Source organism: Syzygium oleosum, unplaced genomic scaffold (assembly GCF_021117445.2).
Source record: "Syzygium oleosum isolate NSW1041296 unplaced genomic scaffold, Sole_v2.1 Sole_v2.03, whole genome shotgun sequence".
Lineage (NCBI taxonomy): Eukaryota > Viridiplantae > Streptophyta > Magnoliopsida > Myrtales > Myrtaceae > Syzygium > Syzygium oleosum.
In genome coordinates this window covers 10,254,372-10,326,460 of record NW_026607487.1, presented here as the reverse complement: position 1 = coordinate 10,326,460, position 72,089 = coordinate 10,254,372, and the positions used below count along the sequence as shown (strand labels likewise).

At 38.8% G+C, this 72,089-nt stretch overlaps 4 protein-coding genes and 1 pseudogene across 4 annotated transcripts; 3 read left to right on the top strand and 2 right to left on the bottom strand.

Annotated features, from left to right (window-relative positions):
* Positions 1–32,821: 32,821 nt before the first annotated feature.
* LOC115689884 (uncharacterized) lies at positions 32,822–33,226 on the top strand. Its single transcript, XM_030616068.1, has one exon. It carries the CDS (start codon positions 32,822–32,824, stop codon positions 33,224–33,226), a length of 405 nt encoding a protein of 134 aa, XP_030471928.1.
* A 3,504-nt stretch (positions 33,227–36,730) lies between these two features.
* Positions 36,731–40,356, bottom strand: LOC115689862 (probable receptor-like protein kinase At5g59700). Its single transcript, XM_030616035.2, has one exon. It carries the CDS (start codon positions 39,642–39,644, stop codon positions 37,158–37,160), a length of 2,487 nt encoding a protein of 828 aa, XP_030471895.1. The 5' UTR covers positions 39,645–40,356; the 3' UTR covers positions 36,731–37,157.
* A 12,583-nt stretch (positions 40,357–52,939) lies between these two features.
* Positions 52,940–58,838, top strand: LOC130137693 (uncharacterized). Its single transcript, XM_056309622.1, has 3 exons — positions 52,940–53,564; positions 54,950–55,533; positions 58,717–58,838. Exons 1-3 carry the CDS (start codon positions 53,062–53,064, stop codon positions 58,836–58,838), a joined length of 1,209 nt encoding a protein of 402 aa, XP_056165597.1. The 5' UTR covers positions 52,940–53,061.
* Positions 58,839–62,797: 3,959 nt separating this feature from the next.
* On the top strand, positions 62,798–67,308 carry LOC115689883 (uncharacterized protein At1g24485-like; annotated as a pseudogene).
* A 535-nt stretch (positions 67,309–67,843) lies between these two features.
* Positions 67,844–70,438, bottom strand: LOC115689882 (probable LRR receptor-like serine/threonine-protein kinase At1g05700). Its single transcript, XM_056309621.1, has 7 exons — positions 70,429–70,438; positions 69,731–70,310; positions 69,180–69,643; positions 68,957–69,089; positions 68,646–68,871; positions 68,500–68,571; positions 67,844–68,401 (listed from the first exon to the last, which is right to left on the bottom strand). Exons 1-5 carry the CDS (start codon positions 70,436–70,438, stop codon positions 68,799–68,801), a joined length of 1,260 nt encoding a protein of 419 aa, XP_056165596.1. The 3' UTR covers positions 67,844–68,401; positions 68,500–68,571; positions 68,646–68,798.
* Between the last annotated feature and the right edge of the window lie 1,651 nt (positions 70,439–72,089).

The window sequence follows — 72,089 nt, the reverse complement described above, 5'->3', positions numbered from 1 at the left end:
GATACATGCCGGAATTTAATCGATGATGCGAATCTATAAACTACAGCTAAGAAACACGCTGGAATTTAGTCGACGACGTGAATATGGAAGATAAAAGTACAATGCAAGAAAGTAAAGATACTGAAAGATGGTTGTCACATATGAAATTTCTATATTCGATAGTAACATATAAGATATAAAGTTAAGTAGATTGGAGTTTTGGATGGCTCATATGGAATCTCAAGTGGATCATTAATTTCGTGGGGTGTGGAAAGTGTGACGGATGATTCTTCCACGACAATAATCGATCGGAGTCCGATCCATTAAGCTTAAATTGATAGATGTTGACATGTATCCTAATGGTGTAGAGTGACGGTAATTGATTTACCGCCATATGAGTTGTAAAAAGGGATCGATATGCTCTGAATTAGATATTTGATGATTTTCAAGTTCTACATTTGTTGAATTGAGAATTTCGTAGCATCAAATATCATTTACTAATAATTTTAGTGAGTTCAAAATATTTTTCTAATTTATCAGTACTTTAAATGGACACCGACTTCCTTATCTATATACTGAATTACTAAATATCTCGGCAACTTATCATAAGGGTTACTACCATAAAAAATCTCAAACTGGTACACATGTGACAAATTTATTCCAAACTAATTTTTTGACCACCAAAAACCCTAAACCGGTACATTTGTGACAAATTTACCCTCCACTAAATTGGATTAATACCACGAAAAATCGCAAACCGGTACACTTGTGACAAACGGAGGGTAAAATCCCAAATTGGTATACCCGTCAACTGTCATGTGTCATCCAACTCAAAAATTTGATGGTAAAATTTAACAGAAACTAATGAAGTATAAAATTATCATAGGTATACCAGTTTAGGATTTTTGGTGATCAAAAAATTAGTTTGGAGTAAATTTATCACATGTGTATAGTTCGGAGTTTTTCATGATATTACCCCTCATCATTATATCTACTTTAAAACCATATAATTATACCACTTGTCACTTTTTTACTTGAACACCTCTTTATCTCATTAATGCTCTTTAAACTTGCAAGCCAAGAGTCCTCGTTCATTGTGCTATATCTCCCTCATTTTCAACCATAAATTTCACCTATAAAATTACATCATATGCCTAACCTCACTTTTTTGCTTCAGTGATTACAAATCAAATAATGATTCCTATTCATGCATTCGCTTGGGCAATCTTATGCTCTCTTCAACCATTATGTTTATTTAGCTACTCAAATTATGGCACTTGTAATATTTTAATTTGTACACATCTCTCTCATTCTCCAACAAGTGTTTTTAACCCCAATGTCATCATGGCTTTTAACCTTAGTTAACTTATATCTATTGTTTTTAACTCATGAGAAATACAAGTGAAGGTCTTTATCTCTTTTATCAATGCTTGAAATGATTACAACTCAAATAATATTTCCTCATTCATGTATTTTAATTGGTCAATGATGTTCTCTCTCTCTCTCTCTCTCTCTCTCTCTCTCTCTCTCTCTCTCTCTCTCTCTCTCTCCAATCAAATATCTTTATCTTTCCATCCAAAATCTTGCCATTTGTCTCTTAAACAATAACTCATATGCTCTTAAATGGTGACGTAGAACTTAGCCTATTAAAATTACATCATGCATGACACCATGGTGTTCTAACTCTAGTTACTTTATATCATACTTATAACCCTAGTTAATAAATATGAGTTGAAGCTATTCATTAAAGGGTTAATACCATGAAAAACCCAAAACTGGTATACCTGTGATAAATTTACCCCAAACTAAATTTTTGACTACTAAAAACTCCAAACTGGTACACCTATGACAATTTTACCCTCTGTTAGTTTCCGTTAAATTTTATTGTCAAATTTTTTAGTTGGGTGACACGTGACAGGAGATGGGTGTACCAGTTTGGGGTTTTATCCTTCATTTGTCACAGGTGTACTGATTTGTGATTTTTCAGGATAAATTTGTCACAAATATATCAATTTGGAGTTTTTTGTTATCAAAAAATTAGTTTTAGGTAAATTTGTCACGGGTGTACCAATTTAGGATTTTTCGTGGTATTAACCCTTCTTCAAAATAAGTAAAGGAGGAAGAAAAGTTCATTTTCCCTTCTCCTCCTTGGTAGAGCAACTTCATCTTCTTATTTTCAAGTGCAATTTCTCTTTTTCCTTCCAAAACAACTAGTAAAGCTCCCCCTTAAATTTCAATCAAGCTCCAAAGTTTATTTAACTTGAGTTGTTTGAACTTTTAATCTCATCTTTCAAGTATTTACAAGGTAAAAGTTCATAGACTTCAATTTCTTTTTATAAAGTTAGTTTTCTTAAAGATTGAGAGTCGTTAATGTTTGTTCTTGTTTATTTTTCTTTGAAGGTGATTAAGGTTTTGAGTTGTTCAAGTCTTTATTCAAAGCAATTGAAACTCTAGGGGCTAAATTAGATTGATCTACTTAGTACTCTTAACTTGGTTTAATATTTGTTAATTTAGTTTGAATTTGATGGTAAATGAAAACTCTATGGGCTAAGTTAGATTGATTTACTTAGTGCTCCTGACTTCGTTGATTGATACTTGTTAAGTGTGAGCAAGTGTCAGTAGTGGCGTGTTGAGACACCATGATTATTTGATTTGTTTTGATGAATTTTTGCATGCTTAAATGTGTTTGATTGATTTCTGTGAGGTGTGGTAACATGCTGTATGGGTGAGCAAGATGGACCGCCCAAATCGGGACCGAACTGGACTAACCGGTTTGGTCTGGTTCTCGAGAATATTGGTCCGGTTCCCGGTTCATAAAAGTGAAACCGGTTTCTGGGCGGTCCGGTTCCCAGTTCTAGGGTGGAAATTAGACTGGACCGGACCGATAAATATATATTTTTCTAATTTTTTCATATATATATATGAAAAATATTTAATATTGGTTCCATTGTGTTGACACCTAAATTTTAACTAGTCATTTAGGAACAATTGCATAGAAAATTAGAGATTAATTTTTTAATCCCTAAACAAAAAAAATATAATTAGATGGCATAGCATATAGTTTTTAGGAGCATTTATCATATAGCTTAATTACATTTTGCATATTAATTGGACCGGTGTTGGATGGATTTAAATGAATGGCTCCGGACTTATTGGCTCTGGACTTATTGAAATTGGACTAAGCCTGCGTGGATTGAAAATCTGGCCTAGCCTATTGGTGTTATATTAACAAGATTTGGTCACATGAAGGATAATATGCGATAATCTTAAGGCTTATAAGTACGTAACTATTTGAAGAAGTAAATATGAAGAAGATGACAAGATCAATTTTAGTGGGTATGGGCAATATTCGGCTAAGCAAGGACAAGAAAGAATATCCAAATATTTTCGGTGAAGGCAAGCGTTCAAAGGAGATATTGCACGTTCATGGCCAGATGGCTAGCATCTTTGCAAGATTTGGAATCTGGGAAATCTCACCCGAAAAAAAATCAAAGCTTCAAAAGGAAAGTTGACAGAGCAGGAATCGGTCAATAAAGGACAGGAATAAGATATAAGATATTCTGGATGCCCGTAAAAGGAAAGAAAACTTTGTTCTTTCCTCGAAGAAATTCAGCTATCCTGCTTATAAAAGCAGACCAACTATAGACAAAAGAGGGGGCTTTCTTTTGGGTTCTGATCACACACAAGAAACAGAGAGAGAAAACAAGAAAGTTCATAGGGAGAGAAGAGTCGTCGTCTTCCTTGGGCGTGTGTCTACACGATCACGACCGAGAGCTCCACGACCAGACTCTATTTCTTGCTGTTTTCGTGCCTCCTCGTGGCTGTTCCTCCGCTCATCGCTGCGTCACTTAAGTAAGTCGGCAGCAGTCCGTGAAGAAGTTGCTGCTGCTGTGCCCACCTCCGACAACGACGAGGAGCCGCTGCCCACGAGCTGCTTCGCCCTCACTTGATGCTGTCCTTGCCGTGAACCCAACCGAGATCTGAACTTCTACGTTTGGCTCGATCTTCTCTGATTTTGCAGGTTCAGCCAAGGTTGGCTTTTGTTGACGGAGTCAATATACTACGTCCAAGTGAAGTCCAACTCAGTGATACCCTTGCCGAACTGCTCATCACTGTTGCTATGAGCCCCTTTGCTGCTGGCCACTCTGCACCACCGCGCTTCCAACATCCGAAGTTGTCCCTGCCTCAGCCCTTCACGCCTCAGACGCTGCTCCAACAGTCAGCGAGCGCCCAGAGATACCAGCCAGTAAGCGCGAGCGGTTTCCAGTAATTCCAAACAATTTTCTGCAGATTCTCGGCGAGCCCATCCTCTCCGACGTTCAGCACAGCAGCCCAGCAGAATTAGTGCTCATCGCCAACTTGAACCAACGCTGCACCTGCCACCGAGAGCTGCTCATCCAGGACGTTCGCTGAATCCAACAAACGTCAAAGTTTCTCGGCCTTGACTTGCACTGGTCACAGCACGCTCCAGCCAGTTCCAGCACCCGAGTCCTAGTCAAGTCCAGTAGATTCCCTGCCGTTGAATTTCCAGTGCGCTCGCCAATTTAGTATCGGGTCTAGTGAATCTTTGCTGCCACCATCATGCCTCTGTGACGTCCACTTGGTCTTGCTTCCTTGCTTAGTGGGTCCAACGAAGTCAACAGAATTCGTTGGATCCAATTTGAGTTATCTGCAGGTTTCTTTGGTCTTGCCGGGAAGTCCGATAAATTTCCTTGTCGGTTATTGTGATTCCCTTTGATGACGAAGCCATGAAGTAGCAGCTCCGCGCTTAACTCCGCCGAGGTCTCCGTGAGCATCCTTCACCGTGAGCGTCCACATTGCAGGCCATTTTTGGCTGTGAACCACCATCGAGACGAGCCGCTCGTGATCCATCGTCTAGCACCGCGAGCCACCGTCCGCCAGTCCAAACTTGGAAAGCAAATATTGCGAATTAGGTAAGAATCTTCATTAATTCAATTTTCGTATATTTTGTTGCCTAATTTGTGAAATTGCATTATTGTTTGAATCTTCAAATATTATTCATATCAATGAAATCCTCAAGCAGATTTAAATTAGGAATTATTTCCTAATTTCATAACGTGCTATGGTCGTCAATCCGATCTCCTGCCCGAGATACGATTCGCGACTGCACGGAAAATCGTCAATCCGATCTCCCGCCCGAGATACGATTCGTGATTGCATTGAAAATTGGCCAATCCGATCCTCATGCCCGAGATGTGATTTGTCAATTTATTTTCTAAATTTGAATGGATATGGATGATATCTTGGGTGATTGGACGCTATCTTTGGTTTTGGTTTGAATCTTTGTTTTGATTTGATTCGAAAATCCCAAAAAGAATGATGCATGTTTAGGATAGGTTTAGGATAACTTTATTTGAATAAGTCGATAGGATAACTTTTTAATTTAAATTAGGAATTAGAGTAATTTATTTCCTAGTTTAATTTAGATATTATCCTGATCTCGATGGTTCATTCTAGGGTAATTCTTGATTTCGAATTTTTATAAAAATACCAAAAAAAAGTCACTTTAGGATAGATTAAATTATTATTTTTTTAGAATAGATTGCATGTTAATTTAGGCATTTTTTAATTCCGAATTTCATTGGAAAAATACCAAAAATAAATCATTCGTCCGTCATTAGAATTAAGTCATGTCGTCGCATGACATATAGTTCGCATGCTAGTTGCATTAATCGCATGTCATTTTTTGCACGTCATTGCATATAGGTTAGTTTGCATTTAAATAAAGCGCAAACCCTAATGAACATCTTGAGTGCCTTGCTTTGTTAATTAGAAATCATATTAGAATTGTCTGTGTGATTTTCTACTAACAATGTAGATGCTTGCGTGGCTTTAAGGTATGTTATCCTGCTATTTATTTACTGCTTTCTTGGGTGTTAAATTGGTGGTTTGCGCACTCGCATGAACATCCCACATGTTAGAGATTAGGTAATAAAATGGATCCAGACTGTCTGCATAAATATTTTTGAAAAGAAAAGGTACCGAAAGGGCGTTAGACTAGATCTAGCGTAATTAAGTCCCCGAGCTTAGAATCTCTGGTTCGTAGGAATAAAACATATCTCCCTATGTTTTGTTTAGGTTTCTAATCGACCTACCATAAATAGATTAGTTGTGACGCCTCAGAACATCACGCGCGACACATACCAATTAGTATTATTAATAAGTTGACCAGCAGAAAACAGAGCCTAGACATGAATATCACATAAATTTAGCCAAAATATTTTTTTCTTCTCATTAATAAACCCTTGTCAGATTTACAACCCAGACAAAGCATTAAACAAGTACAAAAAACAAAAACTGGGTAGGTCAGGGTTGCCTATCTCCAACTAGAACCTTCATCCAAAAGTCTGCCTAAAGTCCGAAGCTGTCACGGGTCGATCACTTCACCCTCCGCTGCGGAACCACCATCGTCTAGGTCAAAGCCCCTCAACGGGCCAATCAACTCGCCCTCCAAGTTGAAATACCAAGCAACAAAAAGATAAGAAACCCATTCCGGAAGCCCCACATCAACCCATATCGTAGAACTACACTTAGTATATACGGCGTCAAGCTCCGGCGCAAACACATCCTCATAAACAGCATCAAAATGAACAGGAACTCCAAAACGTAGGGGTTGTGGAACATCCATCCTACATATCTGAAAAAAATGATGGAATGAGCCGAAGCCCAGCAAATGAAATCTCTAGTTTTAAGTTAGGAAAATCAGCTTACCACTACCCCTGGCCTGAACACATACGCATACATAGCAAACGATATGCATAGAACTTGAATGCAAGTTATACCTTTTCCGTCTGGATGTGCCGCAAAATCTGAATAATGCAACATACCATGATATTTTCACTTACCGCAAGCATGATGTAAAACATTTATGCTCATTCGATTAGATTCATTACTTCATCTTCCCGAACACTCCCGGGGCATCCCGACCAACGGGGCATCCCAACTCCGAGGCATCCCGGCACACACCCGGGGCATCCCGACCAACGAGGCATCTCGACTCCCGAGGCATCCCGAAACACTCCCCAGGGCATCCCGACCAACGGGGCATCCCGACACACGGGGCATCATCACACACCACTAAATGGGCGACGGAATTAATATTATTCCCATGCAAGTCATGACAACCAAGTATTTGTATGCAAAAGTCCGCTTTGGCCCGTCCCATACCGAGCCATCACGGTTTTTGTACTTTAAAGCCATGAAATGCATCATCCAAGCAATTTAAACATGAAACAATACATTTCAAACTCAGTAGCAACTCAGCTCAGAAGCAATTTGGGTTCAGAAGCAAATTCGAGTCATCAGAAGCAAGTTCAGACTCAGAAACAGATTCAAACTCAGAAGCGGATTCAGACTCAGAGGTAAATTCAGACTCAGAACCTAATTCAGACTCAAAAGTAAATTCAGACTCAGAACCGAATTCAGACTCAAAAGCAAATTCAGACTCAGAACCGAATTTAGACTCAAAAGTAAATTCTGAACAATAAAGTCTGAATCAGTTTTATAAGTAAGTCTGAACAGTAAACCTGAACAGTAAATATGAACAGTAAAATCTGAATAATAAATCTGAACAGTAAAATCTGAATAGTAAATCTGAACAGTAAAATCTGAATAGTAAGTATGAACGGTAAAATCTGAGCAGCAAAGTCTAAGTAATTTTAAAAGTAGAGTCTGAACTGCAAAGTTTGGATGTTAAATTTGAAGGTAAAGTCTGAAAGTAAAGTCTGAAGGTAAAGTCTGAAGTTAAAGTCTGAAAGTAAAATCTGAATATTTTTCAAAAGTGGACAGAACCAGATTTTGATAGCAAAGTCTGAGCAGATTCAAAAGTACACAGAACCAGATTTTGATAACAAAATCTTAGCAGTTTCAAGGTACACAAAACCAAAATTTGAGGATTAAAAATCTGCCCAGTTTCAAAAATAAACAAAAACATCCCTTGGAGAATCAAATAAACATCATCAGCACTTTGAGTATCACAATAAACATAATCATCACTTTGAGTAAAACGATTTTCTACCCTTTTTAAACATACATAAACCAATAGTAAGAATTCAACAATCACCTCAAAATTTACACTTGCTCATTCCTATTTAATCGTTCCGCTTGCCGATATTATCGCCATACTTTAAGGAAACAAATCACATCCATTTGAACTTGCACAGAACCAGCAAAACAGATTCAACCATCATCACAACCTCACTATTGCACCTCAAAATAACCTTTCTCAAGCAACCAAGTTGCAAGTGCCAAGTAGATTTACTTAGCTTAAACCTAGAATTTTCACTTACCTTGAACAGAATCTGAACACCCCAAAGGTTAAAACTCTTCCGGAAATTTTGGATCGGTGATGGCGAGAGTAGAAAGTGAAGGAGAGAGTATGGGTTTGGGTGAAAATGATCTTCGGTAATTACCCAGGCGAAAGTGAAAACAGAGAGGTATACGAAGGGGTGGGTAAATTCATTGTATTCACAGGTGGCATCTTATCTCTTCATCAAGGCCAGGTGGAAGAAAGCAGCGGCTTAATCGTAGGAGTATTGGCCAAGGGAAATGATTACCCAAGGCTTAGGTGTCTAGCCCAAGGGGACAAATGGCATTCGGTCAACTCTTCTTCAACAGCCACGTGAGGGAAATAAGAGTCCAGAGGATATTTTTGAGCAGATTTCTTCCCTCTTTTTCTTACGGCAATAACCTTACTTAACTAAGATAAAACAATAATAATAATAATAATGCCCACTAATTACCAAGACGACGGTAATCTAATTAATACCGCACTACGATTAACGCACACGACAACGTCTAAATATGAAACACGTCGGACTCGGTACGTTTACGTTTCCGAATCCGCGCTTCGCGAAATACGATCCAATGAAAATTCCTACGCGTCCACACGAATACTAACTCGAAAATAATACTTAGCTTTAAATCTAAGTATCATTTTCAAACATAGAAATTTCTAACGTCACGAACATATAATTACGAAATTTCCGGATGTCACAACTCTTCCCCCCTAAAGAAATTTCGTCGTCGAAATTCAGAATTACCTGATCATTCAAAAAGATGTGGATATTTGTTTCGCATGTCCTCTTTGCTCTCCCATGTTGTTTCTTCCATGTCATGATATTGCCACAAGACCTTGACCAACGGAATGGTCTTATTTCTCAAAACTTGTTCTCTTCTATCCAAGATCCGTACTGGTTTCTCCACATAGGTTACTCTTTCGTCTACCTCGATCGTCTCAAAATCCAATACATGAGTAGGGTCCGATTCATATTTTCTCAACATAGACACATGGAAAACATCATGAATATTGGAAAGTCTGGGTGGCAATGCCAATCTATAGGCCAAGTCACCAATCTTTTCAAGAATTTCAAAAGGCCCTATAAACCTTGGACTTAGCTTGCCTTTCTTTCCAAATCGTGAAACACCTTTCATCGGCGACACCTTTAAGAATACATGGTCACCAACATTGAATTCCAATGGTCTTCTACGTTTATCTGCATAACTCTTTTGTCGACTTTGAGCAGTTTTAAGCCGATCCCGAATCACTTTTACAGTGTCTGAAGTGATTCGTACTAACTCCGGTCCCGTTAATTTCCTTTCGCCAACTTCACTCCAATAGATAGGAGTTCTGCAGGCTCTCCCATACAATGCTTCGAAAGGAGCCATGCCGATACTTTGCTGAAAACTATTATTATAAGCGAACTCCACCGAATGCAAATGTTCATTCCAACTGCCTTTAAAGTCAATTATACAAGCTCGCAGCATATCTTCCAATGTTTGGATAGTTCGTTCTGATTGACCATCAGTTTGGGGATGAAAAGCAGTACTATATTGGAGTTTAGTTCCCAATGCAGTTTGAAGACTTCGCCAAAAGTTCGCAGTGAACCTTGGATCTCGATCTGACGTGATAGTTACAGGTACTCCATGCAATCGAACTATTTGTTGGACATACGCTCAAGATATTTGTCCAATGTATAGTCTATTCGCACCGCAAGGAAATGAGCAGATTTCGTTAGACGATCCACTATCACCCAGATGGAATTGTGGCCCATCGATGTCCTTGGCAATCCTTGAACAAAGTCCATCGTCACATGCTCCCATTTCCACTCAGGTATTTCTAACGGTTTCAACATTCCACCCGGTTTACGATGTTCTGCTTTCACTTGCTGGCATATCAAACATCTCGAGACATGTTTAGCAATATCCATCTTCATTCCATTCCACCAAAAATGGTGACGGAGGTTTTGATACATTTTCGTGCTTCCTGGATGCACACTGTAATTGCTTCGATGTGCTTCTAACAAAATTTCATTCCTTAAATCAATGTCATTAGGCACACAAAGTCGTCCATGAAATTTTAGAACTCCATCTTCTGATACCTGAAAGTCTAGCCTTTTCCCTTCTAAAGTCTCCTCCCTGACTTTTGAAATCTCAAGATCTGTTTGTTGTAGGATCTTGATTCTTTGCACAATCTCAGGTTCAATTCTAAGAGTAGCTATTACATTTGAAAGACTACTCATATCAAATCTAAATTCAGAATCTCTAGCCGCTTCAAGCAAGGTCCATTCCTTAATCATCATTTGGGCAACCATTTGAGTTGACTTTCGGCTAAGAGCATCCGCGACTTTATTTGCCTTTCCGGGATGATATAAGATTTCGCAATCATAATCCTTTAACAACTCTATCCAACGTCTTTGTCTCATATTCAATTCTTTTTGAGAGAATAGGTATTTCAGACTCTTATGGTCTGTATAAATTTCGAACTTCTCCCCATATAGATAATGTCTCCATATCTTCAAAGCAAAAACAATTGCGACAAGTTCTAAGTCATGGGTCGGATAATTTAGCTCATATGATTTCAACTGTCTTGACGCATAGGCAACTACTCTTCCATGTTGCATCAAAACACAACCAAGCCCCTTGTAAGATGCATCACTGTAAATTACGAAACCTCCGGATCCTGCTGGTATTGTCAATATTGGAGCCGTAGTCAATCTTCTTTTGAGTTCTTGAAAACTTTGCTCACATTCTACTGACCATTCAAACTTCACTTCCTTCCGTGTCAATTTAGTCAATGGAGCCGCAAGGCGAGAAAATCCTTCGACAAATCTTCGATAATATCCAGCTAGACCCAAGAAACTTCGAATCTCTGTTATTGTTGTCGGTCTTGGCCAATTTATTACTGACTCAACCTTCGATGGGTCCACCGATATTCCTTCACCGGTTACTACATGACCCAGAAATACCACACGATCCAACCAGAATTCACACTTGCTAAATTTCGCATATAACTTGTGTTTGCGAAGTGTTTGAAGCACAAGTCTTAGATGTTGCTCATGCTCCTCTCGTTCCTTTGAGTATATAAGGATATCATCGATGAACACTATTACGAATTGATCCAAAAACGGCTTAAATACTCTATTCATTAAATCCATGAATGCGGACGGTGACATATTCATTCTCGTTGATATAGAGGACACCCGTAGTGATTGGGCTACGTGACATGGCAAAGAGGTACTAATGATTCCGTCCCCCAAGAGTTGGTGGTGACGATGCCCTGAGAGTGTTCAGGATGCCTCGTGAGTCTAGCTGAGTCTTGGTCAGTGATAAGTATGAACTCATATGTGTATATCAATAAATTTCATAACCAGTATGAACTCACCTTTGTGTGTGTTGGTGAACTTCATGACAAGTATGAACTTACCTATGTATATCAGCGAGCTTCATGACGAATAGGGAATAAATATTCCCTGTATGTAGTGGTGAGCCACTACGTGATAATTGTACATTATGAAATAATATGCCGTCTGGTTGCATTTGAGTGAATAATCTTATGCAATGTTGTTTTGTTAATGGTTTCCATCAACATATCATGATAGGAAAGATGGTGCATGTACTTCTACATTTGTCAAACATGGTTGTCTTATACTATTTTGAACTTATGTTGTTTGATAGTACCGGGTTAAGTAGTAAGCAAGTCTCCTACCTTAAACTTAGATATTTCATTTACTGAGTTTTGGCACACTCCTTATTTTTCAGTTTTGTAGGATGGATCACTCTCCACCAATGTTCTTACCTTTAGAATTATGTTCTTCATTTTGTTGTTTAACTTCATACGATAGGGATGTTCCTATCATTGCATTCATCATGATTGGTTGAATCTTCATGATGAGGTATGTACGTTGTTCCATTCCTTTGGCAATGCTCTCAACAGCTTATTCACCTTTTCGCCATCAGTGAACAATTTTCTTTGGTGTGCTAGGCCATCAATCTGGTGAACATTTGTGCTACTGTTTCATCTGATTTCATTTTGAAGAACTCATATTGTCCAAGAAGGATGTTAATCTTTGTCTCCTTCACTCTATCAATTCCTTCAAACGTCAGTTGGAGTTGATCCCAAATGTCCTTGGCTGTGACATAAGAAGAAATTTTTCTAAATTCAAATAAAGACAATGAACAAGTGTCTGGTTTCAGCATTATGAGCAACTCTTTGCTGTCGAGCTTCTTCAGTAGCAGCATCTGCACCATCGTCAGCTGGAGCTAGGATGGGAGCCGGAGCATATACGTCTACTCCATGTTCGATTACATCCCACATGTCGAGATCTGTTGCCTCAAGATAGGATTGCATCATTTGCTTCCATTAGCTATAGTTGCTTCCATCAAAGTAGGACGGCTTGTTAAGAGTGAGAGTATCATTATAAGAAAACAACCAAAGTTAGCCATAGTAGAAGATCTTTATACTCAGAAAAAACACACTTCAAACAACTACCAACAAGTCTCTTATACCAATTGTTGGGGTTAACAATACAACTTAGAGGGGTTGAATAAGTTGTTTCAAGATCTTTTACAACTTTTGCGAAAAACAATAGTAACTAAGTAAAGATCAAGTTAAGATGATGTTTCAGAGACAGTGAGCTGATTGTGTGCTTATGTGATTAAAACAGAAAGAAACAATAACACAAAGATATATAATGATTCGGCTTTATCCACAAGCCTATGTCCACTCTCACCACTAATAGCCACAAGCTGGGTTGGAGTACACTAGTAATTTGCTGAACAAGTTATAACCAGCACATACCAATCATTTCAGAAGATAGATCACACTATCAGGAATTAGGTACTGCTATTACTCAGTATATTTGATTTTTTAGCACGATTACAAGTAGTAAGGTTCATAGACAAATAATAGCTTATTGCTAAGAATACAGCTTGTAACAGATTTCTGGATTTATGTATTGCACTTCTCTAACATATTAGCATTAAAGATCTTCTCTTTTATAGGCATCCTCAAACGGACCATTGGAGATGTCTTGGAGAAACAAGAGAGCCGTTAGAAGTTCATCGGCGCTGCTATCCGAAGATGGTACTACCCATATAGTCTTTCTCGAACATTTGTAGGCTACCTGAAATAGCTTTTGCTGCTGTCCTGTCATTACGGCTTTGACATACTGTCAAACGGCCTATTCTCAAATCTTCCATCTCTCCTTCTATGTATGTCTAGTCCATAATGGCTATAATAGTGAACCAATAGTCACATTAAATGAGCCGTTGATTTAACAACATGAGCTTCCTGATCTCCTCAGCTTAAAGCAAACATTATCTTGTAGCTGATCTTTAGAGATTCGTTGGTGCTGTTTTTTAGACATAACAAATACATGATCTTATCACTTCGGTTCTGTAAACATTACCATGAACATCTGCAATCATTAATGTAAAATATTATATGAAGGATAGTTTTAGGATCATCAAAATTTCCTTATGATGTTTCTCCAATAATTACTTCGTGAGGAATTGTAGGGCTAAATACTGTGTGAGTTATTAGGTGTAATTAGTGATTAGGAAACACTGGGAGTGTTTGAGTGACTCGAGTGTGATTATAATCTCCGTTGTATCGCTTGATTTATAATGGAATTACTTGATGTTCTCATCGTGGACGTAAATCACCCTGACTGAACCACGTTAATCTGGTGTCCTATTTATTTTCTTAGTTTGTCTATTTTACTGTTTGATCGCTTATTTTCCACAATTAAGGTTTTTCCCCTTTTTTAGTTGTTTATTAGCTTTGATTATTGAGTGTTAAATTCTTGTATGTGCACCTACATGATCACTCATCATATGTTAATAGTTTAGCATTAAAATTGACCAAGACTGCTTGCAAAAATATTTTTGAAATAGAGAGAAAAAATACCGAAAGGCGTTGGATTTATCTAGCGTAATTAAGTCTCCGAATCCATGAAATCTCTATTGTGATCCTCCCGAAAGTTAGACCACCTAGGGGCTGGTTAATTGATTACTAAGTGTAAACTTAGCTAGGGTTCTCTCAAGTCCGTACCAATTCGTAACTTATGATTCAAGTTATTAACAGTAGATAGGCCGGTGTGAATAGGCTCACGATAGCGCAGGGAGCTTCGCGACGCAAGAAACAGCAGCAGACCGTCGGTGGAGGCTCAAGCGACAGCATGGACAACAAGCAAGAGACGCGTCACGGCTGTTCGTAGTGCAGGGTGACGACAAAGGGTGAGTAGCGTGGTTGTCGTTGTCTTAGCAAGGAAGCGGTGGTAGCAACCTCACGGAACAAAGCACTAAGGTTGTCTAGACAAAGGAGTTCAGCTAGAGAAGCAGGGGCCACGACTGGTGTTGGTTGAGGAAATAGCAGCCCCTAGTCATGATCTCGGCTCGTGGATTGCGGTGGGAAGCAAGAGCAGGAGCTACAAAGTAGGACTTGGCTGGCTGTTGGTGAAACTCGTGGAGGCAGGAGGCGGCGGGTATCTTGGTGCAGCCACTTCGTTGATGGGAAAGCTGCCGAGGTCCTAGCTGAGGGAGGGGAAGCCGCGACCTTTCTCCCTTACTCTTTCTCTCTATGTGTTTTTCTTTGTTTTCTGAAAATAGAATTGTCAGCCTGTTGATTATGAGGCATAATAGCCTATTTATAATGTTAACCTAGGTCTGATGTTGATTATATGGGCTTGGACTTCGACCTATTAATGTTAAAGGACTTTAATGGGCTAAATTAAGCTTAGCTTAGGCCAATTAAGGTCCCCCTTCCTTATGAAATTCGGCCAAGCCAATAGTGCAATGGGATTGTCAAAATTTGCTTCATATGGGATCCTTTAATGATAGGCTTGATCCCTTTAAGGGTTATTTTGATTAAGCTCAAAGCCTTTTATTTTAATAGGCCAAACTCAACTCAATTAAAGCTCAGAACTTTGTCATTCTTCTTGTGAATTTTGGCCATCTTGATGTGCAATGCCTTGGTTGAATTTTGCCTCTCTCTTCACGACTCAATCCATTCACTTAAGCTCAGAATCATCCACTGCTGGTTTGATTGAATGCAATTAAATGAAATATATTCCTAATAACTATGTGCAATTTAATTAATTTATTTTTCTCGAAATTCAAATTGACCCATAATTTTTTATGCCATAAATTACTGTTCCCAAGAACAATTTTTTTTCAGAATTAATTTTTTCTATTTCCATTCCCTAGATGAGTTTCCGAGTAGAAGAACACGTTTAGTAACAGTACAAAATTTCTATTCTCGAAATAGAAAAAAAACAAAAAAGCGTTTGGTATGACCCTAAGATTTTTAGGTGACTTGGAATTTTTTTTAGTTTTTAAATAATTTTTCAAGATTTTTCTATTTTTCCTCCCTTCTCCTTTGTCTGGCTAGAGGAGGAAGAAGATGACCAAAGAAGGAAGAAGAAGGGAGGAAAAAAAGAAAAGAAAAAAGAAAATGACCTTTTTTGAGAAATTATTTTCGGGAACAAAAAAGTAGATTTTTTTTTACCTTTTGTTTCTGTTCCAAATCTATTCTGTAGCCACTTTTCTATTCCGGGGAATAAAAAAAATTAAATGACGTACACAAACAGATTTATGTTCTTTTTCTGTTTTAGGAAACAAAAGAACAGAAAAACAAGAAAATAGAAACATTACCAAATGTGCCCTACATGATTAGCTAAAAATTAAGTGTCAACAATCTCTGGTTCACAGAAATAAAATATTCTCCCACATTTCACTTGGGTTTCTAATCGACTCATAATATATTAATAGCAACTCCTGAATGAATTAAATTACATGTTTAATTGATTAAATCAAAACCTCCATGTTGCGATTGGTATTATGACATCCAGAATTTTCGACTTTCGATAATAGTATTTAGGATGATTTTCCGTAACCGTTATCGCTTGGAGTCCGATGTATTAGAATTACATTGATAGATATTAACATGTACGTTGAGGTGTAGAGTAGGGATAATTGATTTACTACCATATTAGTTCTAATCCTCAAATTTCATATTTGATAATATTCAAGTTTTAAATTTATTGAGATTTTCCTAGCATCCAATATCTTTCCCTAATAATTTTAGGGAGTTCAAAATATTTTTCAAATTTATTGATGTTCGGAACGGACATTAATTTCCTTATTTATGTACTGGTTTATTAGATATTTTGGTAACTCATCAAAACATCTACTTTGGAACCAAATGATTATACCACTCATAACTTTTCTATTTGAACAACTCTTTAGCTCATTAATGCTCTTCAATCTTGCTAGCTAAGAGCCTTCATTCATTGTGCCACATCTCCCTTATTTTAACCATAAATTTCACTTATAAAATTACATCATGCATGACCTCACCCTTTTACTTCAATGATTACAAATCCAATAATGATTCTTATTCATGCATCTACTTAAGTGATCTTATTTTCTCTCCAATCATTATCTTCATTTAGCTACTCAAAGTATGCCACTTATACTCTTTTACTTTACACATCTCTCTCATTCTCTACCAAGTGCTTTTAACCCTAATGTAATGATGGCTTTTAACCTTAGTTAACCAATATGTATTACTCATGAGAAACCCAAATCAATGTCTTCTCTATCTCTGTCATTAATGCTTGAATGATTAAAACTCAAATATGCGTCCTCATTCATGCATTTGACTTGGACAATTATGTTCTCTCTCTTTCCAATCAAATATCTTCATCTTTGTATCCAAAATCATGACATTTGTCACTCAAATAATAACTTACATGCTTTTAAATTGAGACATTGAACTTAGCTCTGTTGGAGAAACATCTCCAAATGAATTTTGATAATACCAAAACTATCCTTAATATAATATTTACATTATTTTAATACAGATATATTCAAAAGACTAAGTGATACTAACGATGTAATTCATTGAAGAAAAAATCACAAGACTGTCCTTGAAAGTTTATATAAACAACACCATCGATCACAAAGATCAGCTAAATGATGATATCTCTATGAAGCTGTAAGAGATCAAGTAAATGGTAATGTTTAGGTAATGGTTCATTCAATATGTCCGTTGTCTCACTATTATAGCCGTTGTTGATTGGACATGCGCATCAAAAGATCCAGAAGATAGGAGAATAGGTCGTCTGACAATATGTCAAAGCCGCAGATACAAAACAGCAGCAGAAGCTATTTCAGAAAAGTTTGTAGAAGTTCCTGAAAAGGTTGTATGGGCAGCTAGCTCCTAGGACAGAAGCACCAACGGAATCTAACGGCTATCTTGCTTCTTCAAGACATCATCAACAACCATATTGAAGACGCCTATAAAAGAGAAGGTTTCTGAAGCCAACAATGAGTGTGCGCTTACAAAATTCTAGAAATCTGCTACTCGCTGTGTATTGAGCAAAAAGCTCCTGTTTATTCATAACACTTGTTGTATTATAACTGTGTTAAAAGATCAAGTGTATCAAGTAATAGCTACATCCAATTTCTGATAGGGTGATCCATCATCCGATAGGATTGGTGTATGCTGAGTGTAACTTGTTCAGCAATTTACTAGTGCAATCCAGCCTAACTTATGGCTGTTAGTGGTGAGAGTGGACGTAGGCTTGGAATCAAAGCCGAACCACTGCAGCTGTTTATTCTCTTGCTTATCATCTCTAGCACACAAGCAAGTCATTATTTCTCATACATCTGGTTGAACCCGATATTTTGTTGTTACTTGCTGTTTTTTCGCAAAAAGTTAAAAACCATTGAAGCAACCTATTCACCCCCCTTTAGGTTGCAAAGTTAGTCCCAACAAGCTTAGTAATGATATCATGCATTACCTCATTCATTTTATCATTCATGAAAACTTTAGCCAATTAATGTCTTTGATGAGTCACTCATTTTACTTGACTAAGATGCCTTCTCTTGAAATATCTCCTCCTAGCCACTCTCATTGGGCCACTTGAAACTTTGGTATTGGAACAGTTATCTTTATCTTTATACATAAGGCTTTCAACCCAAAGTCATTATTACCTTTAAGTCTTGGTCTTCTAAGTTCATTCCCCTTAACCACATCATTGGAAGAAACCATATGATTGTTCCACTTGTGATTTTCTAATTTGACCACCTCTCATTTAATCTCAACCTAGTGTTTTCAACCTAATATTATCATTGCTTTTGACCTTGGCTAAAAGATCTTATCCTTTTGTAACTCATGAAAGTCATTCAAATACATTCCTCTTGATAAGAAGCCACTTCAAGTATTCAAGTTCTAAATAGAGAGTTTCGAAGCATTCGAAGCATTCTTGCAAGGAGAGAGAGAGAGAGAGAGAGAGAGAGAGAGAGAGAGAGAGAGAGAGAGAGAGAGAGAGAGAGTTCCACGTCACTTTCTCTTCTCTCTCATTTCCCACTCTTCCGAATCAAAGGCGAAAGTCCCATATTTGTGTCTCTAAAGCTTCTAAATCGATATTCAAGTATTTACAAGGTGAATTTTTGGGCTTCCTCTTCATCTTGTCAAATTAGTTCCATTATTTAAAAAGCTTGGGAGTTATTAATTTATGTTCTTGATTATTTTGCGTTGAACATATCTAAAGCTTTGATTTGCTCAAGTCATTTCTCATGGTAAATGAAAACTCTGGGGGTTAAGTTGGGTTGATCTACTTAGTTCCTTGACTTGGTTGATTGATGTTTGTTAATTTAGCTTAAATTTGACTATAATTGAAAACTCTAAGGACTCGGTTAGAATGACTTACTTAGTACTCTTGACTTGGTTGTTTGATGGTTGTTAATTTTAGTTTGATCTTTGATGTTAAGAGTGAGAAAAGCTTCGATGATTTCATGTTGATTTGTCATGTTCATTTGGACTTGAAGATGATATTCTAGCAATCATTGTTAAGTGATTGGCTGACTAAATTAAATCGTTGTCAATTTAATTGACTTTAATCGATATATCAATTTTCGTTTTAAGTTGTCGATTTCGAACTTGTCTTTTTCTAATTATTATACCATGTTGTGTTCGTTGAATTGAATCGATGTTATAATATTTGATGGTGCAAAAAGTGGAAATTGTGAAATTAAATTAAAAAAGTGATATTTTCGTGATTTGAGTAAGTTACCGATTTACTATCTAAGTGTTGTCGATGTTATGTTGTCTACTATTTGAGTTGTCGATGTTCCCATGGCCGATTCTCTAATAATGTTATTATTTGCTTGCATGAGAAATGAAAAGAGGTAAGCATCTCATTATCATTATTCGTGTATGTGATCATTGAAAGGGCAACGTAATTATATTTTAAAAGTAAATTGCAGGAAAAGATGTTGTGTATCGGATGTCAATTCTTGAAATGAACGTTGTGGGGAGATCATAATGTTATTATGTGCATTGTTGCTATGTGAGTAAATATAGATAGTATTATGAAAAGTTATGTCCGTCGCCCATATAGTGTGTGACGATGCCCCGAAGTTGGGATGCCCCATAGAGTTGGAATGTCCCAGGAGTGTTCAAGATATCTCGGAGTTGAGATGCCCCGTAGAGTCGGGATGCTTTGGAGTGGAGATGCCCCGCGTTATAGGATGCCCCGAAGTTGGGATACCTCGAGAGTCGAGATAAAATGATTAATACGATGTATGACTATGTTCATACATGTCTATTAATGAACTAATTTGTGATAATCATGCATCACAATGTATTATGCCATCCGCTTGCAAATGAATGAATAGATAATCCATGTATATAGTTGTGAGTCACTAGGTGATACTAGTGCATCATGAAATAATATATCATTTGCTTACTTTTGAATGAATGATCTTATGCCATGTTATTATTGGTTTCCATCGGCATATCATGAAGAGAAAGTTAATGCATTTAGTTCCGCACTCATCATACATGCTTTTTTTGTATTGCTTGAGCTCATGTTGTTTGATAGTACCATGTTGAGTAGTAAGCTAATCTCTTACCTTATACTTAGAGATTTCATTTACTGAGTTTCGACTGACCCCTCATTTTTCAATTTGTAGGATGGTTCTCTTGAACATGGTGATGGAGGGGACGAAATGATGTCGGAGTTAATAAACCCTTGGGTTGGATGGTGGTTTGGTTAGTATGGGTGTAGGTGTTAGGTGACCCTGACCTTTCCCAGGACTATGTATTTTGTTGAGATAATAAATAATGGTGTTTGTAATAAGTAAAAGACATGTATATTGTTAAACTTGTGCAATTTTCTAGTAAGGGATATTGTGAAAATTTTATTGTGCATCTGCATGCGTAATTATAATTATGAATATAAACGGAAGGACACGTGCTGCACGTGACATTCTGGGCGTTATAGGTATGGGCTTGTAAGAGTCTACGCTAAGTATTTCCTAGTAATCCATTAGATTTTCCTTGATGGTTCACTTCTGAAAAGATTGCGACAGATCGGAAGATCCATTTCTTGATAGACCATAGAACTGCCGAAATTTAATAAATCCTTCATCACAATTTTTTTTACCTCCGACACAATTATTCATTGCATCAAATCTCCAATGTTGGACACTAAAGTAAGCGATCTGTCATTATTCATCATTCAAGTTTCACACAAGAAACATGCACAGAAGCTTCCAGATTATTGTCCTTTGGAGAAGATCCCTTATGACCACGAAATGGTTAAACCGTCCGAACCAATGATGCAGTCCGGTAATATCGAGGAAGTGCCCTCTGTGTCCTTGAGACAACGACAATTGTAGAAAAGGAAACCACAGATTATGACGACGACGACTAGTATGCCGACGATGACCCATCCTGGAGTATCCCCCCACGAAACTTTGGTGTCGTCCGGATCCGGGACAAACGAAGGGGGGAAGTACGGGTAACCCGGACAATTTTGTGGACAGTTATTGTTCTCCATCAAGAAAACTCTCTGCAGTTCAATGCATGTCATGAGTTTACAAACATATCTGGAAGCATCAATTCACACAAGAAAAGTAGTCCTTAAAAAAGAGGGTACTTTATTAGAAAAGAAGCACTTTCTGATCACATAGATCGAGAAGAATATATGACCCGAGGGCGATAACTAGATGATTGAAAATGGAATTTAACAGGATACAGCATAAATCGAAGATTCGAAGGAGTTGCTTGCACGTACCTTATAAAGAAGAACTGAGCAAACCAGTGAGTGATGTTATTGGTATAATTCTCACACAACCAGCAAAGAGACGCGAATTTTCATTAGCTGGCCTCTCATTATAAGGGCTCTCTTCCGTCCCCCACTATGGGTGGGCCTGCCTTGGTGAACTCGTCAACAGTCATTTTATTTTATTTTTAAAAGCGAGGATGTGCGCAAGAAGTGATGATTGAAAAACAGGATAAAGAGTTGGGAATTTTCATATCACTCACCAAACAGTCATGATCTGATGTTAATGATGTTGTTGGACGCTTCTATCGGTGAGTCTTGACAAGGCACGCTAGAAATAAAATAGTTTTTTTTTTGCTAGAAGCTAGAAATAAAATAGTTACTATCTAATCAATTCATAATTGAATAACATAATAGCTTTTGAATGGGGTTGAGTCCAAAACCAAGAGACTTAAATGTGGCTTCTAGATGTAGATTACCTTTCGACGTTGGCACTTGGACAAGAATCCTGAAACGAAAGAGTTATAAGAATTGCTTCCTTTCTTTTTGATGTTGCTGTGAATGCCCGGAGCTAGTTAGCAATGCCCTAATTCCCCCGAATGCGGTAGTTCCCATATCTCCATCATATCGTCTAATCACAGTTGCACAAGTCTATGACTATCGGAGATTACACTGAAGAATCGACGACAGTAGGGCAGAACTTGACGACCGTAACATAAGTTATTTTTTAGTAGTTCTTTTGATTTTGAAGGAGGGAACTCAATTATCATATACAGTGAAACTCACGCTTTCTTGTCATGCGACACTTTTTTCTCCCCAATTGCATGAATCGACAATTTTACAACACAAGGGGAGAAATGAACTAATCACTAATTTGTTGTCCATCTTTAATGAGGAAATTTAGAACTATAGTGTAATTCACGTTCTTCTAGTTGTGCCCAATTTATTTCCATTAAGGGTATAGTATGTGAACTCCAACTTATTCCCTGAAGCTACACCATGGGCATCTGCACTTCCCACGATACAACTCTCCACCGTATGCCCACGATAGACAAGTACATGGCATTGTTTGCGCTGCACCGTAAGAAGGACCGAGTGCCTTTACTGCCAGAGTCTGCGGTTGCTGTGTCTTCCTAGCCGCCTTCTCTGGTGGTTTTGTCGTTGACGACGTTGTTGGGGCTGGCTACTCGTCAGATGTTGAACTGGGTTTGTCTCCTTTTCGCGTCGTTTCAGGACTATATATATAAAGGATGCAGCAGAGCAAGAGAATGGCAGTGCTTGTGGCCACTTTGACCCATGTGGGCATTTGCGACGACGATGAGGAAGATGATGGATCAAGCCATGTTGGTTTTGGTGGTGGCTAATGCTGGAAGCAGGGAGTTTCAGGTTGGCAACAGGTGTATTCCATGTGAGCTTAGCCATCTGAAGATTGCAAGGGAGATTTCATTTTCAGTTCTCAGTTATTGTTGATCGTGTCCCGGTGATAGGACGGTGACTAGGCGCTTGGACATGAAAATAACTCTTGGCAGGTTCTTCTCCGTGGCAAATGGAGGGACAATACTAAAACCAGTAAGCAAATCCTTAACTGGAAGCATGTGCTTTTTTTTTTTAGGAAAATGCTACAAAAAAAAAACCCAAACTATTGCACCATAACACAATTATTCCAAGCTTTTTTTATGTCATCAAAAACTTCAAACTTGTATCCATATGGTACATATATCTTTCGTCACAATTCTATCCAAGCCAAGACTGCCTTATATAAATCCAATGTCCTATTATTAACTTTTTTGTCGAGGACAAGTGGCACCGATAAGTCGCCATGTGAGCTCCACATCAGAAAAAGATAAAAAAGAGAAAGAAAAAATGAAAAAAGCTAACAAAGAAAAATAGAAATTCAAACCAGAGGACAGAGAGAGAGAGAGAGAGAGATTGCAGATGGTCGGGATTGTTCAAAGGACGTTGCCACCGTTCCGGCTTTCCTGGCAAGGGCTGTCGACCCCCGCAGGCTCTCAGCGAGGGTCGACCGACAATCACATGGTTATCGTTGACACCCAATTGTAGATACCTTGCCCAGATTTGGTCGTGCCCAAATCAGATAATGGCCTCCACATTTAAGCCCCAGCAACCCGTCACCGCCTCTTCATCTTCCCTTCGTCCGGGCCTCTCCACACTCTTCGAGTCCGACGCCGAGGTGGAGCTCTATCGCAAATCTGGGGTCGAGCTCAATGTGCAGCAAAGCTCGACCCCCAGATATAAGGTCGAGCTCCTTGCCACGAGCGTAACTTAATACCCAGATCTCAGGTTGACCTCGAAGCCACAAGCGAAGCTCGACCTAGATGGCGTTGAGCTAGATGCCATCGAGCCCAAGTGACGCATGCAGGGCGGCCAAGGCGGGAGTCGTGGGGTGTGGCGTCTGGGGGCATTATAGCGAATGTGATGCTGCATGAACTTGCAGTGGAGTTGTATCTACTCTTTCTAGAGAGAAATACTACGTTCTTCACAAAATGTAAGCACGTTCGAGTTTTCAGAAGCCGGTTTCTCTGTTCAACATCCGCACATATTGTTCTCCCTTGTCCTGTGCCAACTTTTTACTCTGCTTTGCTTTAACCATAGACAACAAGTGTCAAGGGTGTCCATGCAAACGCTGGCCGACCCTCATTGATGGCCCGCAGGGGCCGACAGCTCTTGCCGGCAAAGTCGGAACGGTGGTGGTGCCCCTTAAACACCCCGACCATCAGCAATCTCTCTCTCCTCTGCTCGAATTTTCTTTTTCATTTTTTGGTTGGCTTTTTTAGTTCTCCATTTTCCTTTTAATCTCTTTTGATGTGGTACTTACATGGCGCCATATCAGTGTCACTTTTCTTTGAAAAACATTAATATGTTATGTCAGATCCACGTCGGATTTCTAACGGCGATCTTGCATGGAATCATGACGAAGAGTTTATGTGTTACGTGAATAAATTTTAAGATTTTTTACGATACAAACAAAATTTTGGGTATTAGTGTCATACTGAGTATAATTTAAAATTCATAGTTTTTTTATTTATTTGTGAGATACTTGATAATCAAGCTTCGCTGGCATACAACTTATTGCATGCAAAAGATTCTCATTCCTTTCGAGTGCATGCGAACATGCTCTCTTGCTACGGGGCAAATGTCGTCTCCACTTTCTGTATCGTGCGCTGTTAGGTGGGCCTGAAGCTCCACTCTAGGGCAAGGACAGGAAGCAAAATTGAGTTTTCTTTTCCTTTCCTGGTGAGCTTTAAGGCAATTTTAAAAGGGAGAATATCCATATTGCTTATTTGTTTTTTTTTAGTCGTTTGGCGAATATAAAGTGGTTGAGCACATGGAATATTGCCTCACTAATAGACAAAGTATGGGATTAAGAAAGTCATGGTCATTAATAACAAAACAAAAGAAAAGACAACAATTTCTAAAATTTCAAGTTTATCCGAAGTCGACCGATATCCAATATAAGTATAGCCAAAAAATAAAAGAGTACAGTGCTCATCAAATTTGTGTCCGCAAGAGACAAATTACTGTACCTTTTTATTATTCATGTATTCTTCTTGTAGTGAAAGCTTCAAATAAGCATAGATGTGCATATTTGGAGAGCTCAGTGTGGATCATGATGTGACTGTTGTCCATTATAATAGTCAGAGTGCTATACATCTTATTAAAGATCAAATGTATCATGTAAGGATAAAGTATATTGATGTGCGATATCATTTTATTCAGGGCATACTTGCTGGTGACTATATCAAGGTCTTGAAGATTGGTACAAAAAGCAATCCAGCTAATATGTTGACGAAGCCCTTGCATATGGTTAATGTTTGTCGCAGTTCAGTTTTTCTCTAGTAGGAGGAGAAGATTGTTTGTTGCTTATGTAAAATTCAAGCCAAGATGGAGATTTGTTGAGTATGTCTTAAATTCTCTATGGGATTGGGCCAACGTTAGGGTTTGGGAGCAATATAAATATTTTTGTTTTCCAAATTATTAGGTTAAGAAGTTTAGATAGAAAGAGTCTTAAATTTTTTTTAGCCACCTTTTGTAATCCTTGAATTACTATAGTGGATTTTGCTTCACCTCTCCCCATGGTTTTTCTCGCAAGGGTTTTCCACGTTAATCTATGTATTCTTTTATTTTTCTCAATTTTAATTTCGTTATGGGTGTTTGTGATAATCTTTGAGAACTAAGCCACAATCCATGATGGTCGTCGAAAGAAAATAAATAAATCTCATCTATTACTAGGAAAACTTCCAAGATTTTGTGTATTACAATATTTTGAATAGGAGTTATTAAAAAATAAATGCAAAGAGGCATAATTTGTTTATGATATGAGGATTCTGTTTTTTAATCGACCATAAAACTGCCACAGTCAGTAAACAGTCCAACACAAAAATTGTTTCCTCCAACAAAAAAATTATTTATTCATTAAATCTCCAATGTTATACAGTAAAATAAACTAGGGTTAAGCGGTTCCAGGTTCCTTACAGGTTCCACCTGAAATCTACCTGTCGGAACCTGGAACCTGGAGGTTTCAGGTTCTAAAAGGTTCTTAATTTTTTTTTGATAAAAAAATGAAAATGAACGCAATAAATCATTCACCAAAGAGAAAACATATAACTAGTTTTCTTGATATTACGGTTCAAATAAATACAATTAAAATGAGAAGTCATTGCGTGAATCGATACTATGGATGAGTGGTTCCATATTCCGTACAGGTTCCACGTAGAACCTACCTATGAAAATAGGTTCCTCATTTTTTGAAATCTGAAACTTACCCTATCAAGGGTTCCAGGTCGGTCCCAAGGTCTATCCAAGTTCCACTTGTATTATTAATTGAACAATTGTAATGAATCATTACCTTTAATGACCATCACTTGCTACTATGATTCACTGACCACAACTTATATTTAGACACACGAAAAATATGAAATATTAACAAGTCATAAAATGAAAACTCAGACTAATGATTCTAGATAATACACTCATCATTAACGCCATGAAACACCACCGGATCACGCAAAGACATAAACCAAGAAAAAATACAAAAAACTTATTTAGGTTTCAGATTCCATATTTCAGGTTCCCCCTACCTAGAACCTATAACCTACCCGTCAAAACAGGTTCCTACTAGTTAGGTTCTCAGGTACCAGGATAAAACCTGGAACCATACTCACCCCTAGAATAGACGATATGTCATCGTGCATCATCCAAGTTTCAGTCCTCAAAAGTCCCTTCAGCTATACCAGCCACGGTAATTCTATCATGTGATGACAACATGGATGACACGGACAACATGGCGGCGGCGGTGGCGGCGGCGAGCACGAGCACGAGCACGGCGGCGGCAGCTCTAAACACGAGCACGGTGACGGCACTAACCAAAAGCACGGCATCGGTAGAGGTGGAGGCGGCGGCGGAGGCGAAGGCGGCGGAGACGGTGGCAGAGACGGCGGTTTCTTGATAGCTGGAATCCTAATCCTCCTCTTAGGATCACGACGATATCTGAGGACACCGCCGCCTACAACGACGACAATGACTATGGTGACACTGATGCTGACCCACCTCGGAGAGTCCCACCACGGAGTGTTGTTGTCTTTGAGCGATATAGAAATTGGAACGTTCCCTGCCGAAGGAACGTTCCCTGCCGCTGGAGAAGGGAAGTACGGGAGCCCCGGACGGTTCTGTGGACAATTATTGTTCGCCATCAAGAAAACTCTCTGCAGTTCAATGGAAGCTGTGAGTTTGCAAACATTTTTGGAAGCATCAATTCATACCAAAAAAGGGTAATGATTGTTAAAAGAGATAGCACTTTAATAGAAAAGAAATACTTTTTTAGCGAGATATAATGAGTCGAAAGAGGTGCTTGCACATACCTTAACAAGAAGAACTGAGCAAAACCAGTGAGTGATGTTATCGCTATAGTTCTTACGCAACCTGGAAAGAAATGCGAATTTCCCTAGGGTCGGCTCATTATATTGGCTCTCTATGGTGTTTTGGTCAACTCGTCAACGATGTTATTTTAAGTGAGGATAAACGTAAGAAATGATGATTGAAAAGCAGGACAAAGAGTTGGGAAATTTCATGTCACTCACCTAACAGTCGTGATTTGATTTTGATGACATTGTATACTGGTAAAAAAAAAATAATAGGGATAATGATACAAATGATCTCTGAATTTTGATTCGATGTGTAATTTGGCCCATGAACTTTTAATTTGTTTAATGCGATTTTTGAACTTTTATTTGTTAAATGTGATCCCTGAACTTTTGGTAAATATTCAAACTAGTCGCTAAACTATATGAAAATATCTAATGTTATCCTTCAATTCATTTAAATTCAGGGACAATATTGAACATTTTCATATAGTGCAATGACTAGTTTGAACATGTACTAGAAGTTTAGGTACCATATTGAATAAGTTAAAAATTTAGGGATCACATTGCACATTGAGCTAAAGTTGAAAGATCACATTACATACTGAGTTAAAGTTCGAAAATCATTTGTGTCATTTTCCCAAAACAATAAACACATCGAATCTTGGACGGTGATTCGACCGCAGACGCGAAACGTTGAAGGTGGGATGCTTCTTTCTTGAGTCTTGACAAGAAACGCTAGAAATAAAGTAGTTACTATCAAATCAACTCGTAATTGAATATTGCAACATCTTTTGAATGGGATTGAGTCCAAAACTAAGAGAGCATTGGCCAACCCTCACCGATGGCCGTTGCGGTCGACAGCTCTCGCAGGAGAAGTCGAAACGGTGGGCGCACCCGTTAAACACCCCCAACCATATGCAATCTCTCTCTTTCTCCCCTCTGGTCCGTTTTGCTTTTTTTTTTTTTGGCATTGTTAGTTCTCCATTTTCCTTTTAATCTTTTTTTGATGTGGTGTTCGCATGACGCCGCATCGGCGCCACTTTTCCTCAAAAAATATTAATAATGCCACTTTGGACATACATCAAATTATCAATGGAGGTGTTGGACAAAACTGTTATGAAAGATATATATATATATATATATATATATATATATATATATATATATCACAAATACAAATTCGAGATTATTGTGACATAAAAAAATTATTTAGATATTAGTGTTATAGTGAGTATAATCTAACATTGATAATCAAGTTGATCATGCTGACCTACGACCTGCTGCATGCAAAAAATTCCTATTCCTTTCGAGTGCATGCGAACATGCTCTCTTCCTAGGAGTCAAATGTCTTCTCCACTGCTTTCTGTATCATGCGCCGTTAGGTGGGCCTGAAGCTCCAATCTAGGGCAAAGACAGGAAGCAAAATTGAGTTCTTTTTAAAAGGGAGAATACCCATATTGCTTATTTGTTTTTTTTTCTTTATTCGTTTGGCGGATATAAAGTGGTTGAGCAAATGGGATATTGCCGCACTAATAGATAAAGTATGGGATTAAGAAAGTCATGGTCATAAATTAACAAAACAAAAGAAGAGACGACACTTTCTAAAATATGCAGTTTAACCGAGGTCGACCCACAACCAATATAAGTATAGCCAAAGAACAAAAGAGTACAGTGCTCATCATTATTTGTGTCCGCGCAAGCGACAAATTAAAGTACCTTTTTATTATTCGTGTATTTTTAATGTAGTGAAAGCTTCATATAAGCGTGGATGTGCATAATTATATTAATGGGGAATGAGAGGATTATGGCACGAGCTTCTTCTCTCTCGCAAAATTTGGACATAAATTCTAAGAAGAGAATAAAAAACTGATCCTAGGATGATAAAAGTGGTCCAAGTTATTGAGGTGAGGGTCTTTCCAGCCCACCCACCTATACAGAAAAGTTTACAGGTGGGCCTGAAAGACCTTCGCCTATAAACTTAGTAATGGAATGTTTAGCAAAGAAAGGGGAAAAGTATAAAAAATTCCTAAACCTATTGCATTGTACCAATTTAATCATAAATTTTTTAGTTGGAATAATTTAGTCCTAAACATTTTCACATTGATACCAATTCAGTCCATTCGATCAATTTAGGTTGGAAATTGCTGACGTGGATGTCACCTGTCCTACATGGTACTGCCAGTGGATGGCTGGTGGTGACGTGGAGATTTTTAATAATATTTTATTAATTTAAAAAAGATCCCTTTTTTTGCTTTTTTTTTTTTTTCTCTTCTCTTTTCTTTGGCCTGTCGTCGGTTTCGACCATGATCGATGACCGGCCACAAGCGAGGGCCGGCAAGGGCATCGTGGCCCTTGCCAAGGCCGCGAGGGTCCAGCCCCTGCCAATGCCCACAGGCCAAAGGAAAGAGAAGGAAAAAAAGAAAGGAAAAAAAATTAATAAAAATATTAAAATATTATTAAAAATATCCTCGTTAGCGTCGGTAGTCGCCGGCCATGCCACTTAGGACAGCCGGCTTCCACATCAGTAACGTTTTACTTAAATTGGCCGGATGAACTGAATTGGTACTAGTATAAAAATGTTTATGACTAAATTGGTAAAATTAAAAGGTTTATGATTGAATTGGTATCAATGTAAAATGTTTAAAACTTTTTTTTTGGTGCTTTTCCCTCAAAGAAAGTATCTCACCCATTAACCTAAGACATTAGTCCCGAATCCCCATGTCTTTGCTGCCTTTTGGGCTTGCTTTCAAATGGGTTCAGTCCACACTGTCTTGACTTAAAGCCCATAGATCTGTTTTCTTTTCCTTGTTTAGGCGATGAGCCCATTGCGCTAACTTTGTTGAAATAAAAAATGCTTTCGCCAAAGATGTTGACTCAATCTCATAGTACAATGAGTTTTTCATTCTAGCTATAAAACTAATAATATAATTCTTATTTTGTTGTCGGTACTAGGATGTTAACACGGCATCGTGTAAATCTAGCGATGAAAAATATAATATATATTGCTTATGAAGGAGGTTGTTTGAATAAAACCATCATTTTTATAGCTTTTGCAAGTCGCAACCGCTTGCCAAGCTAGGCTAACCAGGAAATTCACCTTTGAATTTTGACTTCAGTTTCGCTCTCTGCCATACCATCCAAGTTTCTCTGCCATCACTAACCCTAATTTACAAAGCATCGCCATTGTTATTATTGCTATATTTTAGGAGAAAACTTGATGTCCGGTTAGAGACTTTGAATTAGTTGCGACCTAAAAATCTTGCTATTATTGAATCTTTTCTACTGAATTAATGAATTTTAAATTGTGCAAGGGGAAAAAAACAAATTCACCCATTCAAAATTCAAAGTCCAATAGTTTTTTTTGGTCGGTCGAAAAATTCAGAGTCCAATTAATATAAGTGTGGAAAAAATACCATACTTTTGTTGAAGTCAGAATATGCCAAGGATTGGAACCCCATCTCTTCTTATTACGAGATTATCCCATTCCAATTCCAATTCAAAACCCCACTTAATTAAGATAATAAGAGTCAATACAACGAAAGAAGAATAAAGAGCATGTTACTTAGCGCTTTCTTTAGCCGATCATAATGGGGAGGCGCTTTTCCCCTTTTCTATTCTAAAATGCATGAATGGACCAACTTAATCGCTATGCTTTTAAATAGTAGCAGATGTGTGCATTATCTTACTCTAACTTCAAAGGCATACAAAAACATCATCTTAACAAAGGAGGGGAGTGAGATCCTACCATGGTCAAATAAAAGAGATAATAGTTAAAAGGTTGAATTTCAATTTGAAGGGTATTTTGGTGAACTATCTATAGACGGATGGTTTTAGTAATAAATAGGGTGGAAATAACAGCTACCTAATTATATCAATAGGGTATGAGAGAATTATAGCAAGAATGATTTTAGGACAATATAAGTGGGCCGAGTTATTCAGATAAGGGTCTTTAAGGCCCATAGATGGACCATGTAATGGAATGGTTGTGAGAGAAAGTATTTCACCCTTTAAGACCCAAGACTTTTTAGTTAGTCCCCTTGTCTCTGCTGCTTTTTGGGCTTGCTTTGAAACAGGCTTTAGTCCACAAACATGTTTTTTCTTTTATTTTACAAAAAGTCCATAGACCTATTTTTCTTTCTCTTGCTTGGTCCAAGAGCCCATGCACTTAGTTTGTTGTCAGCTTAGATTGGAACCCTTCTTGTTCCCCATTACTTCCAAGATAATCCTTGAAAGTCATGGCTCGAATGAAAGCATTCTCTCCTCGACCCAATTTCTGGCTAGATTTTTCTATTTTTATTCCTTAAACAAATTTTTGAGCAGAAAATAGCATTTGCCAATGATACAAAATTTATATTCCCGAAATATAAATTCGTTTGATATGTTATTCGTAAATTTCTGTTCCGGGCAACAACGGGTGGGTGGCGGTGGGTGGCCAGTCAGCAGCGGTAGTGGGAGGCAGCTGCGGGAGGTAGGCAGCAAGGGCGAGCGATAAGAAGAGTTATTATTTCTGTTTCTGTTCTAGAAATAGAAAAGTAACAAAAAAACAAAAAAGTAACAAAAATCTATTTTTCATTTCTATTTCAAACGTCTTTTTGAGCTAAAAATTTATCCCGGAAGTCAAAAAATGAAGTTGCGTTGCCAGATGAATTTCTGTTCTAAACCTTTTTTTCGGGATCAGAAAAATTAAAAAGTAGGGAAATAAAATAGTTATCATTCATGCCCTCAATGTCTATCGCGTAAAACCACACATAGTTGCCAGAATTTGGTGTATCTAGGCGGCGGCGCCCCCCTGCCCTCCGGAATTTCGGTGAAGGGTTATCATTTATTTTAATCACCTCGACTTTTGGATCAACGTTTCCTTTTTCCCCCTAAAAATTCTCGGTCCACTGTTGGAATAAAATGTTTTCGCCAAGGGTATTGCCGCATTTTCACGGCACAATGAGTTTTTTATTCCATCGCTAAAACTAGCGGGCACGAAGTCATTTTTGTTGACAGTAGTCCAATATCAACACACGCACCGTTTATGAATTTAAAATTGCGCAATCAAGAAAAAAAACTATACCACTCATTCAAAATTCGGAGTCCAATAGAAGTGCGGAAGAAATACCGTACTTTTGCTGAAGTCAAATATGCCTAAGATTGGAATCCCATCCTTTCTTATTACGAGAGCATCCTATTCCAATTCCTATTCAATAACTCCAACTTTAATTAAGATAATAAGAGTCAATACAAGGAAAGAAGAGTAAAGAGCATGTTACGAAACACTTTCTTTAGCCGATCATAATAATGGAGAGGCTCTTTTCGCCTTTTCTATTCTAACGTGTGCACGAATGGAACATGATGACTTAAATCGCCGTGCTTTTACATATTAGCCGATGTGTGCATTATCTTTACTCTTAACTTTCAAAGGCATACAAAGTTAAAATTCAGCTCCCAGATGCCGCCCATCCATGCGCGCGCGCATTCACCTTTCACCTACAAACGCATTGAAACACAAGCCGGACCGCACTATAAAAAGCAAATACAGATACAATCACAAACCACTCCATAAAGTTGGGCACGACACCTTTGGAAGCACTCCCTATGGCAGCAGCTTCCACCTGCATGACAAATTGCATCGCTGACGGCGACACCAGGTTCGCTGCCCGGGCAGGGCCGAGGTACGTGAGCCTTCGCAAGGGGCCGGAACTGGACAGCCATCTTTTTCCAGGGGCGCACGGGTGGCGGTCGCACCCCAGAGTGGTGGATGGTATATCTTGCAGGCAGATGTACCTGAGGAGCTACACCTTCTCCAGGAAAGAGAGCGTGCCCGAGAGGACCAAGAAGTGCTTGGGAAGAGTCAAGCAGAGAGTGTTGCGTGGGAAATTGGTGGTCCAGAGGGCTAAAGAAGTGTCTTGCTCGGCTTTCTTGGCGATATTTCAACGCCTTCTCTCTTGTACGGCCAAAATCGATGTTGCTGATTATCATCTCTCCCAGAGAGACTACTGAGCATATCTGACTGTTTCTCTTCACCTTGAATCTTTTGCTTTTCTGTTTTTCTGGGTGTCAAGCGCTTCATACGGGGTGAATCGTGTATCATATCTATTATATGATGGTGGGTCGAGTGCAAAGATCAGTGCAGAAAGGTGGAAGCTGTGAGAGGATGATCAGTGTTATTTGCTATGAATTTCTTACTCTTTCCTATTTTCTGGAAGAGGAAGTTCGTTTTTGTGAACTTGTTGTTTCTTAAGATTAATTCGTAGGCGTTGTTTCATTTTCGTCTCTAGTTTTGAGTCTGAATGTGTTTGAAGGCAAGAGAGCAGTACCACTATTTCCAATATTCAACGGGGAAAGCAAGATATGACCTATTGACCTTGCAAGAGTAGAAAACTTATAAATATGTACTCAAAGTCGGCTAGATTGCATCCAACGACAACACTTAATTTCGCAAACCAATTCTCAAGTCTAATTCAAACAGGAGGATGAAGAGAGAGGACTGCTATGGATCATGCTTTCGTTTGAGCATTGTGAGTTTCGATATAAATGTAAACATCGCATAATTTTAATGGAGGACCTATGTAAAGTTAGGTGATCCTAAAACCACACATCTTCTTACCTTCAAGAATAAATCACTATTTGTCACGACCAAGTTCTCAGAGAAGATGCTCTCACAATTTGACTTGTACACTTTCGAGTATTAGGACAAGCATTAGAAAGGTTAGGAAAAAAAGTTGAGACTCATCACCCGGACTTCGGTTGAGAAACATTGCCACATGAGTATGCCAAGGATGGTAAACTCACATTAGGAAAAGTGCTTTATCTTTCATTAAGGTATTGGAGTGAAACAGTGTCCATCAATCACCATTTGAGGAAGTGAACTGTCAAATGATCATCGTGAAACCCTAAGAGAGCATAATCAAGCAACTTTTTCATGAGCATTCACTACTCCTCGAGACCAGCAAGTAGAAACATTATGAAAGGCTAAAGCTCTAGCCCACACATTTCACTGAAGTAAAAAAGAAGTTCAGCTACAAAGGTGGGACATAGCTCCATGAACGTGTTGGGGAAAAAATCAAGCAATCGATAAAAAAGAATAGAACCAGATTTTGAGGTACGATAAAACTCCCTTTAAGAAATTATTTGCCTCATAACGTTGTTAATGGTTACGAACAACAATCCTTTAGGATATAACAACGTCTCGGAATGAGGATATTAAAGAGTAATTCTGGTATTTCTCCAAGAACTCTCAAAAGGGAAACAATTAGAAAAAATGTTGTATGTCTCTTGAAAGAAATGAGAATGGAAGTTAAAAGTATTGAACATAAATGTTGAACACACAATAGCATATAAATATGTTTGAACGAATACAACATTTCAAAGATTAAAAAGATACGTCGGAACAAACATAACCTTTTAAAGGTTAAGAAATTATATCCAAACAGACACAATCTTCCAAAAGTTGTAAAAGCACTTAATAACCATTAGGCAAAAATAATAAAATTCGAAATTAAATATTAAAAAAATAATCTTAACTCTATAGCGAACAATCACACTATTTCAATAAGACATAAATGTTATTTTTTAATTAAAATTTTAATGAATAACGCGTATTTATATCTTTTCGATATAAGATAAGGCACCTCTTCGTTTGTTTTACTAACCAACTGCCAACAGAAAGCTCGTGCCTGGAGTAATTAATTAATTAATCCTGATGAGAGCAAGAGAGGTGGGTAGTTGTAAGTTGGGAGGGGTAGGCTGAAGGTGGGATCATCACTTTGGTTCCTGTCTCAGCTTTCGTGCGTCATTATCATTTGACTAATGTTTCTCTTGACAGAAACTTGCGCGCAGGAACGACGACGAACAAGACAAGCATCGTTATAAAACGAATCGAACACATGTACACAGAAACTTATGCACATGCCATGACATGAGACACGAGGCTGTGATGGGTGTATCGACCCTGAGCTTCTCATTTCCGGTCTTAAACCTTATTAATTATTATGTAGTAATGTTCAATAGGTCCGTGAAGTGGGTGGATGTTATCGCTACCCCTACCAGCAATTAGCTCCCATGCAGTTGCTTTAACTAATTAATCTTTAATTAATTGATTGATTGACTGATTGATTAGTTAACATGATGATGAAATCATTCCACTTAAAGCAGGTGTAATTTGTCGACCAAATTCAAAGGCTTTTCAAGTCTGGCCAAACTGATCTTGCTGAATCCTACCCGAACCAACTTTTATTCTGTGCGCATGAGATACGACTCAAGGTAGGGTATGTAATTAAGGCTAGATTACCGGTGAGGATGTATTATCTGTGTGTTTGAGCTGGTACTGGTAGACATCAATTTGGATAGAAATTTCGACAGACAGGATAAGTTGACCTTAGCTTAAGAATACTTATTCGTTTATTGTCCGTCGAAACCAAATTTAAAATTCCACGGATAGTACCGTTTGGATATGAACTATGAAGCATATCATAGCAGGAATCCAAGGAAAACCACGTCCATGAGTGATTGCCGCGATTAAACCTGTCAAACTTGTGATAGACATAAGTTCATCCCATAATAAAATCTGGGTTTGATGTAATATTAGTGGCTCTAATGGAATCATTAGAAATGGTATGGATTAACAAGAGCAGATCCAAGCTACAGCACTTTCTTAAGGCCTTGGTCGACTTCGCATACAGTCTTGGAGGTCAAGTGATGGCGCAACTTCTGCATTTTGAGTAATCGAGCTTACAGACTGCTTAATATTAAGTCAAGTGAATTCAAGGGCCAATCCAATCAGGGCACAAGTTGGCTGCAAATCATCTATTGATTCTTTCACTGTGTATTTGTACATTCGATCACACACCTCTTTAAGGTCTTTGAAGGTCCACAACCTCACGTCGTCCTCGATCTGAGGTCGGGGACCTCAAAGTCCCTCCATGACAGGAAACTAAGAGGGTGATCATGCGTGCGGGAAGGAAGAGATGGCTGAGAACGATTTTGGTGGTGGTTGAGACAATGAAGGCGGGCGGCCATGAGGCTTTCCATGGTGGCTGTATCAAGTTGTCCGCAGAGAGAAAGAGCGAGTGTGGGGCTCTGCTTCTGCATTTGTGAAAGAGAAATGCCGGAGGAAGAAGATGGGATCAAACCACACGTCTGCAAGCGTAGGATAGTTTGAACTATCCACCAATGAAAATGTGGGCAGCAGCCAACGATAGTCTCCAGCTAATCTGTGCCCCTCCAATTATTAAACATCTTCAACATCATGATCCAGAACTGAGGCGAGTAACTGATCAACTTATTGACAAAATGACAAGGCATTGTGAAGATAAGACTACCTAAAAGCAAAACTCGAGCAGCATCCAAGAATCCTCCTGTTGTACATCTAACTGCTTCATTACATATTTAAGCACCAAGGGTTCATGTGCACAAATGCAGCAGAAACATGAATTTACAAAATCAATGTCACTTGCGACAGGCAACGATAAAATCTCGGATTCACAATTCAAACCCAGCCAATCAATTCAAAGAAAGGTGAAATAAATGAACATATAAACATTCCTGTGAAGTGTGAACACGGAAAGGAACAAGTAAACATTACAAGAAAACGATTCAGATTCAACAGCTTTTATCAGTAATCAGATTCATCACTATCATTTACCTAAAACACACCGGTATTCTTTCTGTTCAAAGTCAGGTCCGTCCATAAGCAAACTCCATCAAGTGAGACATCAATGACACATGAAACTAGGTGGGTTCCTCCTTTTCTCCTGATCCCTTGACTCAACCAAAGTCGCATTGCGGCACCCCCAAATGTTCCATTTGTATAAAGCGGCAGCAGCACTAGCAAACCAAACTTATAGATGAAACTACTAAAAGTGAATCCTGCCTTATCATGGTTGGTTGGAGAAAGAATCAGAACAAGAGGTGAGCAAGATGAATGTTTCAGTCATCTACCCTCAGAGTTCACAAGCTGCGAGAACACTTTACTCATCGAGACGTCGTTGACACTAGATAGTTCAAACTGCGCAGTGGAAATTGTCGGATCGGCATTGCTGAAATTGTGGACTTGAGGAGATAGCTCACCGATCATGTTAGTACTGTTTTCTTCAGGGTCACCTTGCACAACCGCCTCTTGAAGTTGAAGGGCATATTCCAGATTCCACAGCACATCTCCCATTGAAGGCCGATCAACCCCGAAGTCGGCCAAGCATTTCTCAGCCGTTTCCCCAAACTTCCGAAGAGAATCAGGTCTGATATTACCGACAAGAGTAGGGTCTATGATCTGATCCAATTGCCCTTTCTTTTGCCACTTCATTGCCCACTCCGCCAAGTTCACCTTTTCCCTAGGGAGTGATGGATCAATAACGGGTCTTGCACAAAGGACTTCGAGTAAGACTACCCCAAATGAATACACATCCGATTTTTCGGTAAGTTGTTGCCTTCTGAAGTATTCCGGATCAAGGTATCCGAAACTCCCTTTCACTGCTGTACTTACATGGGTCTGATCAATTTCTGGCCCTGTCTTGGAAAGCCCAAAATCAGCAACTTTTGCCATGAGGTTCTCATCAAGCAAAATATTTGCAGACTTCACATCGCGATGGATGACTGCTTTTGCATAGCCAGTGTGAAGATAGTGGAGCCCTCTAGCAGAACCAATGCATATCTCAAGCCTCTGCTTCCATCTCAGGTTAGGAAGGCCAGAGCCATAAAGATGGCTCTTCAGTGTGCCGTTCTCCATGTATTCATAAATCAAAATCATCTCATTCTTTTCATCACAATACCCAATCAAAGAAACCAGATGGCGGTGGCGAAACTGTGAAAGCATCTCGATTTCAGTTTGGAACTCCGCAAGTCCCTGCTGGGACCGAGGATTACCCCTCTTAACAGCTACTTTTGTTCCATCATTCAATTCTCCCCGGTACACTTTTCCAAAACCGCCAATACCAATGACCCAACTCTCATCAAAGTTGTTCGTGGCCTCTTGAACAGCCACAAAGGGAAAGCGATACCCAAGATTGGAAGCAGCGCTAAGGGTTGTTCCATTAGAGTATTTACTCCCCATGGTGTGAGAAGTGCATCCATTAGTGGATAATGGAATCCATGTCTTGGAAAGCCCCTGCTTTGCAAGTCGTTGTCGCCTTCTCCGGCACCACAAAAAGAGAACTCCAGCCAAAAGTGTTGCAGTAAACGCCCCAATAGTTATACCGACTATGACACCAACATTTTTGCCAGAGCCGGAACCTGAAGATATTGCCGCCGCCGCCCCTTCGAGGCTTCCATCAGAATTGTTCATCTTCATGATCTCTAACCCATTCAAAATGGCATTGGGGTAAGCGCCATTTGCCGTAAATGGACCAACACTTACACGAAGCTTATTGCTTACTGACACCCCTGAAACTAGATCGTAGAAATAGGGAACAGCCAAATTGAACAAGAGGCTACTCAAATCAAGGTCACTAACAACAACAGATGAGTCAAGATAGACATTGAAGTAGAGCTGGTTAAGCAATGGGCTCACTATATCACAGAAGTGAAAGCGAATAAGGTGTCTAAATCCAACATCTATATCAAACTCCCAGGTGACATTGAAATTGCTGTTAGGATCACTTCCCGAGTTCATCTCAGTTGCAGTGCCATAGACTGAAGCGGGAGCAGTATCTTGCGTCGGCCCACCTGATACATATTTAACTGCTCCAATGTTCGACTTATTTGTCGCCAGATTAGGTTGGACCAGAAAATTATAGTCGGGATCCCAATTTCTCCAGAGAGTATCATTCGTAGCAGAAACTTTTGGTCCACCCATGTTCAATCTCCAGACTGTCTGAAGAGCCTGCGATAAGAGACCTTGAAACTTCCCTGAAGGAAGAGTATTGGCATCATCCTGAATTAAAGTGTCGGGCAAGGAGACAACTTCAATTGCATTCAGAAATGCAAATGAGTTATTGGAGGCGGTAAAGGTGACAACAAGGTTACTCGACGTTACGTTCAGGGAAAACTCTTTCATGACGCTGCCACTGGCGCTAAAATTACTGAGGAGAGCAAAGTTTTGGGCCGAAACAGAAAAACTAGCAGTGCTCATCTTGTAAGATTGGTAATCGAAAGGAGAGAAATAGAGCCGAATCCAGTGCCTACCACCCTGGCTGATGGGAAATGTGTATCTTGTGGAACCGGTAAAGACTCTAGCGGTTTGATAGAGCTGGGAGACATCAGAAGAATTAAGAGAGTTCGATGCACTGGCCAGAACATTTTGCGGGGTGGAAAGGAACTTTGAGGCTAGGTTATCGGCGAGAAAAACGCGGGTACCTACACTGGTATTGCTTGAGGATCCACAATCTATAAGGTAATTATCTGGAGGAGAATACCCATTAGAAGACCAAGCCAAACACAAGATTGACAAAGCCCACCAAAACAATAAGCTTCTGTTGCACTTCATCTACGTATTTAAGCTAAGGAGCTCAGCAATCAAGCTATCTTTGAGCTAGGCAAAGCTCAAATCTTGATTTCTCACACAGGAAGAAGTGAACGACAGGGGGAGTACAGGGGTCGAATCACAAAGGGCAAGCACTCACGATCATGAACTAACCGAAAAACAGTACAAAGATAGCAACTTCAAGATCTTATCTCGAAGATATGAGATTTGGAAAGAAGAAAAAGAGCAACCGATCCCAATCAGGCACACGATCGAGATCAAAACCCTATTGACAGAGCTCAACAGGAAACGTTAAAGATGGCACCTTTATAGCAGATGCAGCACCAATACAGAGAGAGAGAGAGAGAGAAACCGTACAAGCCCAGCTTGAAATGGCACATCAGACGAACACGGTGGGAAGGTTGAAGAGTTCCCAGATACCCAAACAAGACTTTAAGAGGCATCAAACAGATTTGCAGAGAGAGAGACCACCCAAAATTGCCAGGCACTAGCCGGTTTGTACTCGGTGACAACCCAAGAGAAAGGACAGATTCCTAGATTTGTTTATACTTTATATCATCAAAGAAAGAAAGAGAAAGAAAAGCAATATAGAGGAAAAACTTTAAACAAGTGGGAGTCAAAAGGGGTTGGAGTTGGAGCAACAATATTCTTAAAAAAACCAAAACATGAGAGCAACCCAGCTAGAGGTTCAGCATTCGGTGGAGAGCTGACCTCGTCTTAAATGAAACCGGCGCTTCATGTTAATGGAGACGGCAGAGATATTTCTTCAAAGGGTGATGGGGATTGGAGAAGAAGAAAAGAGTTACATAAGAATTTACTTCTCTCGAATCACGCATGATAACAGTTGTGACTGTTACTGCCGTTTTTTGGAGTACGTTAGGTAAAGAGTTTCTTTCTAATTCTGCGCGGTTTAACCTTCCGTGGATTGAGTGCTATCTATCTTTTCTCACTTCCCGCGAATCATGTGACGTTTCTTTGCTCTCTTTTTTCGGGTTTAATTCTTTAATCTATTCATGACTTGTCGTGCCGGCAAAACGGATTCTCGAATTATAAGCTGCGATAATCACGAGCTTGAAAGGTTTCATAATCAACGGATAATATTTGCCTTGTTTCTTTATATCATTTCCTTCCACTAACACTATAATCAATATCACGATTAACAAAAAAATACGGCAAATTTTAAAATATTTATGGAGAAAGAAAATGAAAAGGGTACGCTATTTTCTCATCTTGTTTATCCCTCGTTCCCGTACAAAGTAGAAGCACTTGGATTAATCATTTCCTTCCGCTAATACTATATTCAAATATTCAAGAAATAAATCAAGTTAATATATGGAAATGGAGTATCGGAGAATTTCTTTTTTATCATTTTGCAGTGCGTTCCTTATTTTCACGTGTCGACGCTCTCACGCTTTGTACCCTCAATTCTCCATGTTTATTTGTCTTCCTTAAAGAGAGGGAATACCCTCTAAAAATTTTGCATCCAGATAGACAAGGACGTGGATGAAGCTTTTTAATGACTTGTTTAGGTTCGAGGATTAGAGATTTTCTGTTCAATCATTTTGCAGTCAATACGAGAGAAAGCAAGCCAACGAGGTTCAGCCATCATGGTTATCAGTGAATCAATTGACCTCACCTCAGTCATTGAAACCCCAGAAACACCCATTAACAACATTAGCTTAAAGATTGACGAGTCCTAGGTCGTCTCTCCCTTCAAAACGAACGAGGACAATAACAAGCAGGTACTTCTAGTGCCGGTCGTTCTAAATTATTTATCTTATATTAATGGTGCGATAGCAACACTAGCTGGCAAATGGAAGCACCGTGACCTTTTCCACGCATAGCTTGATTGTTGGGTGGGACATCGTGGGGCATTCAACATCGAAAACTCTATTAAAAACCTTAGTGTCCACATCTTCATGGTTGTTGAGGGAAAATGCCATGAAGTGGAATCAATGTTCATCTTTTTTTCCTTACGCAACTGTCGCTCCCGACTAGTAAACTAGCGGAGGATTCTTTCTTCAATCACATCACGAGGTCCGGTAAACGGGTAAAGTATTGTCGTGTTTTCATCGTATCTATTCAACGTCGTTCTTCTTTTTACAAAGGATAAATACGGGATTTATGCTCTTAACGAGAGGATATACGAGGATATCATCATTTCCGATAAGAGCCCGGCATTTGTAGAGGGGGTGCGATAAATAGTCAAGATTCGAGGTTTCGCTTTCGAAGCGCCTTCCATTCTGGTGCCGCAACATAAACCTCGTCATAACCACGTCCAGAAACAATCAGCTCCATAAATCAAGGAAACAGAACGAAAAGGGTCTCCAAATTGACAGAGAAAGGCTGGGACCGCTAGTGTTTTTTCCGTATGAACGGAGAATTTACTTTGTGCATAATCAAAGCTTTCTTTCGACATCTAATGCATGCCGTCAATTGTGATAGGATTGACCGAGTGCTCTAACTAGAAAACAAACAGGTATCGTTGGAGCGACGACGCGTGAGGAAGATTTGGCCCCGTTTGTTATGCTGGCAAATCCGCCGTCTAATCAGGGAATTTACGACAGGAAAACAGAGATGGTGGAGATTGTTGTCGCCACGGGGGAATGTGTTAGCATTCTCCATTCAAAGGGTTTGCATTTTTCTTTTTCTTTTTTGGGTTCAAAGAAGAAGAAATCCCGCGTTTACGTAGATAAATCTTATATGGGTTTTTTTTTAAATAGCGTCGTTAGGGCACTTATTAAGTTAATTAGAAGTGAGGATAATCAATACTTTTCACGACACTTTGAAAATGGAAGAATGGTGCGTTTTAATAAAGTTACTTTAAATAGCAAAATTAAGGTTTGTAAAGCACATTAAACAAGAATTAACAAGTGTCAAAAGGCAATTCTTTGACATTTTTCATTCTAAATTTATGTAATTCCTCACCATCCTCGTTACCTCGACACAAATTCTACCAATTCCTTCCGGCCTTACTCAAATAGGGAGTGGGGGTAGACTGCAGAGGTTCTCCCAATAATGAAAACGTGTATCGTGCCTTTGAATTTGAATAAGTTCGGCAGCGGACCACGAAATCTTGGCGATCTTCTATCTCAAAAAGTGAATCACTAATCTACACTTGATGGTGTGAAATCGATCTCTTGTTATGTGCCTCATCAAACCCGGCAAGCAAATCACTTAGACTTCTTTTTTTTTTTGCTCTTGTCCATTTTTAATTTTGAGAAATGAGGAGAAAATCCTAGCCAAATATACTTTCAAATTCAAAATATAATTATCATTTCAGGAAATATTGCTATAGTTTCTTTTTTGTTTTCTTCTCCATGCTTCCCATTAGAGTTGGCATGCAGAAAAGGCTTCCGGTTCTTCAATCAACTCAAGTCACACAAGACAATTCAGCACGAAATTTCTAACATCAGGATTCGTAAAAGATTAATGTGATTTAAAATGAAACACTAGTCGAAGGCCCGTGCAATCCGCCGGCATCATCTCCAAAATGTATAATTAATTAAAACTATAATTAAGACCGTATACTAAAATATATAATGAGATAAACATAGTAAAATTCATCTTACTTTGTCAAGCACATCATCACGAGGTTAGTATTTTGTAAATATGATATAGAACAACCTTAGAACGTATATCAATGAATCTTTCGAAAATTTAATAAGCTAAAGCATAATTCGTTAATATCTCATATTTAAAAATCAAATTACTAAGATCCCCTTAGGGAGCAGGAAAATGGAAAGCAGTAAGAAAAATATTGCTCGGAAATAACCATTTTTATATTTTGTCATGACTTTAGCTAATTTGAGATCATACCAACCGCGACTCCACTTATGCCTACCGCTTATGCCACGTGTCCGGACACGATCCTCACATTCCGAGATCCTAGGGTCGTGGCCTAATTGTCTCTATTTTTTTTTTCTCTCCACGTGGACAACATCGCAATTGGCCAATGTCTAATACGTAAACCTGGTTAAACCCATTTTGGTCACAATTTGGTAATTTAAACATAGGAAAATACCATAAAAAATCTAAAACTATGTCCATTGTAACACAAATACCTCAATTTTTTTTATATCACAAAAAATCATAAACTTGCCCACTGTGACATAAATACCCTCAACATTTTTTGTGTCGTGAAAAAAATATATACCCTCTATTTCAATTCCATCCAAAGCATACTTGTCATACTAGTATAAGTTCGAGATTTTTTATGACAAAAAAAAAGTTTGGAATATTTGTGTCATAATGGATAACTTTAGGGTTTTTAATGATACAAAATAAAGTTCGGAGTATTTATATTACAGTAAGCACAATTTACGATTTGTTATAGTATTAATCCTAACAAGAAGAGCACCTTCGGACAAAACATAGCAAAAGAGAAAAAGCTCAATTCACTTATGTGCTGAAAACTCGCCAAATTCAATTTAGTTCCTACCCGTCATGTCTAAATCATTTTGTGAACTCTTTATACGTCTATTGGGAATCGTGACGTTATAGTTCTCCGTCCATAATTTGTCTTGGGAAAAGATGATTGCGATAGTGCTGTGGGGGGAGAGAGAAAGAGAGAGAGGGGGGTAGGTGCGCGTGGGTCCCGCGCGTGGGGCCCAATGGAGAAGAGGGAACGACACACGAACCGACACGAAAGGCTGGGCGAAACCGACGCCGGGAGGTCGATTACCATTTTGCCACCGATGGTTCCTGCGGGCCTGTCCTGGGCCTCGTGGGGTCACAATCGGGGGAGAGCCCAATGGGCCGATGTATGGGCCTGGCGAGTCCCGTGCTTGGTGAGCCCGAAAGCAACCTGAGGGGGGCGATCTTGGCGTCTCTCCCTCCTGGAATTCTGAGCCGGTCACAACAATCATCGAAATGCACATGCCTTCTTGGATCTCATCCTTCTTTTTTTTTTCAGTTTCTCTTAGAAGTTAGGAAAGTTGCACATGAACCAGGTTCGTTGGGTTAGATCGGACCTCCATTATATATGGCTTTGGGCGTGACGTGTCCAGCAGTAATGAAGACACCAACTCTTCAGCTTCGGGAGGAAAATTATCCAAAAAGTCAAACTTGTTGTTCGGTCGCGAATTCAGTCATAAATCTTTTAATTTTTTATCAATTTAGTCCTAAATCTTTTGAAAATTTGCCAATTTAGACTGGGTTTGGTTCAACTTTGTAAATGAGCATTGGAGAAATGCAAATGCCTCTGGATTAAATTCCTTTGGGGAAATGCAAATTGCGTTTGATAAAAAAAATCATTTGTAAAGCTACCTTGGCCTAAATAGCGCTTGGCAAATTTTTTTTTTGTAAAGGGCTTTTGAGTTTAATTTTTATTTTTTTTAATTAAAAAAAAACCCTTCGCCGGCTCCAGCGAAGGGCTAAGGCCGCCAGCGGGCTAGATTTGGCGCCGGCGTCCGTTGCCAAGGTAGCGCGACCTTAGGTGACCATCACTTGGGCAGTCGCTTGACCTCGCCGGCTCAATCTAGCCTCGTTGGCCCTCACCGGCCGCCCTCAGTGAAGGTCATTTTAGAGAATTGGTGAGAGTAGTTTTAGAAGAAGAAAACTAGTTTCAATATTCGGCCATCCCTACCAGCATTCAGCTTTCCCAAGGCTAGCATTTGACCGAAAAAGCCCCTTGGAAAAGTTGAACCAAATGCACCATTAGTCCTAAACTTTTCAAGTATGCCAATTTGACCATAAATCTTTTGACGATTTGCCAATTTAGTTTTAAAGTCCTTTGGGCCAATTATCCAAATAATAAGTTTAGGACTAAATTCACAAAATTTCAAAAGATTTAGGACTAAATTGACATAATTGAAAGGTTTAAGACTAAATTGGTACAATTAAAATATTTGGGATTGAATTGATTGCTGTACAATAGGTTGAGGTTTTTTTGGACAATTATGCCAGCTTCAGGCCTTGGCAAGAAGAAGAAGGACAAGAACCTTATCATAGGAGTTGTGGCGGTTGCCATTGCATGTTTCATTCTTTTTTTGGGCTCCAATGGCGACTCTAATCTTAATGTTCCATTCGGAGAACAAAGGCTGCAGGTAAGCTACCTATTTACCTTTTAATCTTAGGTAGACCTAATCATATATATACCCAAGAGTCTTGATGGCCGTCCACAGAGGGGCAGGTCTGGCTTAAACTTTTGGTATGGACTTCAGGAATATGGGCAGGTTTGGATAGATGCTTGCTCACCAAATTTAGGAAACGAGGAATTTTTAATTTTAAGATGTAAGATTTTTAGACATAAGTGAGCATATATACTGCAGGAACACATCAATGTCAACCTGAGTATAACGAAGCAACACGAAGCAAATGGGAAAATTGTTCAAAAAATTCTAAACCTATTGTAGAGAGGTTAATTTAGTCCTAAACCTTTCAATTGTGCCAATTTTAGTTTAGTCTTAAAACTTTTGATGAGTTGCCAATTTAATTCTAAACATTTTAATGATTTGCCAATTTATTCATTCTGGGCAATTTTGGCCGGAAATCGCTGACGTGGCGGTCTAGTTAGTGCTGACCATCCTACGTGGCATAGCCAGTGCTAATGTGGACAATTTTTACGATTTCTTTTAATTTTATGATTTTTTTTCTTTTTTTCCTTTCCTTTCCTTTCCTTTTTTCATTTTTCTTTTTCCCTTCGTTGGCCATCGCTGGTCCTCATTGATGGCCGGCGGAGGTTGCCAGCCTCAACGAGGGCCGCCCTAGCCAGCCTTGGGCGAGGGACACCCGCGCCTGAGGCCGACGAAGGTCGCTGGCCATCGATGAGGCCCGTAAATGGCCAAGAGGGAAAAAGAGAAAAAGAATAAAAAAAAGAAAATAAATTCAAATTCTTTTAAAAAAATTGTAAAATTATCTAACGGCCGGGCTGACTAGATTGTCACGTCAGCGATTTTCGATCAAAATTGGCCGAAAAGATTCAATTGACAAATTATTAAAATGTTTAGGACTAAATTGGCAAATGATCAAAAGTTTTAGGATTAAATTGGCACGATTGAAAGGTTTAAGACTATCGACAAAAAAATTGGTTTAGGACTAAATTGGCAAGTTGTTAAAAGATTTATGACTAAATTGGCACAATTGAAAAGTTTAGGATTGAATTGACCTCCGTACAATGGGTTTATGATTTTTTGGACAATTTTCCCTCGAAGCAAATTATAGTATCGGTATCGATTGGATTATTCGACGGAACATAATTCGTAATAAGAAATGCATATGCATTTTTGCAGTGGGTCAATGCCTAACATACAATGCGACCAAAAAAAAAAATGCCTAACGTACAGCTCAGCGTGTGATCGTACCTATAATAAGCATATAAAGAAAAGGGAACATGCATGCAAGTGGAGGTTTGAAAACCTCGATCGATATCGCTGAGTATACTATTATAAATTATGTCAATTTGCGCTAAATAGCAAAACATTTACCGGGCGGAGAAGAAATAAGTAGAGAAAGAATAGGCGCCAGTTGTGAAGAAATCGGCACGTTGAGAATCATTTGATTGGTTAGAGGAAAGAAATATTTTAGGTAATAGAGGGAAAATTATTTGATTGGTCGGAGGAAGAGAGATATTCTGGATAATAGAAAAAAGTTGGAAACACCCTTGTATTGGAAACATACCTGTATTTTTATATAGTGGGGTAGACAGATCAACATGTATATAAATAGGGAAAATGGCACAAATGATCCCCGAATTTTGGCCAAATGTGTAATGTGATCCCTGAACTTTTAATTTGTTCAACGTAGTCATTGAACTTTACCTCAATGTGCAATGTAGTCCCTAGACTTTTAAATTGCTCAATGTGACCCCTAAACTTTTGAACGTGTACCAAAATTTTAGGACCACATTGAACAATTTAAAAGTTCAGGGACTACATTGCACATTGAGGTAAAGTTTAATGACCACGTTGAACAAATTAAAAGTTCAGGGACCCCATTGCACAGTGAGGCAAAGTTCAAGGACTTTTTATGTTGTTATCTCATATAAATGTATATTTCACATATTTTTTTGCTCAATACATTATAAACTTTGCAATTTCAAACCTCATTACCTAATTATAAGTGGCAGACATATTGTATGCCAGAATATTTTTTTTGCCGAAAACATGTTATGAAGATGAAGATGATGATCGTGAGAATGAAAACTTAATGTCAAGGGTCCTCGGTCAACAATATTAGCTGGTCGACAGTTGACTTTCAGATTGTTTTTTTTTTTCAAAAAAAACCAAAAAAAGAAAATTTCATGATAATTAGATTGAAAATCAACGATCGATTATTCTTTAACAAGGCCGGGTTGAAGTCATCTCTTCGCTGAAAATTATGACCACCATCATTTGCATGACTCTTCCTCTCAAAATTAAACATTCTTATTAAATGTCCGATTTTTCTTCCATTTCTATCGAGTGATTGTGATGTGTTCGAGCGAGAGGAAATTTCCGTATGCATGGCGTGGAATATGTCGGACCAGAAGGTCAAATGATCACTGTGTTATTCATAGTTGAGGTGCTTTCATTGCTTAAGAATCATTCATATAGCAAACATCAAGATCTGTTATGAGATTAGGCAGCGCTGGTCGTGTTTAAAAATTCTATGCACTATTTGGGGAGTTCAACTTGGTCAAAGATCATATCGTTATCTCGTTGCTAAGTGAAAACATTAGTTGAAATTGCCACTTTGGTTTTAGGTGAAATCACGGTGACTAATTAAGACTTAATCCGCACATGCACGATGCATATAGGAGCCGACGGCGAAGATTATCTAGAGCAAACAAGAGATTTCAATCAATAGCGACTCAATATATATATATATATATATATAAAGGCAAGAGAAGAAGCGAATGATAATTAGTGCATGGTGAATGGTATAAACTATAAGGTTTAACACAACGTGGAAGGAAGGATTTGAAGCCTCATCTCATCACTTGTTCAACATGGACTGTCATAATATATATAACGAAGACTCATTTCGTGCTAAGATACAAGTAGACATACTTGTTGACACCTAAATTTTGGCACACCATTTAGTGATTAATTGTGTTGAGGAAAACTCCTATTAATTTTGAAATTGACAAAACCTTTCACATAATTATAAGTCTGATACTTATTCTGAACTAATTTATTACAGGTATTTATATTCTGAAAACTCAGAAGGAAGTTATTCAGACTTTACAAGCTGTCAAGTATGTTTTTGAAGACCCACATAATCTAGGTTCTGAGATTCAGAAGCAGAAGTTATTCAGATGTAGACGCAGACGCAGAATTTCTTCAGACGCAGAACTCAGAACGAAACACAACAGCTAGTGATCTGGCATGGATTTCACAGAAGGAATGTTCTGATTGTCTCAATCTCAATCAAATTGATTGACAATCAAACATTACGACAAGAATGCATTACAACGGACAAAACTCTACTTATGGAAACCAAGATTCTGATTGTATGGGAGACCAGAATCAGTGGAATTCAGAATCTGTCATCCAACGGCTACTCAATCCTTATTATACAAATCTGTCCAAAGTGAAGATTGGAAGATGATCCTCTGAAAGCTATCCAACGGCTAGTAGAGGAGTATTTAAGGAGATCAACGAGCAGCAGAAGAAAGTACAGAATCAAGAATCAACAAGTCCAAAGTCTGAGCATACTCCAATCATTTCTCTTGTCGTTCTGAGCCAAACATTAAGATCTTGAGGGACACTTTGTAAGAGTGATTGTGTGAGATAGAGAGTCCTATCATACACAAGAGTGTTAACACTCAGAAGTTGTAATTCCTCTTGATTACATAGTGAAATCCAGCCGGTAGGCTGTAAGCGTGGGAGAGTGGACGTAGGCTTGCTATAAGCCGAACCACTATAAACTTGTGTGCAGATTTTCTATCCCTTATCTCTTTATTTACATTTTGCACATCAAGAGCATTGTCTATATATACTGTTTTGAATCTGAATTTTATTCAGACTTAACTGTGTTCTTTAATTTCCGCATAAATTGACAAAATTGTTTAAGATCACCTATTTACCCCCCTCTAGGTGATCCTTGCTAGCTACATCAATTGGTATCAAAGCAGGTTGCTCATTTATTGAAGTGTCTTACTTCTGAGCTAACGATCTACATGGCTAGCTATGGTGCTCCAGGGCTCATTGAAGGACAGAGCAACAACAGACCACCATATTTCGATGGCAAGGAATATAGTGTCTGGAAGAATAAGATGAAGGCATTCATAAAGTCAATTGATCACATGCAATGGGATGTCATCATCAGAGGAGTCAATCCAAAATCTTCTGATTCAAAAGAAAAGGCAGATGCAAGCAAAGCAGCAGATCCTCCATTATCTCAAACTGAGATATCCAAAAGAGAAACCTTAGATTCCAAAGCAATTTATTCTCTCTATTGTGCTTTATCACCTATTGAATATAAAAAAATTGCTGCTTGTGAATCAGCTAAGGAAATCCGGGATACTCTCCTTGTTACTTATGAAGGAACGGATCAAGCCAAGGAAACTCAAATCAATCTTTTGCTTGGTCAATATGAATCCTTCAAAATGAAGCCTGGAGAATCAATTGCTGATTTGTATGACAGGTTTACTGATATAGTAAATGGTCTTGCTTATCAAGGACAACCAGTTCCAGATGCAATGAAAGTCAACAAACTTCTGAGAGGACTGACAAATCAGTGGGATAACATCAAAACATCTCTTCGAGAACACAAAGGATCAAGCCTCTATCAGTGAATGAGTTAATTGGAACTCTTCAGTCATATGAGACTGAGAAATAGAATGAGGAGAATGAATCCAGAGGTAATAAGTCAATTGCTTTGAAGACTAACATTGATTCTGATGCAGATTTTGAAGATGAAGATGTTGACGATGAAGAACTAGCTCTCTTTATAAAGAAGTATAAGAAAATGAAGATCAAAGGAAGAAACTTCAAAGGTAAGAAGCCTTTTGAGAAGAAGAAGTTTTTCGATGAAACAGAGAGATCAAAGGATGTTATATGCTTTCACTGTAAGAAACGTGGACATATCAAGCCAAATTGTCCACTTCTGAAAAAGAAGACCAAGTTTGAGAAAGCAAAGAAGGCCTTAAAAGCAAAAACCTGGAGTGATACAGAGTGCGAAGACAGTGATGAAGATATCTTTAATTTCTGTCTAATGGCTAAGTCAGACTCAGACTCAGATTCAGATTCAGATTCTGATCCTAAAGTTGAAATTGAGGTAAAGCATTCTGATATGCCTATTGAAGTATTAAATTATATTGATGAATTATGCTTTGAATTTAAGATTGCTTTTAAAAGAATCTCTTCTTTGAAAAAGGAAAATTCATCACTGAGGCAACAGGATGTTTCTCAAAAAGAAAAAATCGATTTCCTTTAAAAAGAATTTCATCAAATCAAGGAAAGTCGAGATCTTCTTTCCAAAGAAAATGCTGTTTTGAAAAAGGAAGTTTCAGAAATTACTTCCAAGTTTTCAAAAGGTTCAGAAACCTTGAAGTATATCCTTTCTATCCAAATCCCTTACTATAACAAATCTGGTCTCGGATTTGTGAAGGAAAGTGATAGCTTGATTGATTTTCCAAAGGTCAAGGAGAGATTAAGACAAAGACCTCCTCGACAAGCTTATAAAAATCATTTCAAAAGAAATTTTGTTAAACCTGTTGGCCGAAGTGCTCTTAAGTGCTCAAAATGTGGAGATCCACAACATTTTGAGAATGAATGTCCTAAGATCTGGAGACCTGTTCGAAGAGATTTTGTTAAGACAGCCTATAATAATGCTCAAGGACCCAAACAAATTTGGGTACCAAAGAAAACTTGAGATGTTGTGATTTTTGCAGGTTACCACAAAGAGAAAAAGGAAGTGGTACCTAGACAGTGGATGCTCTAGACATATGACAGGAGATCCAAGCATATTCATTGATCTACACAGTCTGAATGGTGGAAAAGTTTCCTTTGGAGGAAATACCAATGGAAAAATCGTTGGCAAAGGAACAGTTGAAATTGGAGGACTTACAATCAAGGATGTCTCTTTAGTGAAAGGACTCAACTACAACTTGATAAGCATAAGCCAACTATGTGATACAGGTTTCAGAATCAACTTTCAAGAAGATACATGCTCACGGACAAGCAAAGATTCTTCTCAAACATTTACAGGAAGAAGACATGGCAATATCTATCTTCTAGATGTCAATCCAAACGCCACTCATTGCTTGATCTCAATCAAAGAGGATGAAGATCTATGGCATAGAAGATTGAGACATATCAGTATGAAACAAATCTCAAAGATCTCAAACAAGAAATTGGTTCGAGGTTTACCAGATTTGAAATATAAAAAAACAGAATTATGCAATGCCTGCATACTAGGAAAGCAAGTAAGGAGCTCTTTTAAGTCTATACATCATGTTTCCACTAATTGTGCTTTGCAGCTTCTTCATATGGATCTATTTGGACCAACCAGAACTCAAAGCATTGGTGGTAAGAAATATTGTTTAGTTATTATTGATGACTTCACAAGATTTACTTGTGTGTTCTTTCTTGCTCATAAAAATGAGGCATTTTCATACTTTTCAAAATTTGCAAAAAGGGTTCAGAATAAAAAGGGCTACACCATTTCCTGCATTAAAACTGATCATGGGGGAGAATTTGAAAATCAAAGTTTTTCAGATTTTTGTGAGGAAAATGGCTTTCAACACAATTTTTCTACTCTTTATACACCAGAACAAAATGGTGTTGTGGAAAGGAAAAATCGTTCTTTGCAAGAAATGGCAAGAACTTTGTTGATTGAAAGCAAGATTCCTTTTCATTTCTGGGCAGATGCAGTTTTTACAGCATGTTATATCATTAACAGAGCTTTTCTTAGACCCATTCTGGAGAAAACCCCCTATGAGCTTTACAAAGGTAGAAAGCCCAATATCTCATATTTTCGTATGTTTGGTTGTAAATGCTTTATTCTCAAAAATCCAAATGATCGCCCTGGTAAGTTTGATGAGAAAGCAGATGAAGGATTTTTCCTTGGATATTCTACTACAAGTAAAGCATACAGAGTCTTCAACAAAAAGTCTCAGACTATGGAAGAATCAATGAATGTAAGGTTTTAAGAAAACATTCAGACTCACAGAGATGAATCTGAATCATCTCCCAACATTCAAGAGTTATCAGAAGATCATCAACAATTAGTATCAGAAGGAAAAGAAGGAAAAGAAGATACAATACAGACTCAACCAAAAACTTCAGAGTCTGCAGATATTCACAAAGAAAGATTTGACAAAAACTGGAAACATAAATCCAGTCATCCGAAGAACTTCATCATTGGAGAAATAGAAGATGGTATCAAGACTAGATCCAAACACAAGGAGAACATCAGCAACTTGGCATTGATTTCTGAAATAGAACCAAAAGAAGTTGGTGAAGCTTTATCAGATGAAAGCTGGATCGATGCTATGCAGGAGGAACTTCAGCAGTTCAGAATCAATAAAGTATGGGAGCTTGTGCCAAGACCCAAAAATCATCCAGTAATTGGAACAAAATGGGTATTCAGAAACAAACTGGATGACAAAGGGAAAGTTACAAGAAACAAAGCAAGACTGGTTGCAAAAGGCTATTCTCAAGAAGAAGGCATAGATTATGATGAAACATATGCACCAGTTGCAAGGTTAGAAGCCATTCGGCTACTATTAGCTTATGCTTGTTTCCATAACTTTAAATTGTTTCAGATGGACGTGAAAAGTGCCTTTCTGAATGGATATATCAAAGAAGAAGTATATGTGGAACAATCACCTGGTTTCGAAGAACCAAGGAAGACTGATTATGTCTACAGACTCAAAAAGGCTCTTTACGGTCTGAAACAAGCACCCAGAGCTTGGTACGAAAGGTTAAGTAACTTCCTTCTGCAAAATGATTTCACCAAAGGTAAGGTTGATACAACTTTATTTGTTAAGAGAAAGGGTAAGGATTTTCTACTTGTTCAAATTTATGTTGATTATATAATCTTTGGATCCTCTAACGAATTTCTTTGCAAGGAATTCTCAAAGAATATGTAGAATGAGTTCAAGATGAGTATGATGGGAGAATTAACATTCTTTCTTGGCCTTCAAGTGAAACAAACCAAAGATGGTACATTCATTTGCCAAGAGAAGTATGCAAAGGAGATTATCAAGAAGTTTGGATTACAGAATTGCAAGAAGACAGACATCCCCATGTCTCACTCATCCAAACTGGACAAAGATGAAAATGGTAAAAAGGTTGATCAGAAGGTATATAGAAGCATGATAGGTTCATTATTGTATCTAATTGCATTTAGACCTGACATTCTATTTAGTGTCTGTATGTGTGCAAGATTTCAATCAGACCCAAGGGAATCTCATTTTTCTGCAGTAAAGAGAATAATCAAATACATTGGAACATATCCAATGTTAGGCCTTTGGTATTCCAAAGATTCAGATTTTACTCTTATTGGATATTCTGATGCTGATTTAGCTGGATGTAAAGTGGACAGGAAAAGTACTTCAGGTACATGTCAACTGCTTGGGAATATGTTGGTATCCTGGTACTCAAAGAAGCAAAATACAGTTGCACTTTCTACAGCAGAAGCAGAATATGTGGCATTGGGAAGTTGCTGTGCACAGATTCTGTGGATGAAGTAGCAATTACAAGACTTTGCTATTGAAGAATCAAGTGTTGCAATCAAATGTGACAACACAAGTGCAATCAATTTGACAAAGAACCCCATTCTTCATTCTCGAGGTAAGCATATTGAAATCAAGCATCACTTTATTCGAGATCATGTTCAAAATGGTGATGTGAATATTCAATTCATTGATTCTAAGAATCAATTAGCTGATATATTTACAAAACCTCTTGATAAATCTTCATTTGAATTCATAAGAAACAAACTGTGCATCACTTATCCATTTTCTTTAAGTGTTTGATAGACAGGAATTTTTCAGACTCAAATATTCTCAGTCTGAACATTTTTCAGACTCACAAAGAAAGGTACGTTCCTTATTCAAATTTTGGCGGGTATATTTTTGGCAGGATATTTTTATAATCGTTACTTTTGGAAGCAAATCATGTATGTATTCTAATTTATCTGATAAATTGTGCTTAATATATTGTTATGATGTCATCATATTTGATTAAGCTTCAAAGAGTATATTTTCTTCCTACTTGTTTGGGATATCTTTTTATTTTCTAAAAGTAACTTTTCCTTCCAAAACCTATCCACCTCCTTTATAAACCCGTCCTCTTCTTATCAAAACCCTATCAGTACGATCTTTTACTCTCAAAACCTTTTCGATATTCAAAGACTCTCCTCTTCTTCCTCCAAAGATCGAAACTTTCCTCTCCAAAAGTAATCAAAATGCCGTTCAAGATGGTGGCTCGTCGAAGATCTTCACGTATTCTCGACCAAGACTCCAAGTCTACAGCACTGGCGGAATATTTGGAGGTTTCAGACTCAGAATCTGACCATCATGAAGGCCCTTCTGAAGCGACACCTCCTCAGCGATCGTCGCCACCGAAATCGTCCGGTAAAACTGATTTTCGCTTTCGAAGCATCAAACGTGTGTGGGAAGTTTACCAAAGGTTGAAAAGGAACAATGCTTCAGCGTCGATCCTTCTCGCTTGTCTGAAAGACAACGGTTTTCGCTCTGAAGAGCATCTTGTGCAAAACTATTCTGTTTACTGCACTAAATCTGAACAAGTTCCAGCCAGTTCTACATCAAAAGAGCCTTCTTCCAGGAAGGGCAAGGAGAAAGTTGGAGAATATTCCACTCCTTCTGCAAAGAAATCTGTCCCTATAAGTCCTAAGTCCACAAGTGCCTCAAAATTTGTTATTTTCGATAATGACGCTCGATTTTTTGATACTTTTGAAATGAAGGTGGGAATAGCATCTGGTGTGCCTGGAACAGGAGGTTTGTTCAGAAGCATTGAGCATAATGCCTGTTATAAGTTGTTACTTGCTCTGATACCAATTGATGTAGCTAGTAAGGATCACCTAGAGGGGGGTGAATAGGTGATCTTAAATAATTTTGTCAATTTATGCGAAAATTAAAGAACACAGTTAAGTCTGAATAAAATTCAGATTCAAAACAGTATATATAGACAATGCTCTTGATGTGCAGAATGTAAATAAAGAGATAAGGGATAGAAAATCTGTACACAAATTTATAGTGGTTCGGCTTATAGCAAGCCTACGTCCACTCTCCCACGCTTACAGCCTACCGGCTGGATTTCACTATGTAATCAAGAGGAATTACAACTTCTGAGTGTTAACACTCTTGTGTATGATAGGACTCTCTATCTCACACAATCACTCTTACAAAATGTTCCTCAAGATCTTAATGTTTAGCTCAGAACGACAAGAGAAATGATTGGAGTATGCTCAGACTTTAGACTTGTTGATTCTTGATTCTGTACTTTCTTCTGCTGCTCGTTGATCTCCTTAAATACTCCTCTACTAGCCGTTGGACAGCTTTCAGAGGATCATCTTCTAATCTTCACCTTGGACAGATTTGTATAATAAGGATTGAGTAACCGTTGGATGACAGATTCTGAATTCCGCTGATTCTGGTCGTCCATACAATCAGAATCTTGGTTTCCATAAGTAGAGTTTTGTCCATTGTAATGCATTCTTGTCGTAATGTTTGATTGTCAATCAATTTGATTGAGATTGAGACAATCAGAACATTCCTTCTGTGAAATCCATGCCAGATCACTAGCTGTTATGTTTCTTTCTGAATTCTGCGTCTGAATAATTTCTGCGTCTGCGTCTGCATCTGAATAACTTCTGCTTCTGAATCTCAGAACCTAGATTATGTGGGTCTTCAAAAACATACTTGACAGCTTGTAAAGTCTGAATAACTTCCTTCTGAGTTTCCAGAATATAAATACCTGGAATAAATTAGTTCAGAATAAGTATCAGACTTATAATTATGTGGAAGGTTTTGTCAACTTCAAAATTAATAGGAGTTTCTCTCAACAATCTCCCCCTTTTTGATGGTGACAAAACTTTCCTGCAGATTGAATTATTTTGAAATTGATTTGAAAGTAAATAAACATATTAAGCTCATTAAGCACAGTTTGCTCTTTCAATCTGTGCTTCATGAGCTTAATATGTTTATTTACTTTCAAATCAATTTCAAAATAATTCAATCTGCAGGAAAGTTTTCTCACCATAAAAAATGGGGAGATTGTTGAGGAAAACTCCTATTAATTTTGAAGTTGACAAAACCTTCCACATAATTATAAGTCTGATACTTATTCTGAACTAATTTATTCCAGTGTATTTATATTCTGAAACTCGTAGGAAGTTATCTCGACTTTACAAGCTGTCAAGTATGTTTTTGAAGACCCACATAATCTAGATTCCGAGATTCGTGCGTGGTATTATGCGATGCGCACGCAGACGCAAATTATTCGACGCAGAATTTCTTCAGACGCAGAATTCAGAACGAAACACAACAGCTAGTGATCTAGCATGGATTTTACAGAAGGAATGTTCTGATTGTCTCAATCTCAATCAAATTGATTGTCAATCAAACATTACGATAAGAATGCATTACAATGGACAAAGCTCTACTTATGGAAACCAAGATTCTGATTGTATGGGCGACCAGAATCAGCGGAATTCAGAATCTGTCATCCAACGGCTACTCAATCCTTATTATACAAATCTGTCCAAGGTGAAGATTGGAAGATGATCCTCTGAAAGCTGTCCAACGGCTAGTAGAGGAGTATTTAAGGAGATCAACGAGCAGCAGAAAAAAGTACAGAATCAAGAATCAACAAGTCCAAAGTCTGAGAATACTCCAATCATTTCTCTTGTCGTTCTGAGCCAAACATTAAGATCTTGAGGGATACTTTGTAAGAGTGATTGTGTGAGATAGAGAGTCCTATCATACACAAGAGTGTTAACACTCAGAAGTTGTAATTCCTCTTGATTACATAGTGAAATCCAAATCGTAGGTCAGTAAGCGTGGGAGAGTGGACGTAGGCTTGCTATGTTCCGAACCACTATAAACTTGTGTACGCATTTTCTATCCCTTATCTCTTTATTTACATTCTCGCACATCAAGAAAGATTGTCTATATATACTGTTTTGAATCTGAATTTTATTTAGACTTAACTCGTGTTCTTTAATTTCCTCATAAATTGACAAAATTGTTTAAGATCACCTATTCACCCCCCTCTAGGTGATCCTTGCTAGCTACATCAAATTACATAGAAAATTGGGGATTAAATTTTAACCCCTAAACAAAAATATGAAAATCGCATAGCATATAGTTTAGGATCATATAGTTTAATTGCATTCCACATCGGACCGGCGGTGGCGAGTAAGCTGAAAATCCATCGCATAAACCGAGCTCGAGCGTCGAGTGAAACTCGGCTCACTCAAGGGATTGGGGGCCGAAATTCACAAGTTTCAAAGGCTTTGGTTATCTTAATTTGAGCTTAAATTAGCCCAAATTAATTTAGCCCATTTGGAATTAAAATTAAATTAAATGATAAAGCCTAAGTCTAAGCCCATTAGGATGAGGAAGCCCGGTCAATTAACCTAGGTTGCAATAGAAATATGTGATTATACTCTTCAATGAAGGGGGACTCATAATTTTCGGAGAATAGAATTTCGGAGAGGAGGAGGGCCACACAACTTACATACACGGCCACAATTGAAAGAAAGAGGAGATATCATAAATTTTCTTCTCGTTGACTCACGTCTTCGCCTTCACCATCATCATCCACTAACCACTTCAATATCCATCACCCACGAAGAGGCTGCCACTTCTGCACAACAGGACAAGAACCAACCATTGGAGCAACAGGGACACGTTGACGACAAAGACTCCACAATACGAAGAGTACATCCAGAGAAGTCAATCCCTCCGCGGTGGCTGATCGTCTCTCTTGGCGCCTGACTTCCACACCTTCTCTTGTCACGCCACCACCTCACTCTCTCGAGTCACGCGGCCGCTACTCAACAACCCCCATTCAGTGACGACCAGCAACGTCGAGTCCACGACTAACGACACAGCAAGCTCGACGAATTAACAACAATTTGCTAACTTTCACGGCCAAACTTTGGTCCGATTTTGCAGGTTTTCCCGTGACCGAAAAGCTGTTTTCCTGGTGCCTAACCCTCTCACCGTCTGAATCCTCCCTGGTCGAGTCACACCGCAGGCTACCATTCGTCAAGTCCCGCCGCGATTCGCGAATCTAACACCTTCGCCGGTCCACCACCGTTGGCCACCACGCGTTCTGCAATCGCGATTCGGAGTCGAGTTCAAATTTGGAAAGTAATCCGCAAATCAGGTAAAAATCTCTATCCGGTATATTTTCAAAATATTTAAATTCTTAGTTTAAATATTTTGAATATTCCGTGAATATTGCGTGATTGATTAGATACCTTAGGATAATATTTGCGATATCCGCAATATTCGAAAATACCCAAAATTAGGAATTTTTCCTAATTTGGCAATGTATTTGGACGACTATCCGACCTTATCCTTAAGGTACGATACGCGACAATACAGAAAATCGTTATCTTATCCATAATCACTTGGATACGATAATAGATTTTATTCGCTTTCCAAATTCGAATAATCAATTTTCCGTCGATATCTATAACCCTATAGATATGACTGTTAATTTGATTTCTTTTCCTAATTCAAATTTGATAAGAAGAATCTTGTGGATTGCGTGGATTGTTTGAATGCGGTTGTTATCTCTGTTTGATTGTTTTTTTTTTAAATAAAGAAAATCCAAAAATATGTTAGTGAGGATTTAAATTAGAAGTTTTGCATGTTTGGGGAACCCTAAATGTATCTAGAAGATAGGATAATTATTTAATTTAAATTAGGACTTGAGATAATTTATTTCCTAGTTTAAATTAGGTATTATTCTAATCCTAATAGATTATTTAGGTTATTTTTTATTCCGAATTTCATTGAAAAAATACCAAAAATAAATCATTTGTCCGTCATTAGAATTAGGTCACGTCGTCGCATGACATATAGTTCGCATGCTAGGTTGCATTAATCGCATGTCATTTTTTGCACGTCATTGCATATATGTTAGTTTGCATTTTAATAAAGCGCAAACCCTAAAGAACACCTTGAGTGCCTTGCTTTATTAATTAGAAATCATATTAGGATTGTCCGTGTGATTTTTTCTACTAACAATGCAGATGCTTGCGTTGCTTTAAGGTACGTCATTCTCCTAACCTTGCAATCTATTTACTGTTTTCTTGGGTGTTAAATTGGTGGTTTGCGCACCCGCATGAACACCTCACATGTTAGTGATTAGGTAATAAGATGGATCCAGACTGCCTGCATAAACATTTTTTGAAAAGAAAAGGTACCGAAAGGGCGTTAGACTAGATTTAACGTAATCAAGACCCCGAGCTTAGAATCTCTGGTTCGTAGTTTATTTAGGTTTCTAATCGACCTACCACAAATAGATTAGTGGCGACTTCAAGCATAAAAACTTTTGCATGTTAAAAACTTAAACCCTAAGTTGCGAATTGGTAGGGCTTGGGAGGACCTGAGTTAGGCTTAGTCTTAATAATCCATTAGCCTGAGAAATTTAGATCGCGACAATACTTATACTACCATGCACAGATTTCATGCACAATTGCGCAAATATTGCACAAATTGACATGACTTGCGGCTTACTCTTTAACTATTGTTGGTGGGAATAAATTAATCTAATTCATAGATACTTTAAAGAAAAAATTGGAACTAAGCGAAAGAACAGAATGATTCCTTGAATGGAGACGTAGTGCCGAGCTTGATTGCTCAAACTAGCAATTACTGTAACTCATCATTCCATTCATCATATTGGCATTAACTACAATTGCAACATTGTAGACCTTCGTTCAGGGGAAAGTTGTCCAAAAAGTCATAAACCTATTGTACAGTGGCCAATTCAGTTTTAAACCTTTCAATAATGGAAATTTAGTTCTAAACTTTTTATGATTTGCCAATTTAGTCTTAAATATTTTGACGACTTGTCAATTTAGTCATTCTGGCCAATTTTGGCGGGAAATCGTTGACGTGGATGCTATTCGATCGTCGGCCATCCTACGCGGTGTGGCTGGTGCTGACATGGACAAATTTTGCATTTAAAAAAATATTTTTCTTTTTTTTCCTTTTCTTTCCCTTTGGCCTGTGGCCAGTACTCGGCCATGGCCGGCGGTGACCAACCACAGGCAAGGGTTGTCCCAACTTGCGAGGGTCGAGCCCTCACTAGATCTGGTGAGGGTAGCCCTTGCCTGTGGCCAGTGGGGGCCGGGATGTCCTTGTCGATCGTTGGCAATGTCTGAGTATCGGCCATAGGCCGAAGGGAAAGTAAAATAAAAATAAAGAAAGGAAAAAAGAAAAAAATTTTAAAAATGCAAAAATTATCCACATCAGCGCTGGCCACGCCAATTATGATGGTCGATGTCTACGTCAGCGATTTTTGGCGAGGCCCATGGGATCGTCGCTTGCCAGTGGCTAATCTGGGATTGTCACTCACTTGTGGCTAGCGTGGGTCACTAACCATTGTGAAAGATATAAAGTGAGGAAAAGGCCAAAAATTAAATAAAAATTTTAGAGAATTTCTCAAAACGTCGTTTTGAATGGAGTCAAACACATCAGATCATCATCCATGTCACATAGGACGATTGGCGTCGACTGGACCACCATGTTAGTGATTTTTATCCTAAATTGGTTGGATATACTACATTGGAAAATCATGAAAATGTTTAGGACTGTATTGACTAAACTTGAAAGTTTAAGACTCAATCGGCGGTTGTACAATAAGTTTAGTACAATTTTCCCGAGTTTTTCACTATGCAATGATCACAATTCCTCTACTGACCCGATCCTAATGGGAATAGTAGATTATCCACAATGATACCAAGACAAGTTAAATAACCCTCCAGGATCGTATAGTTGGTTGGGGGATTTTAAGCTCAAGAAGTAGAGGTCACTCGTTCAAATTTCACTAATGCTATCTGAATGGCATTTGTTAACGATTGATAAAGGGACAAAAAAAAAAAAATTAAATATGAAGCCGTCTACTTCAAAAAATTCTCATCTGTATTTCGAGTTTTCAATTGGTCGTTGACTGACTAATTGTGCTCATCTAGATCAACCTCAACTCTCGCACACTCATTAGTCGTTGGCCTCAAATTCTGACTCTCCAATCGCTTTTCTATTGAGTAAACTTGCTAATCCCAGCCGCAAAATCGGGGCTTGACGATAGAGGGCCCAAAGTCAAAGTCAACTGTCTAATCTCTAGTGGCAAAAATAGTGAATAACTTGTGGGTGATGCAAGACCAAAGCGGACCCTTATTCAAAAGTCATACATTTTTGAAAGAGGTGATGATGAAGTGAACTATTGCAACAATTGGTCAACCGATCAATAAGTACAAGCATAATCTCATATAAAGATGTAAATGAGTGGATGTATTGTGCACGATTAGATATATAATCAGCGTTGAACTGCTTCTTTTCGACTTTAACTTTAGAATAAGCCATTTTATGGATACGATTTTAATTGTTGCACACAACATTTTTATCTTCACAATAGGGAAGCAGATAAAGTCAAGTTTTTTTTAATCTATCTGTCTGTGTATAATGTGAAAAATTAGTGTTTAGTTAAAACTGAAGTCGGTTTAGAGTGAAGTTCAATTTGGGAAATAAGGGGATCGGGATTCAATCTCACTTCATACATTAAGCAAGTCATCGAGAGAAAGTTGAATATAAAATCACCACTTTGTTGAGTTCTATTTATTTTCTTGTGACCAGAAGAATCCCACCTTAAAAAATTAGTTTGGGGTTTGTGAAAATTTAATGAACCGGATAAGATGCGAACCAAAATTCAAGCACATGACCTAATAATGATCCGGATGATGCAAAATCCACCCATGTAGTTTATTTCTTAATGACTAAACCGATTCGCAGTTTTCGGAGTTTCATTTAAACAAATAATGATCTTAAGTTTTCTGGTCAGACTATTAAAAAAGTGATTGTGCCCCCTTACCAATTCATGCACTGGAAATGGCAAGGAAGGTGATGACTAGAAAATCTAAAAATACAAAGCACACAAGAAAGTCAAACTTCATCCTTATATATGAGATACCCAAGTCATGTCTCTTTGTCCTCCATCTCCTTAGTGCTAGGCCACACCACCATGGCAATGGCAAGCCATCTCTTTCTCTTTCTAGTTGCTCTCTCTGCCATTTCTGCATCTGCTGATGGTTTGAGCACTTTCCCTCTCTTTTCCATAACTTGCACTTGATCACCATCACTGTGCTTAGCTACAATTGATCTTTCTACTCTTCAATTCGCTGTTAACGATTTCATCATTTCACTACCCATAGGAGCCATTGTTGTAACCATTTATTTTCTTTGTTTGTGGCAGTGCTGTGGAGCATCGATTGCGGGTCGTCCGATACCTACACGGACGGCAACCTCATCGTCTGGATGGGGGACAACTACCTCGTACAAAACGGGCAATCCGAGGTCGTCCAATCTAGCAACTCGGTCGACCATGTGATGAGCACGTTGCGAGTGTTCACCACTCGGAAGAAGAATTGCTACTCTCTCAAGGTCGATAAGGGAGGCCAGATATATGCCCGCGCGAGCTTCTACTACGGAAACTACGACGGGAAATCAGCTCCCCCGACCTTCGATTTGCACTACGACGGGAATTACTGGGCCACGGTCGGGACTTCGAAAGACAAAGTCGTTTACTACGAGACCATCTACGTCGTCAAGGGAGACTACATGAGCGTCTGTGTTGCACAAACGCAGCCTAACCAGTACCCCTTCATGTCGGCTCTCGAAGTGCGTAGCTTGGGCTCCAACATGTACAGGCACTTCGATTCCAACAACGCTTTGTACTTAAAAGCTAGGGTTGCTTACGGAACAACCGCAGATGTTAGGTACATAATCTACGCTTCGCTTTGCATCCAAATTTTCTATATGACCCGAAAAAGAAATTATAGCTATCGAGATCAAATGGATTGCATGTTAAATATTCAAATTCTTCTCAAATTCGTTTATGTCGTTGATGATCGATTTTTCCATCATGTACAAATGAATCGAGTAGGAAAATTTTGCAGCTCCCTTGGTCATACATCACTTTTGACTCGATCTCGTTTCAGGGAGGGTTATGACCATTAGTATGACGAACTGATTTTCGTTATTGCATTTCATGCAATCTCTTGCATGGGGAAAAGTTCTAAAAAAAGTCCTAAACCTTTTTTTGGTGCCAATTCAGTCCTAAACCTTTTGCATTTGTACCAATTCGGTCCTAAACCTTTTTATAGTGCCAATTCAGTCTTAAACTTTTTGCATTGGTGCCAATTCAGTCTTAAGCCTTTTGTTTTTGTGCCAATTCAGTCCTCCCGGCCAATTTTGGTAGGATTTTGCTAACGTGGACGCCGGCCGGCCGGTGGCCGGTCACCGGCGCTGACGTGGACAACTTTAATAATATTTTAATATTTTTTTAAATTTTAATTAATTTTTTTCTTTTATTTTTTTTTCCCCCTCCCCTCCCTCCTTTCTCCAGTCGGTTGCCGAACTGGCGACCGGCCAGAGGCCAGTACCGGTGAGGCTCACCCTTGCCGGCCACTGGCGAGGGCGACCTCGCACAGGGCGAGGCCACTGGCGAGGGCAGCCTCATGCTGGGCGAGGCCCGACCTCGCCGGATCTGGCGAGGTCGAGCCTCGTCAGCAGCTAGGTGAGGCACGACCTCGCCAGATCCGGCGAGGTCAGGCCTCGCCTAGCCATGGCGAGGTCGACCTTGCCAGTGGCCGACGAAGGCGAGCCTCACCGATGCTGGCCTTTGGCCTCTGGCCGGTCGCCGGTCCGGCGATTGGCTGGAGGAAGGAGGGAGGAGAGGGGGAAAAAAAAGAAAAAAAGAAAAAAATTAATTAAAATTCAAAAAAATATTAAAATATTATTAAAGTTGTCAACGTCAGCGCCGGTGACCGGCCGCTGGTTGGCCGGTGTCCACGTCAGCAAAATCTGGCCAAAATTGGCCGGAAGGACTGAATTGGCATAAAAACAAAAGGTTTAGGACTGAATTGGCACCAATATAAAAAGTTTAGGACTGAATTGGCACCATAAAAAGGTTTAGGACTGAATTGGCATAAATGCAAAAGGTTTAGGACTGAATTGGCACCAAAAAAAGATTTATGACTGAATTGGCACAAATGCAAAAGGTTTAAGACTTTTTTGGCACTTTTCCCCTCTTGCATGTATGCGATCACATCGAACAATTTGTGCAAATTATATCTTTTATCCATTCTAACTGGCAATGATGATATGTATCCATGGGCTCGCAGGTACTCAGCTGATGCTTATGACCGGATCTGGCAACCCGCGGCCATAGGGACCGGATTGACTGTGGTCACAAGCGATGCATTGTTCATAGACACAAGCATTGATGATAATCCTCCGCAAGCAGTGATGCAGAATGCAGTCACCACCTCTAAAGCATCCGACTCCATTCAATTAAGCATTGATTTTCCGGCGAAAGCAGTCCCCATCTACATGAACTTGTACTTCTCCGAAGTCACTCAGCTCGACACGACTCAAAAGAGATCATTTGAGCTTTATGCCAACGACAAGCCTCTCCCAAACCCGGAAGTTATTGTCCCGCCTTATGGAACCATCACTGAGACGTGGCTCACTAACGTCAGTGCGTCTTCCAACACTTCATTTTCCTTGGTGGCAACCTCAGATTCAACTCTTCCACCACTCATAAACGCCATGGAAGTGTTCGACGTCGATGTTCTCACTGATGGAACAAACAGCAATGACGGTTGGTATTCTTCAACTGATTATGGATTCTGAGTTATTATACTCTAGAAATTTCAGTTCATTGAATGTCATAAGTTTGGGCCACAATCAATTTCATTAACACAAAGAACTCATTTCCTTTTTCTATATGCACATAGACTCTTGACCCCTTAGTTCAGCATTAGAACGCTGCTGTTGCTAATAACCAAATCGCCCTTAGGATGAGTTAGTTCACATTGTACCTTTTGCCTTAAATATCTAATCTCATGTTTTTCTCGTGGCTTCGTCAGTGGATGGATTATCCTCTCTTCAAACTGAATTTACCAACTTACAAGACTGGTCTGGTGATCCTTGTCTCCCTTCTCCATACACCTGGGATTGGCTCAACTGCAGTAGCGATGCCACACCTCGTGTGACGGCATTGTAATTTTTCTTAAAGTTTCTTTTAATTGTATTTACTTATGGAGCGTTTTTTTCCTAACTTTGTGCTATAAAGGATTTCTAAGATATATAAACAAGGTAGAGCAATAATTCAGTAAACATTCCTGGATTCTCAGGTATCTGAGCGGATATGATCTATCGAGACAGCTTCCAGATTTCAGTTCCATGGACGCACTCGTGATGATGTGAGTCGAGCAGAGAGTACTAATATAACATGTTGTCGTTATCCGTTTCCATATAATATTACTAACAGCCTGTGCTATTTTGGTGATGGTTTTTCCAGAGATGTGCACAATAATAGCTTGAGTGGATCCATTCCAGATTTTTTCAGCACATTACCGAATCTCAAAGAATTGTGAGACTCAATAAAAACTATGCAATTTTTCACATAGCTTATTCGATTTGTTTGAGATAATAGTAACTGAAGATTAATGCATTTCTTTCTAGGAACTTGGCCGATAATAAGTTGACTGGACAGATCCCTTCCTCGCTGTCCAAAAACAACAAAATTAAATTAACGTAAGTCAACTCTATGTGTTCCATCTATATGTTTGTCATTTTTATCAGGTAATTGCTACATCAGAGCAAGCAATCATGAACGTTTTTGGTGGAAACTTCTGAGTTTTTGTTAGATTAAAAACCGATCACTGATTCTGTTACTAACTTAATTATTAGTGTATCGGGTAATCCGGAGCTGTGCATCTCGGGCAAATCTTGCAAAACGGATACGACAAGTACTGGCGGTGGATCGTTGGACACGCAATCGACATCCTTGGGCAAGAAGAGTAGCAAGCTCCCTGCGATTCTTGGTGGCACTATTCCTGCTTTCTTCGTCTTCTGGATTATTGTTGGGGTTGCGATTGTCCTGCACCAGAATCGCAAAAGAGCAGCCAACACTGCAATGACTGCAGGTATAATCACAAGTTGAAACTCTATAATTAAAACCAGACACATTAATTTTATTGACACTCATTCATTATGCTTGAACCTTTAATGGGTTCTCAATAGTTGAGTCACATGTCTAATTAGTACGTACTGTACACTGCCAATTAATATTCTCACTATCCTTCAAGTACATGGCACTTAAAGAATCAAAACCTATAAACCTTTATTTTTAAGGACACTATATATCGAATAATTCACAGTTTGCGCATGATGGTGATAATTAGCACATTTTACATATGTAAATAGAACCTTTTTATTAGTGCATAGTGATCATCATCAGCCCATGTTGGTCTCTCTTGTCCCAACTTAGGGCAAACAGGAGGAGCGAACATGGGTAATGGTGGACCGCAGGGAATGGCAAACAATAGCCAGATGGGAGGGAAATTAGGGCAAGTAGCAATGAATGAGTTCAGAGTCAACATGGAGCAACAAATGAGCAACGAAATCAGCGAGTTGATCAATGAACAAGTTCAAGACGATGACAACCGTGGCGTCTGAAGCGACTGAATTTAAATCCACTTTTCTTTACCAGTTTCAGTTATAGTACTTGTTCCATTTTTTGTCATTGTTCCAACCAAAGAATGTATTTAAGTTTATAGTTATGTTAATCTCTGTTGAGCAAATAGCAAAGCTGTATGCCAGGAGGTCTTCTTCTCTGTTTTTTTTTTTTGTACTTGCTATTTCTTCCGATAAGTACTTATAAATAATTAGGTGCTATTGCAGCTGGAGATGCATCGGCATTCCTCAGTTTTCCTGCATTTGAAATTTATCATTGCCGGTTGATATGTGCACTATGAGAGCAATAATCGATCCTTACTCTTGTGGACAGTAACCTAAATTTGTAGAAATGGCCTCACCTTGGATATATGAATCTAAATTCTGGAGAGCTTCTCGTCGAGATTATTATCTCCCTTATTGGCATTCAGGTTGCCCGTTATAACTTTTATTACTTTTACAGCACGGTACAATATCCGTTGTTTCCAAATACCTTCAATTGAATACATCCATACTATAGAAAAGCATTAACCATAAAGTATGCATGACATTATTTGGAGTGGGAAGATCCGGGAGATGTCCAACTCCTGAGCTCTGAGACAGCAGATAATTCTGATGGTTACAAAAGCTTCAGCAAAGTCATCATTATCTTGTTCTAATATGAAGATCAAGTAGTTCATCAAGCTCATCCCTGTCAAATCCCTGAAACTGATCGCTATTTCCTACGGTATTGGTCGACAGTGGCGTCAAATGACCATTTCCTTGGTTTGCTTGACTCATGCTTGAGGAGAATGGAGGTGAAGCAACATTTCCTAGGTTCGAAATTGGCTCAATGTGCTGATTGTTCTGAGATGGTGTGGTAGGTGTTTGTGTACTTAAAGAAGCGCTTTGTCCTGGATGATTCCCCTGAATATTCATTTTCTGGACCCTACTCAACTCAGCCAGTGTGAGTTGTCCTTGGGTGGGTGGTGGCGGATGTCTTCGTGTCACGAAAAAAACTAGGGTAATCACTAAGATTAGGCCGACAGGTAAGCTCACACAGAGACCAATGATCAGAGCCAGGTTTTTCTTCTTTGGACAGTGCACATGGGGGTTCCCTTTAACACTGCACAAGCAGTTGTATGAAGAAGTGAACTATGCCATAACATCAATATTACTAGAAAATGATTCAGAGACTATGAAGTCACAAAATTTGCTCCTTACTTGTAGGTGATCTTTTTGTTCTGAGTTATGGTCTTTGGGATTTTTCCAGAGAAGTTATTGTTTTGGAGATCACTGTACAGAAGCGATGTAAGGAAAAGCAAACGAGATAAGACATGGGTCTGCAATTTATGCTGACTGTGACTTACAGTTGCTTTAAATTGGGAAGTGACCCGAGGAAACTTGGGATTTGTCCGTTGAGGCTGTTGTTTCCGAGATTTCTGAAGAAGCGAGCACATGGAAATTAGTAACAAGAAAGCAAAGAGAAGAATTCTTCAGGGCTAAATGAAGCCAAGGCTGATTTACATGGTCTCGAGAGCTTGCATTTGGCTGAATTCTGGCAGAGGACCATTTAGACCGTATCCTGAGAGATCTCTGCAACATTGCCAGACTTGTCAGTATTGAGAATAAATTTTTTGCTTCTACTTTCACCATTTTCATCGAATCTTGAGGAACTTACATTTTGCTTACTCTTGGCGGGTCATTACCATTGCAACCCAACCATTGCCATACGGTGTTGTTTGGAAGACAGGGATCTCCGCTCCAACCGCTTAGCTGCTCAAAGGCGTTGATGAAGACCTGAAGTCCATCCACTGCTCCAAAAAGGTAAATTAGAACTGCGTCACGTATAAGAGCACCGGCGATATGTGCTCAAGCATATGAACTGCTAGAGCTGAACTTACAATCATCTTTCGAAGTTGTGCCGGGGACAAGCGGGTTGCCAGCTGTGTACACTTCAATTGCGCTGATCACGGGAGGTAATGTAGAACTACCATTTTGGCGCAGTTGAACATTTAGCGTACCATCTGACTGAATCCTGATCAATGCGCAAGTACAGATCCCAATCTCAGGCTCGACTGTGAGCATGAAATCATCTTCCACATAGATATCGATCAATCTTGTGTCGTTATCCAAAAATTCATGTGGCTCGGTGAAGTAAGCCGCTATGTAGTTGAGGTTAGTGGTTGTGGCGAGCGTGAATGGTAAGTTGATCACGTCTGCTGGATCTGCTGCTTCAATTGCTGTGATGATTGCTTCTTCAGGTGGATCATTGACGTTGTTTTGGCTTATTGAGAGGGCTGTGACTACATTTATGCCTGGGGGATCATATGGTTGCCATACTCTGTTGTAGTCATCCATTGGAAACCTTACATCAACATAAGAACATGGGATTAGCCATCAGAACTAAACCAAACTTTTCTTTATTTATTGCAATGGAGTTCGAATTTTATACCCAAGGATCCAATTTTCCAAATCATTTGAACCGCCGCCATAGTTATAGCCGTAGCTTCTGAGCCACGCAACGTCCCCGCTCATACCCTCGTACATATTGTCGTCCAAAGGCCAGATCTCCAATATCGAAATGAAAGGAAATTGCTTGTCCTGCGTTCTAGCTAAACACACGCTGATGTTTTCTCCTTTGGGCATGTAGATCAGCTCGTGAAATTGGAGCCGTGTGGCCGAAGTAACGACACTAGCCCATTTGTTTCCATCGAACTCCAGGTCGAAGGTTGGCGGCTTCGACTGGCCATCGTAGTTGCCGTAGTAGAAAGAGCCTCTGATGAAGTACTTCGCTTGAGTTGGGGTCGGTAATGTGTAACAGTTCTTGTTTTGTTGTGTAAAGGCGCGGAGACTGTTGAATTGTTCTATTCTGCTGGTTGAGACCTTTCTGTTAGTGCCCGTTTTGATGTAATTCTCATCAGATTGCCAATAGCTTCCATCAGTACTGTCTCTGTAGCTCGAATCTGTTCCGCAATCGATTCTCAATAGGGTAGTTTTACCTGCAATGGAAAAGCGAAGAAAATATAGATGAACTTGTCAACTAATTAGACAAGGACTAGAAAGCATTTTTCGACTTTGTATTAGTGACGTGATTACCTTGAGATTGAGCTTTGGCAACAAAAAGAAGCAGAAACACCAACATACGCGTACCCACTGACATCTTGTGTTGTCTTCTTAATCAGTGGAAGATAGATCTTAATACCGTTTTGACCTGATGTGCTTTTTATAGAACATCCAGTTTGTAGTTGTTTCAGAAATTGCGCGTGTGCATATGATATGGTGTGCCTTTCACACATGGGTCTCACACGCTTAGCTGAAAACGACTAACGAGTAAAAATCTTTTGCTGTTTAATGTTTGTCTCTTTCGATCTTCGCCAACACTATCCCAATCCTATCATTCACAAAAAAACAATAGCATCGTGATGATTGCCTTCGCAATCAGTTCGATGGCAACGGTATTAACTAATAACAATTTATGGAAGCAATGCGAAATTGTAGGTACCTTCTTTTAAGATTTAAGTACTCTCGCGGTGCTGCATAAGGACATTACAACAAGACCACCTATTTATGTACTTGTTCTTTTTCCCATTTGCCATGTCATGAATATATATGTTTTTACTGACCTGATATGCTTTTTATAGAACATCCAGTTTGTAGTTGTTTCAGAAATTGCGCGTGTGCATATGATATGGTGTGTCTTTCACACATGGGTCTCACACGGTTAGCTGAAAACGATTAACGAGTAAAACTTTTTTGCAGTTTAATGTTTGTCTCTTTCGATCTTCGCCAACGCTATCCCAATCCTATCATTCATAAAAAAAACAACAGCATCATGATGATTGCCTTCACAATCCGTTCGATGGCAACGGTATTAACTAATAACAATTTATGGAAGCAATGCGAAATTGTCGGTACCTTCTTTTAAGATTTAAGTACTCTCGCGGTGCTGCATAAGGACGTACATTACAACAAGACCACCTATTTATGTATTTGTTCTTTTTCCCATTTGCCATGTCATGAATATATATGTTTTGACTGATATGAACGCTTGCTGATACCGCGTCGGACACAGGACAAATACCATTGACTTGATGGCGAAATTTTTATTCGCGGGTCGCTCAAAAGCCGAGACATTCTATTGACATAAAAGAAAAGATGGTGATATTAACTAGGGTTCATAACGTGTTCCGGATGTTTTTTTTCCCTGCATTCTGCTAGGCAAATAATGACAGCTCTTGTATTCTTTCTTTAACCTTTAACATATGTATTGACACCTAAATTTTAACTAGTCATTTAAGAACAATTGCATAGAAAATTAGAGATTAATTTTTTAATCCCTAAACAAAAAAAATATAATTAGATGGCATAGCATATAGTTTTTAGGAGCATTTATCATATAGCTTAATTACATTTTGCATATTAATTGGACCGGTGTTGGATGGATTTAAATGAACGGCTCCGGACTTATTGAAATTGGACTAAGCCTGCGTGGATTGAAAATCTGGCCCAGCCTATTGGTGTTATATTACCAAGATTTGGTCACATGAAGGATAATAGGCGATAATCTTAAGGCCTATAAGTACGTAACTATTTGAAGAAGTAAATATGAAGAAGATGACAAGATCAATTTTAGTGGGTATGGGCAATATTCGGCTAAGCAAGGACGAGAAAGAATATCCAAATATTTTCGGTGAAGGCAAGCGTTCAAAGGAGATATTGCACGTTCATGGCCAGATGGCTAGCATCTTTGCAAGATTTGGAATCTGGGAAATCTCACCCGAAAAAAATCAAAGCTTCAAAAGGAAAGTTGA

Bases quoted from the DNA above. Each gene is read 5' to 3' on its own strand.
- LOC115689882 (XM_056309621.1), bottom strand. The intron at 69,644-69,730 runs GTATAAAATTCG...TGTTGATGTAAG, and splicing joins TTGGAAAATTGGATCCTTGG to GTTTCCAATGGATGACTACA. The intron at 68,872-68,956 runs GTAAGTTCCTCA...GCAATGTTGCAG, and splicing joins CCGCCAAGAGTAAGCAAAAT to AGATCTCTCAGGATACGGTC.
- LOC130137693 (XM_056309622.1), top strand. From the start codon at position 53,062: ATGCAGGAGGAACTTCAGCAGTTCAGAATCAATAAAGTATGGGAGCTT. The intron at 53,565-54,949 runs GGGTAAGGATTT...CTTCCTCCAAAG, and splicing joins ACTTTATTTGTTAAGAGAAA to ATCGAAACTTTCCTCTCCAA. The intron at 55,534-58,716 runs GTTTGTTCAGAA...CCGATTTTGCAG, and splicing joins TGGTGTGCCTGGAACAGGAG to GTTTTCCCGTGACCGAAAAG.
- LOC115689884 (XM_030616068.1), top strand. From the start codon at position 32,822: ATGGCAGCAGCTTCCACCTGCATGACAAATTGCATCGCTGACGGCGAC.
- LOC115689862 (XM_030616035.2), bottom strand. From the start codon at position 39,644: ATGAAGTGCAACAGAAGCTTATTGTTTTGGTGGGCTTTGTCAATCTTG.